Source organism: Hyla sarda, chromosome 2, assembly GCF_029499605.1.
Source record: "Hyla sarda isolate aHylSar1 chromosome 2, aHylSar1.hap1, whole genome shotgun sequence".
NCBI lineage: Eukaryota > Metazoa > Chordata > Amphibia > Anura > Hylidae > Hyla > Hyla sarda.
Window position 1 is genome coordinate 110,934,124 of NC_079190.1, and position 72,089 is coordinate 111,006,212.

The 72,089-nt window shown below is 43.0% G+C and overlaps 1 long non-coding RNA gene across 1 annotated transcript; it reads left to right on the plus strand.

The window, feature by feature from the left end:
- The first annotated feature begins 27,799 nt into the window (after positions 1 to 27,799).
- Positions 27,800 to 39,568, plus strand: LOC130357693 (uncharacterized). The gene is made up of 3 exons (XR_008889225.1): positions 27,800 to 28,258; positions 31,719 to 31,766; positions 39,438 to 39,568. It is a non-coding gene; the product is annotated as an uncharacterized LOC130357693 (long non-coding RNA).
- Positions 39,569 to 72,089: the final 32,521 nt, after the last annotated feature.

Consider the following 72,089-nt stretch of genomic DNA (forward strand, 5'->3'; position numbering starts at 1 on the left):
TCATTCAGGTAATATATGGTTTACTGATGCTGATGCTGGGCCTGGGAATTTCAAATTTTCTCATAGGTAGCACCCACTATCCAAAATGTTCTTCAAAAATATTTAAAATTGTTGTGTTTTTTCTTATGGATTGGGAAGCCCTGGTGTGTACTCATGCATCAGCCAACTCCAGGCTGTGTCATTCTGGCAAAATATATGGGTTACTGATGCCGCTGCTGGGCCTCGGTCTGGGAAATCTTCAGTTTAAATTTCTTAATTCATCTTTTAATCTTAGGGATTGTGAAGGCCTACTGCCTACTCATGCTGCTGGCAACTCCGGGCTGTGCCATTCATCCACTATATGGTCTCCTCATGCTGCCAACACCTCCACGCTGTGTCATTCAGCCACTATATGGTCTCCTCATGCTGCCAACATGTCCACACTGTGTCATTCAGCCACTATATGGTCTCCTCATGCTGCCAACACCTCCACGCTGTGCCATTCAGCCACTATATGGTCTCCTCATGCTGCCAACACCTCCACGCTGTGTCATTCAGCCACTATATGGTCTCCTCATGCTGCCAACACCTCCACGCTGTGTCATTCAGCCACTATATGGTCTCCTCATGCTGCCAACATGTACACACTGTGTCATTGAGCCACTATATGGTGTCCTCATGCTGCCAACACCTCCACGCTGTGTCATTCAGCCACTATATGGTCTCCTCATGCTGCCAACATGTCCACACTGTGTCATTCAGCCACTATATGGTGTCCTCATGCTGCCAACACCTCTACGCTTTGCCATTCAGCCACTATATGGTCTCCTCATGCTGCCAACACCTCCCTGCTTTGCCATTCAGCCACTATATGGTCTCCTCATATTGATACCACCTCTAGGCTCTGTCATTGTGCCACTCTGCAGCAGGTTTTCTAAAAGCGATGCTGGTAATCTGCATGTCATTCTGAATGACAGTATTATTTCACTCCAGGCTGTGCCTTTCAGGCAATATATGGTTTACTGATGCCGCTGTGGGGCCTGGGTCTGGGAATTTCAAATTTTCTCATAGGTAGCACCTGCTATCCAAAATCTTTTTCAAAAATTTCTAAAATTGTAGTGTTTTTGGGGGGGGGGGGGGGGGGATTGTGAAGCCCTGCTGTGTACTCGTGCATCAGCCAACTCCAGGCTGTGTCATTCAGGCAATATATGGTTTACTGATGCCGCTGTGGGGCCTGGGTCTGGGAATTTCACATTTTCTCAAAGGTAGCACCCGCTATTCAAAATCTTTTTCAAAAATTTCTAAAATTGTTGTGTTTTTGGGGGGGGATTGTGAAGCCCTGCTGTGTACTCGTGCATCAGCCAACTACAGGCTGTGTCATTCAGGTAATATAAATGTTTTATTCCATTTTAAAACACAACATAGTGTTCTATACCCCTATAGAGGCTGTATGTAGGCTAGAAATAGCCTTTTTTAATATAGATTCGCCACGAAAAAAATTCAGATCGAAAAAAACTTTTTGGGAAAATTTGGCAAATGAGCCGTATTGAATTTTTGAAAAGTTCGCTCATCTCTAATTTTAACAGAACCTTAAGCTACCATGTCTTCTTTTTAGTACGGGTGTCCTTAGAGGAGGCAGAGATGCTTTTGGGGCCCCTCACTCCCACCTTAGTATTTTCTGTTGTACTTTTCTGTTACATATGTTCTAAGCAATTCCAGTCCTGAGGGTTTCAAAACTAATTTGTGTGTCAATAGTGTCAAGTGGCAGAGACGTGTCTATGTGCTTATCTGCTAGGCTTTAAAGCGTACCTGTCAGATGCAACAACATTATTTTTTTTTATATATATCACTCAGTACCTAATCCTGACCATGTAAATCTATTTTTTATGTGTCTAGCACCTTTTATTTATTTTTTTTATTACATTTTAATTTAGCTCACTATTCTGAATTCCTCTCAAAGTGAGGGGGCATGGCCTCACAGTGCAGGTCTCTGCCCCCTCCCTACCCTCCCAGGTCTCTGCTCACATCTCCCCTAGCATTAGCAAAACTACAACTCCCAGCTTGTCCTCACTGACAGTAGCGGGACACAAGCTGACAGTGGGAGGATTTTTCCTCCAGCTGTGAGCCATGTGCTCACAGCTGTCAATCAAGGAAGTGTGTCTATGACAAAGGTGATGACTCATGGACACAATAGGACTAGTATGTGTCCAAGCAGGCAGGAGGGCAGTTGTTTCACTGGCTTTTTCAGTATGAAATACTGAAAATGTTCTAATGAAAGCAATTGCAAAACCTATGGGTTTTGTATGCTTTACAACATATCAATAGTTTTTGTATCTGACAGTGCCCATTTAACCTATGTGTGGTGTTGGGGTGTGAGGTGCAGGGTAGATGTTATAACCCAAGGGACAGATGTTATTAACTTCTTCTTGTTGTGAGGCTAGGGCGTGGTTTAGCCTTAACCACCCGAAGGTAATACCGCTGGTCCTGGGCTAGGCACGGGGGCAATGAAGAAACCAACGCCAAGTTACCGACAAATGGTAGCTTTACAGAGGGTAGACAGATGACACAGTCTATGCAGTACAGCCAATATCCCCAGGAGGTGAACATTGGGGGACCTAGCAGGCTTGCTGGGACTTGCAGTATATCCAATTGGTATAGGTCACAGCAAAAAGTATGCAGACTCCCAATTTCAAAAAAGGCTGTGGTCTTTATTTAGGTCATCAGCAGTGCAACGTTTCGGCTATAGTGTAGCCTTTGTCAAGCATACTTCTGCATACTTTTTGCTGTGACCTATACCAATTGGATGTTCTGTATCTGGACTGGTTATCCGGATGGTCACGGGCATAAGAGCAGGGACTAGTGCTGTCTTCCCCCTTGGACGTGGGACTTGCAGTAGATAGACAGACTTCGGTGCAGGCCACGATGACTAAACAGTAGACTTGACTTGACTGACTTGATGACTGACAAATAGATGACTTTGGCTTACTTGCAATTGACAGGTGGATGCAGACTTTAGACTTGAGGCCTCCAATGCTCCGAACACACACACTGAGACGACTGCACTGAACCTCAGGAACTAAGAGAGAGATTGCAGCCCATCCCCTGCTTTAATAGAGGGGCTGTGCAAGGAGTCCATAGGTCACTTGGGGGGGGGGTCATCTGGTCACTAGTGCCTCCTGGGTAACAGTCACATGGTATAACAATTAAAGAAACTGTACATTATTAGTATCACAACTTACATACACAGGGGATAATACATAAAGGGGAACCTGGGGACATGGAGAGACTCTGCCTGACAGGGCAGGAGAAGTAAGGGGAAACACCATCCCATACTGGGCAACCCCATATTTATATACGCATTATGTATATAGGCATTGCGTTATCACAGTGTAGGAAACCAGTGAAAACAATCCAGTAGGTTCTGGTGTGTGGCATTCTCTGTGACATGTGCACAGGTCAGTATGCAAATATAAAGAGGAGTTGAGCTTTCTTCATTACCTATGGTATGTGGTGGGATCCTGTGTTATCTGCCTTCAGTTTTATAGTAGAGTTTCTAGCTGTCATTGTTATCCTGCCTGTGTTGATCATGAGATGACGTCTGAGAAGTGACCTCTATAAAACTGGAGGGGTCTGTGGTGAACCAGGAGAGTTGTGGGGTCTGGGGTGTTTCGGTAATGTAAGTGCAGGGTCTGGTGGTATTAACCTTTAGATGTCATGACACCAGGGTGCGGTTTCTTTAGTGTTAATAGTCCTACCGCCAACCGTCCCAGAAACGGCAGGGAAAATAACGGAATGTCCACAGCAGACTTTATGAATAAACTGAAGAACTTTACTTGAAGATTTTATGCAACAGTCTCTTAAGAGGCAACCGGAATGCAAGTTCCTCACAGGTTTTGCTGGGACTTTGAAGCAATGAGCTTTGATGCAGGCCACTGTGCTACTAATTATAATATTCTAGCTGGTAGTAGTCACACAGGATTTGATAGATTGAGCTTGGTAAGTCACAGTTTAGTTGCTACTGGTTCTTTCAGGCTTTGGCCTGGATGAATTGAGATTTGTGCTGAGATATTTGTGCTTGCTTGATAGTCCAGCAGGAAGAGCAGGAACCAAAAGAGCGAATTTAGTGGCTACAGCCCTTTATATAATGAGGGGCTGGACTAAGCTCATTGGTCAGCAAACCTGTAAGTCCTGAACCAAGCAAACTCTGGGTACATCACATGACCCTGGAAGGTCCTTGAACAATAGTACAACCATAATTATAATCACATGACCTGCTAAGCATTCCTGTTATTGCCTTGCCGTGTATCTGATTCTTTGCTCTGTGACCCGACCTTGCTCCTCTGCCGTCTGCCTACTGACCTCCTGCTACGTCCGGACTACGCTACTTTGCCGCCTGCCTTGATCTTCTGCTATCCTGACTATGAGCTGCCTTATCCCTCCTGTGCCTTGCATTTCCTCAGCCGCCTGTGTGGTTGAGCCGTTCCAGGGGTAGCGACCTGGGTGCCGCTTGCCGCAGCAAGTCCATCCTGCTTTGCGGCGGGCTCTGGTGAAAACCAGCGGCACCTTAGACTCCGCTCCCTGATACGGTCTGAGTCATCTGCCACACAGGTCCAGCGGATCCACATCCACTGGAGTTCCTGTCTTCTGAAACGTGAGTGTTACAATTTATTATTTATTTTATTTTATTGATTTATATAGCGCCTACAGATTCCGCAGCGCTTACAATTATGGGGTACAAACAAAGACAAGTATCAGACATAAAATTACACAATAACTATTCAAACAAGAGGTGTGGGGATATATTGAGGATATGTTGAGGCCAATTAGAGAATGTTATAGGCCTGTCTGAAGAGATGTGTTTTTAGGCCACGTTTGTTGTTGTTGAGTCTGAGGGATTGAGGGATAGCATTCCAGAGAACCGATGCAGCACGAGTGAAGTCTTGGAGACGGGAGTGAGAAGTTCGGATTATAGAAGATGTTAGTGTGAGATCATAAGCAGATCGGAAAGAACGTGTAGGATGGTAGACAGAGATGAGAGAGGAGATGTAGGGAGGTGCAGCATTGTGGAGAGCTTTGTGTGTGAGACTTAGGATTTTGTACTGTATTCTGGACTGAATTGGTAACCAGTGTAGTGACTGGTACAGGGAGGAGGCGTCGGTGTAGCGGCTGGAGAGGAAGAGGAGTCTGGTTGCGGCATTAAGGATGGACTGGAGAGGAGAGAGTTTGGAGAAAGGAAGGCCTATTAGTAAAGAGTTACAGTAGTCAAGGCGGGAGTGAATCAAAGCAATAATGAGAGTTTTAGCAGTTTCAGTAGTGAGAAACGGGCGGATTCTTGAAATGTTTTTGAGATGCAGGTGACAAGAACGTGAAAGAGACTGAATATAGGGAGTGAAAGACAGATCAGAGTCAAGTATAACTCCAAGACAGCGAGCCTGCTGCCCGGGAGTTATGGTAGTACCACATACCGAGATGGAAATGTCAGGGTTAGGTACAGTATCAGTTGATGGAGAAAAGACAAGAAGAAAGATTTAGTTTCAGATATAAAGAGGACATGATCTCTGAGACAGCAGAGAGACAATCACTGGTATTCTGTAGGAGTGCAGGGGTGATGTTGGAGGAAGAGGTATAGAGTTGGGTGTCATCAGCATAGAGGTGGTACTGGAAACCAAATCTACTGATTGTTTTTCCAATGGGGGATGTGTAGAGTAAAAAGAGCAGAGGACCCAGGACCAATCCCTGGGGAACCCTGACAGCAAGGGGAAGAGGAGAAGAAGTAGAGCCAGAAAACGAGACGCTAAAGGAGCGGCCAGAGAGATAGGAGGAAAACCAGGCGAGAGCAGAGTCCTTGAGACCGATGGAGCAGAGACTACTGAGGAGGAGTTGGTGATCCACAGTGTCAAAAGCCGCAGACGGGTCCAAGAGAATCAGTAAAGAGAAATTGACATTTGATTTGGCCATCAGAAGATCGTTAGGGACTTTGGTTAGGGCCGTTTCTGTAGAGTGAAGGGAGCGGAAACCAGACTGTCAAGGGGTCAAGGAAAGTGTTCTCGGAGAGATAGCGGATAAGGCGGGAGTAGACCAAATGTTCCAGGAGTTTGGAGATAAAGGGGAGATTTGAGACGGGTCGATAGTTGGCTGCACAGGACGGTTCCAGAGATGGTTTTTTCAATAGTGGGGTTATGATAGAGCATTTGAAGGAGGAGGGAAAGACCCCAGAAGAGAGGGGGAGGTTAAAGATTTTAGTTTGGTGACAGCTGATAGCAGGAGAGAGAGACTGGATGATGTGTGATGGGGTCACTAGAGCAGGTAGTGGGGCGGGTGGAGGAGAGGAGCCTGGAAACCTCATCCTCCATTACCGGCTCAAAAACTGAGAGTGATGAAGAGGAGACGTGGCTGGGAATTGGATCAGAACTTTTAGGGGACTGGGAGAGGATTTCATCACGAATGTCATTGATTTTAGTTTTGAAGTACAATAAATTAGCAAAAAATTATTTTTAGTGAGTATTAAGTGCAGAATGATGTGTGTGTGTGTGGGGGGGGGGGGGAGGGGTGCTTTGTATACTTTAGCTCAAGGCCTCAATATAACAAAATGTGAATTTGGGTCTTTGCTGACCTCAGACACAGAGTTAAAATGGGCACTCTAAGATTCAAAAACTTTGACCTTTCTAATATACTTCATGAGAACATTTTATTTCCTTTTCCTAGAAATCATGGCTTATAAAATCATGGCTTTGTCCACGCTGAAGCACAGGCATGGACCAAATACAGTAAGTGAGGGTGGGCTAGCACAGAGGAGTCCTATCAGACAGGAGAGAACACAGAGGGGTACTATCAGACAGTAGAGAACACAGAGCAGTACTATCAGACTGGAGAGAGCACGGAGGAGTACTATCAGATGGGAGAGAGCACAGAGGAGTACTATCAGACAGGAGAGAGCACAAAGGAGTGCTATCAGACTGGAGAGAGCACAGAGGAGTGCTATCAGACAGGAGAAAGATCAGAGGAGTACTATCAGACAGGAGAGAGCACAGAGGAGTGCTATCAGACAGGAGAGAGCACAGAGGAGTACTATCAGACAGGAGAGAGCACAGATGTGTACTATCAGACAGGAGAGAGCACAGAGGAGTGCTATCAGACAGGAGAGAGCACAGACGAGTACTATCAGACAGGAGAGAGCACAGGGGAGTGCTATCAGACAGGAGTGAGCACAGAGGAGTACTATCAAACAGGAAAGAGCACATAGGAGTACTATCAGACAGGAGAGAGCACAGATGAGTACTATCAGACAGGAGAGAGCACAGAGGAGTGCTATCAGACAGAAGAGAGCACAGAGGAGTGTTATCAGACAGGAGAGAGCACAGAGGAGTGCTGTCAGACTGGAGAGAGCACAGAGGAGTGCTATCAGACAGGAGAGAGCACAGAGGAGTGATATCAGACAGGAGAGAGCACAGAGGAGTGCTATCAGACAGGAGAGAGCACAGGGGAGTGCTATCAGACAGGAGTGAGCACAGAGGAGTACTATCAAATAGGAAAGAGCACAGAGGAGTACTATCAGACAGGCGAGAGCACAGATGAGTACTATCAGACAGGAGAGAGCACAGAGGAGTACTATCAGACAGGAGAGAGCACAGAGGAGTGCTATCAGACAGGAGAGAGCACAGATGAGTGCTATCAGACAGGAGAGAGCACAGAGGAGTACTATCAGACAGGAGAGAGCACAGGGGAGTGCTATCAGACAGGAGTGAGCACAGAGGAGTACTATCAAATAGGAAAGAGCACAGAGGAGTAATATCAGACAGGAGAGAGCACAGATGAGTACTATCAGACAGGAGAGAGCACAGAATAGTGCTATCAGACAGGAGAGAGCACAGAGGAGTGCTATCAGACTGGAGAGAGCACAGAGGAGTGCTATCAGACAGGAGAGAGCACAGAGGAGTGCTATCAGACTGGAGAGAGCACAGAGGAGTGCTATCAGACAGGAGAGAGCACAGAGGAGTGCTATCAGACAGGAGAGAGCACAGAGGAGTGCTATCAGACTGGAGAGAGCACAGAGGAGTGCTATCAGACAGGAGAGAGCACAGAGGAGTGCTATCAGACTGGAGAGAGCACTGAGGAGTGCTATCAGACAGGAGAGTGCACAGAGAAGTACTATCAGACAGGGGAGAGCACGGAGGAGTACTATCATACAGGAGAGAGCACAGAGGAGGGCTATCAAATAGGAAAGAGCACAGAGGAGTACTATCAGACAGGCGAGAGCACAGATGAGTACTATCAGACAGGAGAGAGCACAGGGGAGTGCTATCAGACAGGAGAGAGCACAGAGGAGTGCTATCAGACTGGAGAGAGCACAGAGGAGTGCTATCAGACAGGAGAGAGCACAGAGGAGTACTATCAGACAGGAGAGAGCACGGAGGAGTACTATCAGACAGGAGAGAGCACAGAGGAGGGCTATCAGACAGGAGAGAGCACAGAGGAGTACTATCAGACAGGAGAGAGCACAGAGGAGTACCATCAGACAGGAGAGAGCACAGAGGAGTCCTATCAGACAGGAGAGCACAGAGGAGTACTATCAAACAGGAGAGAGCACAGAGGAGTGCTTTCCCACCCTCACTTACTGGACTTTGTCCATGCCTGTGCTTCAGCTTGGACAAAGCCATGATTTTATAAGCTATGAATTTTATAAAAAGGAAGTAAAATCTTAGAATAGTTAATGTTTTGCCAAGATATACAACATATAAAAAGTTTTTGTATCTGATAGTGCCCATTTAAGCATAATAAATAAATAAATGAAATTTAAAAAATACACATAAAATAAACATCCTTAAAGGGGTACTCCGGTGAAACCCTTTTTTCTTTTAAATCAACTGGTGGCAGAAAGTTAAACATATTTGTAAATTACTTCTATTAAAAAATCTTAATCCTTCCAGTACTTATGCTACAGAGGAAATTCCCTTCTTTTTGGAACACTGATGACATCACGAGCACAGTGCTCTCTGCTGACATCTCTGTCCATTTTAGCAACCATGCATAGCAGATGCATAGCAGATGCATAGCAGATGTATGCTAAGGGCAGCATGGTGGCTCAGTGGTTAGCACTACAGCCTTGCAGTGCTAGGGACTTGGGTTCAAATCCCACTAAGGACAACAATAAATAAAGCGTTATTATTATAATAACGTGAGCAGAGAGAACTGTGCTCTTGATGTCATCAGAGAGCATTCCAAGAAGAAAAGAATTTCCTCTGTAGTATTCAGCAGCTAATAAGTACAGGAAGGATTAAGATTTTTTAATAGAAGTTATTTACAAGTAATTAACTTTCTGCCACCAGTTGATTTAAAAGAAAAAAGGTTTTCACCGCAGTACCCCTTTAACAAAGACAGTCCCTTTACTATCCATTGCCCTAACACTGGCCCTGACCCATTTACCCTTAACACAGACATGTAAGTTATAAAAGTAGGTGCTGACAAACACTAATTTGAATAAAAAATTATAGGATAGCAGTATATGGTTGCTAGATAATTTAAAGAGAATTTGTCAGCTGCTAAAGCTGGAAACACTGCATAAAAGGAAACTGTGCCTTTCCTTGAACTGATGGTGGTTGCCATACTTATTATTTTATAAAATATTATTTTATTTTAGAGCTAAGTGTCAAGGAGGTTGAGCCAAGCTACATAGGTGGCACAGCTATTTTATCACCAACAAGAAACAAAAGGGGAGAGAGGGGCCTTACCAAGGCAGAAAAGCCACCACTGGTTTGCGAAACAAACATATACACCAACAAAAGAAAACCAGTAATAAAAAAATATATATATATATTTTATTTAACAAATATGCAAAATGACATACATTTAAAATAAAGGAATAATAAAATCAAGGCACCACAAGAACAACTGCGGAAAAGTGGAGAGGGTAGGACAGGCTGAAAAACATGGAGTCCAGGGAAAGTACACTTGTAAACAGAATTAAGACCAAGAACCTCAGGCACAAAACCACATTACACAGTAAGTCAATAAATATCAAGTATATAGAGGATAGATTACAAAAAGTATAAATACCATAATTGGCACAAAGGTACAAAAATAATGGACATCCTGCCATGCACTGCATACCTACCACCTCCAAGGTGGTAGGTAGGCAGTGCGTAGCAGGATGTCCATTATTTTTGTACCTTTGTGTCTTTGTGAGGGCGGCAACTATATAAGCCAACTTACGTGGAGCTTGTAGTCTGCCTCCCTCCTCCCATTGTATGTGTGTGCTTGTAGCCACACTGGAGGGTACCTGGGAGGAGGCTGTGAGTCGGCCTACTGCTGCTGTAATTGCCCACTGGCCCCTGGTTTTGCTTATCATGCACAGGTAGGTTAGTGTTAGGTCCCGTGCCACTTGAGAAACCTTGGCATTGGTGTGCGGGCTCAGGTATTTCCTTCATACAAGGATATACTGGCTAATGTCTCAATTTTAACATCAGTGTTGAGTGATAGCCAATGTCATTGTTTGCATCTACCACAGTAGTGCACCTAAATTCTTGTATTATTCAAATTGTTACACATACACACCATTTATCTGGTGTAGGATTCTATTGTGGCACTTGTAGTACCTCCATTGTATGCATTTTTATGCTGGGGATTGCCCCTAGCAACGGACCACAAGGGCAGGATCTGCTCCCTCAGTATAAATGCACAACTGCATTTGGGGTTGAGCACCTCCAGCCATTTGAGACCACATCTTTGTTGTTGTTTAACCCCTTAAGGACCCAGCCCAAATATACCTTAAGGACCCGGCCATTTTTTGAACATCTGACCACTGTCACTTCAAGCATTAGTAACTCTGGGATGCTTTCACCTTTCATTCTGATTCCGAGATTGTTTTTTCGTGACATATTCTACTTTATGTTAGTGGTAAAATTTTGTCGATTCTTGCATCATTTCTTCGTTAAAAATTCCAAAATTTGATGAAAAAATTGAATATTTAGCATTTTTTTTTAACTTTGAAGCTCTCTGCTTATAGGGAAAATGGATATTCCAAATAAATTATACATTGATTCACATATGCAATATGTCTACTTTATGTTTGCATCATAAAGTTGACATGTTTTTACTTTTGGAAGACATCAGACGGCTTCAAAGTTCAGCAGCAATTTTCCAATTTTTCACAAAATTTCAAAAATCGGAATTTTTCAGGGACCAGTTCAGTTTTGAAGTGGATTTGAAGGGCCTTCATATTAGAAATACCCCACAAATGACCCCATTATAAAAACTGTACCCCTCAAAGTATTCAAAATTACATTCAGTAAGTGTGTTAACCCTTTAGGTGTTTCACAGGAATAGCAGCAAAGTGAAGGAGAAAATTCAAAATCTTCATTTTTTACACTCACATGTTCTTGTAGACCCAGTTTTTGAATTTTTACAAGTGGTAATAGGAGAAAAAGCCCCCAAAATTTGTAACCCAATTTCTCTCGAGTAAGGAAATACCTCATATGTGTATGTCAAGTGTTCGGCGGGCGCAGTAGAGGGCACAGAAGGGAAGGAGCGACAATGGGATTTTGGAGAGTGAATTTTTCTGAAATGGTTTTTGGGGGGCATGTCACATTTAGAAAGCCCCTATGGTGCCAGAACAGCAGAAAACACCACATGGCATACCATATTGGAAACTACACCCCTCAAGGCATGTAACAAGGGGTCCAGTTAGCCTTAACACCCCACAGGTGTTTGACAACTTTTCGTTAACATCGGATGTGTAAATGGAAAAAAAAATTCACACTAAAGTGCAGTTTTTCCCCCAAATTTACCATTTTTACAAAGGGTAATGGGAGAAAATGCCCCCCCAAATTTGTAACCCCATCTCTTCTGAGTATGGAAATACCCCATGTTAGGACGTAAAATGCTTTGCGGGCGAACTACAATGCTCAGAAGAGGAGGAGTCACATTTGGCTTTTTGAAAGCAACTTTTGCTGAAATGTTTTTTTGGGGGCATGTCGCATTTAGGAAGCCCCTGTGGTGCCAGAACAGCAAAAAATACCCACATGGCATACTATTTTGGAAACTACACCCCTCAAGGAACGTAACAAGGGGTCCGCTGAGCCTTGACACCCCACAGGTGTTTGACGACTTTTCGTTAAAGTTGGATGTGTAAATAAAATTTTTTTTTTTTTTACTGAAATGCAGTTTTATAATAGGAGAGAATGACCCCCAAAATGTGTAACCCCATTTCTTCTGAGTATGGAAATACCCCATGTTAGGACGTAAAATGCTCTGCTGGCGAACTACAATGCTCAGAAGAGGAGGAGCGCCATTGAGCTTTTGGAAAGAGAATTAGTTTGGAATGGTAGTCAGGGGCCATGTGCGTTTACAAAGCCCCCCGTGGTGCCAGAACAGTGGACCCCCCACATAAGACCCCATTTTGGAAACTACACCCCTCACAGAATTTAATAAGGGGTGCAGTGAGTATTTACACCCCACAGATCTTTGGAACAGTGGGCTGTGCAAATGAAAAATAAAATTTTTCATTTTTACGGACCACTGTTAGAAAAATCTGTCAGACACCTATGGGCGTAAATTCTCAATGTACCCCTTGTTACATTACGTGAGGGGGTGTAGTTTCCAAAATGGGGTCACATGTGTTGGGGGTCCATTGTTCTGGCACTATGGGGGCTTTGTAAACACATGTGGCCTTCAATTCCGGACAAATTTTCTCTACAAAATCCCAATGGCGCTCCTTCTCTTCTGAGCATTGTAGTCCGCCCGCAGAGCACTTTAGATTCACATATGGGGTATGTTCTTACTCAGAAGAGATGGGGTTACAAATTTGGGGGGCTTTTTTCCTATTTTCCCTTGTGAAAATGAAAAATTTAGGGTAACACCAGCATTTTAGTGAAAAAATATAATTTTTTTCATTTTCCCATCCAACTTTAATGAAAATTCGTCAAACACCTATGGGGTGTTCAGGCTTACTATACCCCTTGTCACGTTCGGTAAGGGGTGTAGTTTCCAAAATGGGGTCACATGTGGGTATTTTTATTTTTTTTTGCGTTTGTCAGAACCGCTGTAAAATCAGCCACCCCTGTGCAAATCACCAATTTAGGCCTCAAATGTACATAGTGCGCTCTCACTCCTGAACCTTGTTGTGTGCCCGCAGAGCATTTTACGCCCACATCTGGGGTATTTCCGTACTCAGGAGAAATTGCGTTACAAATTTTGGGGGTCTTTTTTTCCTTTTACCGCTTGTGGAAATAAAAAGTATGGGGCAACACCAGCATGTTAGTGTAAAATTTTTTATTTTTTTACACTAACAGGCTGGTGTAGCCCCCAACTTTTCCTTTTCACAAGCGGTAAAACGAAAAAAAGACCCCCAAAATTTGTAGTGCAATTTCTCCCGAGTACGGCGATACCCCATATATGGCCCTAAACTGTTTCCTTGAAATACGACAGGGCTCCGAAGTGAGAGATGCGCATTTGAGGACCAAATTAGGGATTGCATAGGAGTGGTGATTCCCAAACAGGGTACCTCCAGTTGTTGCTAAACTCCCAGCATGCCTGGACAGTCAGTGGCTGTCCAGAAATGCTGGGAGTTGTTGTTTTGCAACAGCTGGAGGCTCCGTTTTGGAAACCCTGCCGTACAAGACGTTTTTAATTTTTTATTGGGGGGGGACAGTGTAAGGGAGTGTATATGTAGTGTTTTACCCTTTATTATGTGTTAGTGTAGTGTAGTGCTTTTAGGGTACATTCACACTGGCGGGTTATGGTGAATTTCCCGCTAGGAGTTTGCGCTGCTGCGAAAAATTTCCCGCAGCCCAAACTTGAAGCAGGAAATTTACTGTAAACCTGCCCGTGTGAATGTACCCTGTACGTTCACATGGAGGGGCAAACCTCCAGCTGTTTCAAAACTGCAACTCCCAGTATGTACTGACAGACCGTACATGCTGGGAGTTGTACTTTTGCAACAGCTGGAGGCACACTGGTTGGAAAACTTTCAGTTAGGTTCTGTTACCTAACTCAGTATTTTCCAACCAGTGTGCCTCCAGCTGTTGCAAAACTACAACTCCCAGCATGTACTAATCACCGAAGGGCATGCTGGGAGATGTAGTTATGCAACAGCTGGAGGAACCTAACTACAACTCCCGACATGCCAAGACAGCTGTTTGCTTTCTGGGCATGCTGGGTATTGCAGTTTTGCAACATCTGGAGAACTACAGTTTTTAGACCACTGCACAGTGATCTCCAAACTGTGGACCTCCAGATGTTGCAAAACTACAACTCCCAGCATGCCCAGACAACAAACAGCTATGTGGGCATGCTAGGAGTTGTAGTTTTGCAAGATCTGGAGGGATATAGTTTAGAGACCACTGTATAGTGGTCTCAAACTTCAGCCCTCCAGCTGTTGCAAAACTACAACTCCCAGCATGCACAAACAGCTGTCTGGGCATGCTGGGAGTTGTAGTTTTGCAACATCTGGAGGGCTACAGTTAGAGACCACAGTCTCAGACTGTAGCCCTCCAGATCTACTTACCGGCTTCCGTAGGATCCCGGGAGCCGTCCTCTTCAGACGCAGGTCACGCCGCCCGCCGATCAACATTGCCGCAGCCTCCGGACGGGTAAGTGGACGTCGGCGCCCGGTCCCCTTCGGTTCCCCGTTCTGCCCCGCCTATTGTGGGTGGGCAGGACGGGGAAAACGAAAGTTAACCCCCCCCCCCGCCCCCGGTCTGCTATTGGCCGTCGCCTCTGACGATCAATAGCAGACCAATAGCAGGGATAGGAGGGGTGGCAACCCTGCCACCTCATTCCTATGCCTACAGGGGGATCGTGGGTGACCCGTATGACCCGGAATCGGCACAAATCGCAAGTGTGAATTCACTTGCGATTTGCTCCGATCGCCGATGGGGGGAGGGTTGTGGTGGGGCGTTCTGATGACCCCCCTGGGCATTTGCGCGGGGTGCCTGCTGATTGATATCAGCAGTAACCCCGGCCCAGTCCCCGCTCGGCGGAGACCAAAATTCCCACGGGCGTATGGATACGCCCTGGGTCCTTAAGTACCAGGACGTCAAGGCGTATCCATACGCCCTAGGTCCTTAAGTGGTCAAACTTTATACTTAGAGGTGTGTAAACTCCATATGTAATGGGCCTTGAACATCTTCCAGGCAGCATTAAGGAGCACCTATGAGGCCGGCAACTATATCAGCCAACTTAGGTGGGGCTTGTAGTCTGCCTCCCTAGGTGGGGCTGTGAGTCGGCCTAATGCTGCCGTAATTGCCCACTGGCAAGGTTCAACTGCTTTATTAGCAGCAAATAGCAGTTTTTTCTACTGTTTCCAGCACACTTTGTGGAGTGTATTACATGTTTTTGCCATTTTTTAGCCAAAGCCAGAAGTGAATCCAGCAGACATGGGACATAGAAGTATTTTATTAATATTTCTCATTCCTTTTGAATCCATTCCTGGCTTTGGCAGCAAAAACGGCAAAAACTGCATTTTGCAAAAAATGCAGTGTGTGCCACCACCCTACTATATGGTTATACTGTATTTACCATAACACATTATATTTGATTTTCTATATTCTAGTCAGCAATAATTGGCATAGTGCTGCCAAGATATTTCTTTTGGTGGTCACAACAATCTGTTACAATCTGTCTAGTTATAGTTTTCCTTTTGTTTCCGGCACCAAACCTCTAATTAGATATGTCAAAAGCAGAGACTCTCTTTACAATTCCAATCCCTCTCAATATTTATACCGTTCTGCTCCTTCTAGTTACATATGCACAAACTAGTCAATTTGTCTTAGGCAAAGTGCAATGTCAATGCTGGTTAGAAACAGAAAGAATTACAGCCTCTGTGGGCGTTGAAATCCCAGGGGTGGTATTAGGAGCTGAAAATGGCAATCCATGTCCTATTTCTTATTACATTTCTGTGATATGGTGATATTTATTATATATTTATTAAGGAAATCCTAAGGTATAAGGCTGCTTCATTACTTTGAAATATTGGCTTAAGCGCTCTTGAACAATATCCCTAACGAATACAATGTGATGTGCTCCCATAAAACTCATTCAAGTGTGAACACACAACCCCCCCCCCCCCCCCCGCCCCCCCTACACACAATGTGTAGCCAAACACACACCAATCCCCAACCATTCCTTCACACACAGATGGAGCTTTATGTCTTTGGTCCCACATTCCCATTGCATGTGTAGAGACGAGTGGGAATTTATTTGGGTATCACAATATCTGCTAAAGATTTGTGTTTCTCTCTGATCCATGGAACGGATAGATCGGCATCTACTGCAGCTGTACAACAGGGACAGTCATATCCAAACCCAGGCTAGTGACCACCTGGCATTACGTTACAAGTGGCCAGTCAATCGAGGTTTTATATCCTTTGCTAAAATGCTCTAGGGAAGCCAGTATTCTAGTGTAATTGATCTGAAACTGGAAATGTCTCTTGTAGCGTGTCGATTGGAAGATCTGTTGCAGCTGATGTCTGAAAGAGTCTTAATACACAGAAAAATCACTTAAGGCCGGTTTCACAGGGGCATAATGATGCCGCATTTTTGCATCAATAATACCGCTGTTAGTTCTGGTCTGGTAAAGGGCTGGTGGCCCAAATTTAGGTCGTCAAACTCACGGGCATCTAAGGTGTTTATAGGCAAACAGCCTTGTGCATAAACACACACACACACATACACATATATATATATATATATATATATATATATATATATGTAGGGTATCATGTACTTACATCTAGTTTTATTATTGAATCTTGATCCTGTCTATGTTCTATAAGGGTTTGTAGCTTAGTAAAGGGCCCTGGCTGTTGAGGCATTGGTAAGAGGCATGAACAAGTGCAACCAATGAAACTGCCCCCCAATGAAATCATAGAGGAAGGGTTTACACAGCCACGCAGTCTGTTATTTATGCAGCCAACACCAAGAATGAATGCCGAATAATAGAAAGAGTATATGAGTACTATAGTGGTGGGGGAGTGCTCATCTGCCTCCTGACCCCAAGACATGGAATGGAGGGATACTACACCCTACAAATACATGTTGCAGACTTCCCCCTTGAGTTAAAATAGCAACTGCAGCTCAGTTCCTATTTACTTCAATGGGAGCTGAATAGCAGTAACCTGGTGTAAGCTATCTGCTTCCAGCTCAGTTTCTCTGTGTACAGTTAAGTCACGGCTCTGGCAAATAGCCAACTGACGAGGAACTGGGCATCAATACCCCACCAATCTAATATTGATGACCTATCCTAAGTATAGACTTTCAATAGCTTTTGACTAGAAACCCCCCTTAATCTGTGCTGGTTCCAGGCTAGCCTTAGGCCAGATCAGTTTCTAGCTGACAATATACAGCTCACAATTCACAGTTTGAAGCACACAGAACAGTTTAAAGGCCCAGATTTAATAAACTATGTAAGAGAAAAAATGTAGTGATTTTCCGACAACAACCAATCACAGTTCAGCAAATGAACTCTGGTAAAGTGAAACCTGAGCTGTGATTGGTGGTTGTGGGAAAATCACTCCATTTTGTGGTGGTGGGGTGTGTGGTGCAGGGCAGATGTTGTTACTCTTGGGATCACATGGTCACTGGTACACCCTGGGTAACAGTCACATGAGATATCACATAGTATAACTCTTAAAGCAACATTACATTTTGAAACACTTTACATGGTAAAACATATTTAATATGGGGAAACAAGTGCCTTGGGGACACTGAAGGAGGCTGTCTGACAGGACAGCAGGAGCACGGGGTAACACCTCCCGTACTGGGCGACCACAAACTCCCCCTCTTAATTAAAGTCGTCCTTGACGCCCAGTCCTGAAGGGTGGAGAACTGAAGTGGCCACTTATGCACAATTTCCTTCACAGGTCTGGATTACGAAACAAGATAAGGATCAGTCCATGTGGCTTGGTGAATGGGGGAGATTTATCAAAACCTGTCTAGAGGAAAAGTTGCTGAGTTGTCGATAACAACCAATCAGATCGATTCTTTCATTTTTGCAGAGGCCTTTTTAAAAATGAAAGAAGAAATCTGATTGGTTGCTATGGGCAACTCAGCAACTTTTCCTCTGGACAGGTTTTGATAAATCTCCCCCAATGTCCATACGTGCTCTTTAAACATATGGGGTTAATTTTGACTTTGTAACTGCTTTCTGAAGACACTCAAGACAACAATACATAGATTCACAGATTGGGCTGCCGGAGGCTATCTATCCAATGCTTTGGCTGCTGGGGCCCCTCTGTTCTCAACTCTTCTTCCCAGAACTCAATATACATTGTTACACTATACAACAGTGTTATCTTTACATTTTTCAATTCTGTCACTCTACGTGCATTATCTAGATATCAGGTGAACCCTCTGGCCAGTAGAGTACCCTCTACACGTGGACAGGAGAGAAAACATTAGACATATAACTGTATATATTTAGAATTTGTGGACTGGGACGACAAATAATGTTAAAGTCCTATGTTAACTATTTGCATATGTGTGGGCTACTTTTACCATATGTGGACGTACTATGTGTGGTACATAATTTTACATTATGAGTTAATCTTTGTACCTGGCGGGAATTTGTTATTGCGGTGAGGTAGTGGCTACGCTTCTCCTGACTGGGTCAGGATACCTCCCATATAGATCGCCATGAATAAACAACACTATACCCTTAGACATCCCTGTACAAACATATTATACACATTATATTACAGCACACCATAACCATTATAGTACACCAATATAAGAATTTACTTGTGCAAAAGTAATGAGCAAAAATATATTACTCTAACAGTATATACATACTTTCATTGTACCGCTCCACTGTCCGAGTACATTTTAGAGTTCTTAGTAAAGAATCACGGCTAGAAGCCGGGCACGTACACTTACGCAATTGGTTACAAAAATACTTCTTGACAAGTTCATCAGGCAATTTTCTTAAATATTGCATAACTTCTGACTCCTGGGTGTGAATTTCGGCTCAGGACCCCCAAGGTCCCTTGGTGAGGGGACAGCCTCACCGGTGACCATGCACAAGAAGATGCCAGCGTTCCCTCCACCGGGGTTGGTGGCCAGTCTCCATCGTCCTTGGGCAGCGGGACGTGGTAGCAGGCCTCTTCGGCCCCAATGGAGATGCGCTGTAGATGATCTACCAGTTCCTGAAACATTTGTGCCACGGCCACGGCAACTTTCCGGGCCTCCGGCACTATCTTGGGTCTCTCCGAGGATAGACAATTGGTAAACTCTATACAGTTCAGCCAGGGCCCAAGGAGGTGACCAGTGACGCAGAGACCTTTAGGGCTTGCAGATCACGCTGACTTGACAGATGACAGGGACTGACTTGACATGACTCATAAAGCTGTGACTTTAGCTTACTTGAATTGATGGTGGCTGTAGGACTGGACTGGACTGGACCTCAACTTGGCAGAAGAGCAGAGTGCAAAGAGAGAGAAGTTAGCTACAACCAGGGCTTATATGGGGGAGAGTAGCAGGGAGCCCATAGGTCACTCTTGGGATCACCTGGTCACTGGTACCTCTTAGATAACAATCACATGACATATGACATGGTATAACTCTTAAAGGAACATTACATTTTATAACACTTTACATGGTAAAACATATTTACAATAGGGAAACAAGTGCTTGGGGCCTTGGGGACACTGAAGGAGGCTGCCTGACAGGACAGCAGGAGCAGGGGGTAACACCTCCCATACTGGGCCACCACAATTTTTTCTCTCACACAGTTTGATAAATCTGGGCCAAATTTGTGGTACCTACCTCACATGTGCTCAATGGTCTCAGCACACTCAATGCTTCTAGAGAGGGGGGCCCTTTCTGTATGAGCCTCTCTCTGGGCTCCAGGAAATAGGCTTTTCACATGGATCTTTCAATAGACTGCCCAGCTTCAGAACCCGGATTGGTTCAAGTATCTGCTGAGGTGATGTATCTCCCTTTCAGACAAGTCCCCTCATGCTTCTCCCAGTCTCCAGCAATCTCCTTTGGCATTCTTTCAAAAGTCCCTGTGACGTGCAGCTCCCTGCGGCCACTAATGCTTACAGGTTACTTGTACTACTCCTGCTTCCACTACTGCTGCCACTACAATAGCCCTGCTATGGTGCCAAAAAGGAATTCCTTACCATCACCCTGTGTCTAATAAGGAGCAGTGTTTTAATGCTATGATGTACCCTAAGTTCCCAGGGCAACTTATCTCTTATCCCCAGATAGTACACTAGGTGTAAATTACTAATGGAAGCAGTATTGCAAGGGGCAGCAGCACTACCAAGCCTTTGGGCCTACAGTCCTTATGGGGCACACAATAAAAGAGATCCCATAAAGCTAAAACTTAAAGAATATTTAACACAACATGATAAAAAACACTAATTGGGTTAAAGTGGCAAGGAAATCTCCCCCCAGCGTTACAACTGACATCACAACATAAGTAAGCCAAGTGCTCCTGCCCCCCCCCCCCCCCCCTCAGTTTCATTGCTTTTCCAGAGGTTCTGCATATTTCTAGGCAGATGACACTTTATGGAGGTCTGTTAATAAAAATCACTTTGACACAGTTCTTTAGAGGTACTCTTCTTATTCAGGACTGTGTACTTTACACCTCAATATTTCCAGACCAGCTTTAGGTCAGATCATCTCTAAATTCACAGATTACAATAGCTTTTGCAAGAATACTGCTTATTGCAGAGTTTAACAGTCCATTACAGTCAAAACAGCTTGTGGTTCCTACTCCACTAATGGAGGTATTGCCCAGTGGTCTTAGCACACTCAGTGATTCCAGGGAAGCTATCTATTATTCTCTCTCCTGGCTCTGGGAATTAGACCTAGGTCACTACAGATTGTAGTGTCATGTCCCGATACAGAACGTGGTTCTGTACAGTCCTAAAGTCCCCTCAGGTAGAGTCCCTCAAGTCCACAGGGCTCTCCTGCAGGGTTTCCTTAGGTCATTATTATGGTATTCCATTGCATATTAATTATGTATATTTATTATAAGTATTGTACAGTGAATATAAGCTATGTACAAAGGTTGTTAGGATATTTACCCTGTATAGGACCTTCTTAGTGTCATGTGATATGTCATGTGCTATGGGATCACATGAGATACCCAGAGTTCCTGAGGCATGGGTAACCACAGGCAACCAGCTACCAATGAGCTTTAGTCCAGCCCCCTGATATATAAGGGGCTGTAGTCTCCACTCTCTCGCTATTACTTCCTGGACCTTAAAGCAAGCGCAAGTCCTGTACAAGTCAAGTCCAGTACAGATAGGCCAAAGCCTACAAACCTGCAGCCCCATCAAACCTGTAAGTCTTCTATGTCTACAAGTCAAGTCTCTACTGTCCCTACCAAAGTCATAACAGTAGTACAGTGGCCTGCATCATCATTATTATCACTACAAGTCCAAGCAAGCCTGAGAGTTTCCCTGTGTCCCGGTCACCTCTGTGGAAGCTGGCTATCCGTAAGGACTGTTATAGTGCCTTCTTCAGTAAAGTCCAAGTTGCATCAAAACCTGCTTTGGACTCTCATTTACTATATATGCCGTTTTGGGTTGGTTGTTGGCGGTGCCCTACACCAAACAAAAACATCCTTGCACACCGCTACACCCGTGGTCCCGCCATACACCGGTGGCTCACCACATATTTTGGCTTCCACGAACAGTATACAGGTGTGTGCCTTAACTACTCAACCACCAGGCCACCCGCAACAAGATACGGGTATATACCATTGCCTCAAAAGCCACTAGTCCTCTTCCAATTCAGAAATGTGCTTAGAGAATTGTCCGGCATTGTCACAAACTGTGACCGAAGTTGCGCCCAAAAGTGTACGGGACATTTTCTGTGAAATTGTGCTTTGCCAGGGCACTGAAACAAGTAAGGGGGAGGTGAAAAATACTGTATTGCTGCCATGTGTAAAATTCGGGCCGAAGCCATGATACGTGCTCCATTACAAATTGTACCTGCAAGGGTTAAGGAGGAACCCGAGAAGTACACGAAAATGTCTGGTCAGCGTCCCGCCCCTGGGCATTGACATCATGTAGTTTTCCCCATGCCGAAGTGGAACTGTTTGTATTTACCTGTTGTTGCCGGGGGACAGGAAGTCAGTGCTGCACCAATGACGTCCTTCCATCCGTCCGCCATTTTGTCGAAGCCTCTTATAAAAGAGACCAGGTGGCCAGCGCTCTTCAGTACGGAGATGGCAGAGAGGAGTACAGACATGGCGGAGCACACCGGAGCACATGGAGAGAGCACCAAGATGGCACCAGCGGAGCTGTAAGTCGCCGTGGCCGCAGCGCAACTATTTCAACACCTGGCTGACCGTTTGCAGTGGTTCTCCCTTGGGGCCGAGGAGGCATGCGACCTAACCCCGCTTCCAGAAGACGACAAATGGCCAGCCACCCCGGAAGGGGAATCATCCAAGTCAGGAGAAGCATCGCCGGTGAGGCTGTCCCCTCACCATAGGACCTGGGGATCCTGGGCAGAGATTGCTACCGAGGAGTCAGAAGTAAGTACCCCGGCTGAGGCCGCATTTTCTACGCCTTCATCCACTTCAGCCCAGAGAGAGGGACCCAGGCGCCAAAAGCTGCTGAAGCTACTGCATGCCTGCAGTCACCTCCTCTACCCAGATGGTTGTTCGACGATGAGCCTGCATTAATACAGTACATAAATACAGTACAGGGAGCACGTTCTTCCCCTGCCAGGGAAGCCTCATCCTCATGGTTCCTACAGCTCAGGTTGAAAGAGCCCGCAGAAAAGCCAAAGTTGCTGCCATAGTAGAGGAGCTGAAAGCACAGAAAATAAAAGGGTGCCCATCTAAAGTTTTGTGTACAACGACTGTACCTATTAAGGGTATATCACTAACTGTTCTGTACACAAGTACATTCTTATTGTTACAGGTTACTACATCAAAGTAACTTTTAAGAAGAGTACCTGACAGACTTTCGTCAAGCCAGTTTTTCCTTCAAAGTTTTTGTAAGCCTTGTGCCCGGCTACGGCCGTGATTCTAACCTGAGACTCCAAAATGTATTGGGACTACTGAGCCATACGTGAACTTTAATGTATATATGGTAAAAGCAATATATTTTGTGCACCATTTTGCACTCCAGGATATCAGCTGGATCTAATATGACCATATTAGTTATTGGGTTAGCTGTACTTAACCCTTATGTCTATAGGTAATATAAGTTATGCCTAATACATTTTAATAAAGTGTAACTGGTTTACTGTACAAGTGTACAGAGTTGTATAAAGGTGTTTTAGTGATACCACATAGCTATGGTTCCAGCTCCACTGGGAGAGACGAGAAAACCACCTTCACACAGCCAGATATTAGACTGACCTAAATAGTGTACATTTTTAAGTTCAGTACACATAAGACTCAATCACAAAAGTTATGTACATCAGTCATAAACTTCAGTCAAATATACATTAGGGACTGTAGCATTCTTATAGCAGACTACACCACTGTTAGCCACTAAAATTTCATATAACTAATGTTATTTCTTCTTGTCTTTGCATGCCCAGGGTACTTTACAGGCCAGAAGGTATTCCTGTAGCTAACCAAATGCACGTACAAAAGTAAGGTAACAAAATGTCAAATGTTATCTAGAGTAAAGTGTTCTAGGGGTAAGTGTGCAAAGCCGATAGACCCTAGTAGCCAAGGCATTGGGCAGAAATCCTCCGGCAACCCAATCCGCAATCAGTGTCTAACAGCAAAAAAATAAATAAAAGTAAACAGTGGTATAATGTCAAAGTGTATGTATAAGCATTGCTGTCACCATGCATACAACGTCTAATAATCTAATAGTCAGTCAAATGTCAGTCGTAGTCAAATATATCAAAGTACTAATCAAATGTCGCAGCACTCAGCACTCAGCACGCAGCACAAGTGTGATGTCATAGTCATGATAAAATGTTCTAGTCAGTCAGAAATGTATAGTCAGCTATGTCTGTTATATGCATGGTCACTAGTTGTGCATAATCCATAGTCATACCTACTAAAAAAGTTACGTCACAAGTATAAGTCATGTCATTATAGTCATGGGTATATTCATAAAATAAGGAATCCTTATCTCAAGCGAGTCCTAGAGTTATTATGTTCATCAGATTTGCAGAGCATGTATGGACATTATGTACAGAGACTCTCATCACCAGTTCATCGGTTTTCATATTCGTTTCATCAGCCTTGAATTGGATGTTGTATGTTATGCTTCAGGACTGCATACGGCCCAGTGGCCATTTCGCTCCTCTTCCTAAGGGGACAGACATCGAGGGTGACTTATATTAAGTAAAGGGTTTTTTCGTGTCCTGGTACAGAACATGGTTCTGTAAAGTCCTAAAGTCCCCTCAGGTAGAATCCCTCAAGTCCACAGGGCTCTCCTGCAGGGTCCCCCTAGGTCATTATTATGGTATCCCATTGCATATTGATTATGTACATTTATTATAAGTATTGTACAGTGAATATAAGCTGTGTACAAAGGCTGTTAGGATATTTACCCTGTATAGGACCTTCCTAGGGTCATGTGATATGTCATGTAAGATGTGATCACAAGATACCCAGAGTTCCTGAGGCATGGGTAACCACAGGCAACCAGTTACCAATGGGCTTTAGTCCAGTCCCCTGATATATAAAGGGCTGTAGTCTCCACTCTCTCGCTCTTACTTCCTGGACCTTAAAGCAAGCACAAGTCCTGTACAAGTCAAGTCCAGCACAGATAGGCCAAAGCCTACAAACCTGCAGCCACATCTAATCTGTAAGTCTTCAATGTCTACAAGTCAAGTCTCTACTGTCCCTACCAAAGTCATAACAGTAGCAGAGTGGCCTGCATCATCATTATTATCACTACAAGTCCAAGCAAGCCTGAGAGGTCCAGGTCACCTCTGTGGAAGTTCGCTATCTGTAAAGACTGTTATACTGCCTTCTTCATTAAAGTCCAAGTTGCATCAAAACCTGCTTTGGACTCTCATTTACTATATATGCCGTTTTGGGTTGGTTGTCGGCGGTGCCCTACACCAAACAACCACATCCTGGCGTCACAAGCACTAGAGGTTAACAACATCTTGCCCCAGGGGTTAACCACTCACACCCGTGGTCATACACCCCATACACGCCGTACACCACAGTAGCACCTGCTAAGGTGATGTAGAGATTTTGGAGCTTCTGTCTTTTTTCTAGATTAGTATCTGCAGGCCACTCATAGTCATAGCCACCAGGTATTTCCTTTGTCCAGATTGGGGCAGATCTCTCACCAATCTCACTGATACACTCCTCTCTGCTGTCACCAATGCTAGGTACTTTTAATAAAGCAGCCACTGCCACTGTTTAATCTGGCTCCAAAATAAGCCAATAAAGGCCTTCCTTGCCCCGCCCTGTGGGGGAACAACTTTACAGCATCAGGATATTTGATATATAGACAGGGCTCCTAGGGCAACCATGTCCCATCCAAGGAAGATACACTAATAAACTTGGTCAATGGGAGGAGCTCCCATCACCACAGAAGCACTGTTAGCAGCACTACCAAGCCATTGCAAACAAAAAAACATGCTGTATAAATTACTAGTCAGACCACATAAGGGATATTGTTTCCAATTTTGGGTACCAATATATAAGAAGGACATGGCTGAACTGGAGCGGGTGCAGAAGAGGGGACCAATGTATTTAATGGGTGGATTACATACCAAGACAGGGTAGTAAGGTTGGGGTCATTTAGTTTGAAGAAAAGATGTTTGGGGCAATTTCATCAAAATGTACAAATATATGAATGGGAGTACAGAGATCTTTCTAGTTATCTTTTTATACCTAGGTCGGTAACCATGACAAGGGGCATCCTCTACGTCTAGAGGAAAGAAGGTTTCTCCATCATTACAGACGGCGATTCTTTACTGTAAGAGTAATGAGACTCTGCCCCATGATGTTGTGATGTCTGACTCAATAAACAAGTTCAAGGGGCCCTAGATCTTTTTCTGGAAAAAGTTAATATAACAAGTTATGGATTCTAGATGTATGTGGATATAAAGTTGTCTACAACAAAAAGGGAACATTTATGAAGCTGAGACTGGTAAAAAAAAAAAATAATAATTAAAATAATTTTTATGCAAAGCTCCAGCTATGTGTATAAATGATGCGCCTTTTGGGAACTGTGCAACTCGCCAGGTGGGAAGAGCATGCTGCGGAAGAGGTGGGGTTTAACTATAAATGGATTCCCTTATATAGGTAACAAAATCCCACGCTAAATCCAGAACAAAAATACACAAGAAAAAAGCGTTTGCAGGATTACCAAAAATGTAAAATTAAACTACATTTATTAATGAGGAATAAAATCACTTAAAATACATATAAGAAAAAGGGGAGGGGGTTCCTGATAACCAGGATTGAAGAGAATAACCAGTATGACACTGGAACAAAAGGTAAGGGCTCACAAGATATCCAAATAGTGTTAGCTTCTAAAGTGACAGTAACATATAGCATGATGACAACAACACATTATTATACAATACAAATACCAAGTGGCTGGAGAGGTAGTAAATCGTGGGCCCTCACTGCCGGACGTTTCACCAGGGGAATGGCTTCTTCCGCGGCATGATGCATCCCCCTGGCGAAACGTCAAGCAGTGAGGGCCCAAGCTGGCATTGCACCCAATGCTATAAACGAACGTCGGGTGCAGCAGGGAGATCAGACATCTTATGCCCTATCCTTTGGACCCATCTAGGGGCAGAGTACCCCTTTAACCTTTAAATGTTTTTCCACATCAGCCAGTCATACCTTGTGTTATGTTAAAGTTAATTTTGTTGGACGTAATTTTTCCTTTACTTCATATCCTACAATTTTTTACATTACTGAAAATTAAAAATAACTTTATTTTTCATGTGAATAACAGTTCATTCAGGGGAAAATGGGCTGCCATACGGCTAGGTTTCCACACAGGTTTTTATCTGGCATTCTTTGGAAAACTGCCACTGCAGTTTTTGAGCCAAAGCTAGAAGTATATTCAAAAGGAATGGGAAATGTAAAAGAAAGACCTATACTTCTCCTTCCTACTAGATCCACTTCTGACATTTGCTCAAAAACTGCAATGGCAGTTATCCAAAAAATGCCAGAAAAAAACCTGTGTGGAAACCTAGCCTAAATATGTACATATGGCAGAACACACCAGAAACTGTAAAAATGAGCCATACGTCCTCCGTATGCAGCACGCTGTACTGTCATGGACAGAGAATGTCAGACAAGGAAGGTTTTTGCTCTATCCCTTCTTGGCTCTTAGTGGTTCAGTGTGTACTGGCTGTCACAGAGGTTTCCCTGAGACATAACCAAGAAGCTGAATAGAATTTCTAATAATTTTTCTAAGTCGGTCGAGTCAGTAGAAGATGAGGAATTGATTTTATTTGTGCAGCCAGTTTAACCCATCGCTTTCCACTTCTCACTTTGTCTGTGGTTGTTGTTTATGCAGCAGAAGACCAAAAAACTAGACGGAGATTGAGGGATAAATAGTGCATAATGCATGTAATAGGGCAAGCAATGTGCTGAGACAGGTGCTGTGTGTATTCCCTGTTAGTGAGAAGTGATACTAGGTGGAAGACTGTGCCAGAAAATCCCCATGTGTCTGAGAGCAGTGTGTGGTGCTAAGGAAGGGAGGAGGGCAGGAATGGGTTTGGTTAGACTAGGGGAATAATTCCGTGAAGGACATTACATCCCAAGCAAGCTCTTCCCCCCACCTTTCTATGAATGCTGCGTATCTCTTCAGACATTGTATCAGGCCCGGCGTATAGAGCGGCGCAGTAAAGATGAGTTATGCGCTTGTGACAGGCTGCGAGATCTGATGATGGAAATGTTAATGGCCGCTCGCTGCCTTGCTTTATGGCCGCTGTAATACAGACTTCAATCATAAAAAGCATCGCCCTACATTTTAATGGCCCTCATCATCCTCTCTCCTCTGCCTATATCCCACAGATAAATCACGCCCAGCACTGCAAATGAATAGCCCGTCTTTGGATGCCACTCTCCAGCTTCTGATTGGCTTTAGTCGGCTACGACATGGCTTGGGGGAGACGGATCATAGTATTTCTGGTTTTGGTTCATTCTCACCATGTCTTTGGACTTTGTGGTTCTGAATTTTATAGGTATTTTTGTTAGTCTTTTTTGTGTATTTGAGAAGAAACATGAGACATGAGAATGTCTTTTCTCACAGGTTCTGATAAGGAATGGATGTGTCAAAGGTTATGTAATCTTACAGACGCCTATAGGAAGGAATAACATACGGAAGAAATTAATCCAATTGTGTCTGTTGATGATATCATTCCCTGGGTATGTATTCATCATACTTCTTCAAGAAGAGCTGCCAGAAATCTTCTGCAAGATGGGTTTATCCTTCTATACAGACTTTAAAGGTCATATATCCAGTACTCAAGTGTATAAGGTGGGGTTGGATGTTAAAATCAATTAAATAGCAAAGCTGCTATATTCGACTATTGTTATGGCTATGTGATGTCCCAGTACAGGACATGGTCCTGCATTGCAGTTAGGCCTTGTCAGGTTGAGTCCCTTGGTGACCTGGGGGCTCCCCTGCAGGGTCTCCCCTTCTGTTTCTATAATGTTATTAGTCCTACCTTATGTGTAATCAGTGTCCTAATGTATAGATAGTCTAAAGCAGTGTTTTCCAACCCAGTCCTCAAGGCACACCAACATTCCGGGTTTTTTCAGTTACTCCATTGGAATAGAACAGGGAAAAATTTAAATCCTGGACTGTTGGTGCGCCTTGAGGACTGGGTTGGGAAACACTGGTCTAAAGGACCAGCGAGTTTTCTTAAGGACCTGTGAAATGTCACATGTTAGGTTATATTGTCACATTATGTTACCCAGAGAGCACCAGCTTAACCTATGACCCGTAGCTTGACCAATGGGCTTTGGCCCAGCCCCCCACTATATAAAGGGGCGGCCATTACAATTCACTCTCTTCCTTTACTGAGAACCAGCCAGCACAGATGTCTCAGTGCTAGTGATCAGCTACCTGGAAGGCCACAAAGCTACAGTCCTTCCAGTAAGTCAAACGTTTATGTGTACTGTCACTACAAGTAGTCAAGTCCTGCACATAGTCAAGCCTCAAGATAATCGTCTCAAGTTTGTTACAAGTATAATTGGTCCCAGCAAGCTGCGAGGTCTTCTGAGTTCCTGGCCACCTCTCTGGGAATCTGGCCTAGCTGTGAAGATAATACCGTCTGTCTTAAACTCAGTAAAGCCTCCGTTAAACCATAACTGGTTGTGGACTCTCCTTTCCTTAACTAGCCATTGGAATTGCCGAGATACCGTTAGTGTGGTTCTGGTACCAAAAACCACTCTGGAGTGATGAACACGAGGGGTTAATAACATCTTACCCCCGGGGTTAATACCATCTGACCTCATCTCCTACACCGCTACACCCGTGGTCCCGCCATGCACCGGTGGTCCACCACAGCTGCTGTAAATGTCAGGAAAGTTCTGATCCTACACAAACAGGACCAGTTCACCTGAGGCTTTATTATAAGGCCTGAAGTGCACTGACTGACGGTAGGCTGCCTAAAACAAGACCTTACAAACCTTTTTTTTTATTTTTTAACCAATATTTTAAATACCCCAGATAAAACTATTTCTCAGAGTGTAGACTCCCAAACAGCAGCTGTACATGTCCCTAAACATTCCCACGAGCCTTTAAATGTGTATTCAGAAAATGATCTGCGTTTAAATTAAGTTTTTATGCTAAGCATATTTGTAAGAATTTTTTGTGATGTTTTTTCTAATTTTCTCTTTTAACCATATTATAACATTTTTATCTATATTATCAAGATAATCTTGTTATTAAGCGGATCACTTCCCAGCAGGATCCTCCTTATCGTCACAGACAGAAGTACAGTGAAAGGTGGTGACATCAATTTATATATAACACAGAATCTACCCCAATTCAGAAAGCATATCTCTAAATGTTGTTACAAACAGCTTTGGCAAGATTGCTGCACCCATAATAATGGATTAAAAAATGAAATAAATAAAAAATGACAATTAATAAATAAAAACAAATTGGAAAAAAGAACATGTTTAAGTATCTGGTACACAGAGTCCCTCTGTGACTGCCGGCAGTGCATTCGCAGCCTCAAATATGCTGCGGATGTGCTATGTGTGACCCGACCCTTAGAGAAACTCCATCTATTTGCTGCTAGGTATCAGCACCACTATTACAGACCTGGCTGGTTAGAGCCAGATACGAAAACATGTACATTTTTATAATCTGTTTCAGTTATGTTTGTATAGTTTTTTTTATTAGTAATAATAATAATCATTTTATTTATATAGAACCAGTAGATTCCACAGCACTTTACAATTTTGGGGTACAAATTATTTATTTAACATACATTATTATGGGGTAACCATATTGCATGGGCTACTTTTTACAGCAACTTTTTCAAGACTTATTCAATTCGCTCGGACATTCTGAATATCAGCTTCTGGGCCAAATTCCTGACTGATCCCAAGTCAAATTCCTGACTCATCACTGCTTGGAGTTTATTACAATTTCTGTGTTTTTGTTTGTCTCCCTGCTTTTTGTGGACTGACCACAGTTTCTCAATGGGATTGAGATCTAGGGAGTTTTCTGGCCATGGAACAAAAATGTCAATGTTTTTATCACTGAGCCACTTTGTTATCACTATAGCCTTGTGACATGCTCCATCATGCTGTAAAAAAACATTGTTCATAACTAAATTTCTCCTGGATCATTGGGAGAAGTTTTCCTTGTAGGAAATTGTCATGTATCAAAAGAGGCATGGACTCGAGGGACAGGGACATAATACTACCCCTTTATAAAGCATTGGTACGGCCTCACCTGGAAAGTTCAGTTTTGGGCACCAGTTCATAAAAGGGACGTTCTGGAGCTGGAAAGAGACACGCAACTAAACTAATATGGGGCATGGAACATCTTAGCCATGAGGAAAGATTAGAAGAATGACATTTCTAAATGGCCCATACTAAAAATATGGGGAAAACTGTTCTGTTCCAGGTTAAACCCCATCGAAGAACAAGGGGGCACTCCCTCCATCTGGAGAAAAAAACGTTTAGTCTCAAGAGGCGACACGCCTTCTTTACCATAAGAACTGTGAATTTATGGAACAGTCTACCTCAGAAACTGATCACAGCAAGAACAGTTGAAAGCTTTAGAACAGGGAGAGATACATTCCTAGAACAAAATAACATTAATGCTTACGCAGAAATATCGAATCACATCCCTTCCCCTTCATCCCACCATACCCCTTCCCTTCAAATCCTTGGTTGAACTTGATGGATATATGTCTTTTTTCAACCGTACTATGTAATATTGGTGTATAGACGCCATTCTTTATTCATGGCAGTGTTATTAGGCAAAACTGTTAGTGAGCCCTCTCCCTTGGATGAAAAACAATCCCACACATGAGTGGACTTAGGATGGTTTACTGTTGGCATGACACAGGACTCATAGTAGCACTTACCTTTTTCTCTATATGGGCAATCATTCTTTTTGATGTCCTAAACAGTATGAAGGGGGTTCATCAGAGAAAATAACTTTGCAGTCCAATCCCTGTACTTTGTGCAGAATATCAAGCACTCCTTCGGATATGGGATGAGTTTTTTTTCATGATACTTGTCCTTTAACTGTGTGTGTGTGTGTGTTCTAATGGCTTCTCGCTCTGGTAAACCCCCGTGTGGGCGCAAACATCATTACAACAACGGTCAGAATATGCTGCTTTCTTTCTTTTCACAGGTGACGTCAAGGGGAATATGTGGGAGCTGGGAACAAGAACCAAGGGAGGTGAGTATGGTGAATTTTTTTAATTAACATATTTAAGGGGATAAACTATCAGCAGAGGGGCTACCTACAGGGAGGTTACTTGCAGGGTGGAAATTACCAACTGGAGAGGGGCTACCTGCAGAGGAGAAACTACCTACAGGGGGGATACCAGCAGGGTAACATTTGGATGTGGACAAGGGTCAGCATGGTCATGTTGTCCATACTGACAGTGACCAACTCTGTAGTATATTGAAATAGGTTTTAAATAAAGCATACTTTAATACTATGCTGTATAAGGATAACATTTTTTTTTTTTAACAACAGAGTTAAGAATTGCAAATACTTACCATATGAGAATATCCAGGAGCACAACTTAGCAGTACAAATAAATCAACACGTCTAAGAGACAGCCTAAATGATGTTGTACATTGTAGAGACCTATCATAACTAAGTAGGACAAGCCAACGATAGATTTACTTCTATTTCCTTTTACATGTCCTGTTCTTCATCATTATGTGACTGTAAATAAAAGATCATTTATCATTTAGCTTTGTGTCTTTCAAAAGAATTAGAGCATTATTGAACTAAATGCTCAAAGAAAGCCAAAACTTATTACAATGGGTGAAAAATAGCAGCTTGCATGATGTGAAAATGCTTATCAAAGCTAAATATATAAATAAACATGCTGCAGAAGCATATGGCATTATTTAGCTTTCTGCTCCAGCTCTGAAACCACCTAAAATCCATTTGTTTTGGGGTTCTTGTACTTTCTGATTGAGCAGTTGTCCACTACTATAATACCCAGAATGCATTGCTTGCCCTCAACTCTTCGTCACAGCCCTCTCACTCTGCCTACTCCTCTCCCACAGCAATCCTGCCAGTTCCCCAACCAGAACTTTTGCAGAATCTTATCTCATTTCACAGAAGACTTTTGCACAATCAGTGAAATTGCAGCACCTGCTGTATTCTCTGCATATCTGCTCCTCTGCATGTAGCATTGCTCAACATAAGGCATCATGCTGTAAACACAACTTATTGTCTTTAAATGTCCCAAAAATATATATGTATATGACAAGGAGTGATGTAGGCTGTAGGGGCAGGTCAGGTAGAGGCATCCCTCAGGGGACAGGGATTGAGCTCAGAGACAAGATCCAAGTCTTGTAACATAGCAGATATTGATGCATTATAATTGTAGAAAGGAAGTAGTTGGAAAGCTGGAGACAACACTATACTGACAATGCAAGGACTACACAACTTCCTTGACATGCTGAAGCCAGTTTATTAGTAAGCTGTATACTATATTTTGGGGTGACAGTCTTATTTAAATACAAACTTCCAGAATTGACTAGAATACACCTTTTATTCTTCTTGTGTCAGCCAGTATCACTTCTGATGACCCCTATCTCTTGCGTGTTAAGCCAGTAATAACAGCTATGGAAATATTTTTGATGCAGTCACCTAGGCTTCATAGAAATACATAGTCAATGTTCTCCTATTAAATTATACACTAATTTCAAGGTATTGACTAATCGGCACAAGTGTGAAATAAAATAAAACCATGCTAAAAAAAAAAAGTGACAACAAACCTATAGGGGTAAATTCAACAAAATTTGTGCGGAGGAAAAGTTGCCCAGTTGCCCATAGCAACCAATCAGATGGCTTTTGAAAAGGCCTCTGAAAAATAAAAGAAGCAATCTGAATGGTTGCTATAGGCAACTGGTTAGCTTTTCCTCTACACAGGTCTTGATAAATATCCCCCATTGTGTATCATTTACAGTCAACTGTTGGTAAATCACACATAGACCTGATTGTCATGTTGCAGTATTACCAGAATAAGGCCGGGTTCATAAAGTTGAAAATATGTGGAATGTCCGACCTGAAAACACAGTCGGACATTTCACAAATTTGAATGACCCGGCAGGCGCTAGGCCTGCTTAGAAATGTGCTGTCTCATAAACAAGTCTATTCTTTCTGCGGATGCCGGAATCGGGATTTCCACAGCAGAAACATCTGCCACAGAAATTCTGCTGTGTGCATAATGCAGTGCAATGGGCTGCAGCGGAATGTCCGTATGGAATATTCTGGCGGAATTCTGCACAGACGTTCCGCCATGTGAACATTGTGCATCCATTAGCCACCATACAGTGGGGCAGAAAAATATTTAGTCAGCCACCAATTGTGCAAGTTTTCCCACTTAAAAAGATGAGAGAGGCCTGTAATTTTCATCATAGGTATACCTCAACTATGCAAGACATAATGAGAAAAAAAATCCATAAAATCACATTGTCTGATTTTTAAAGAATTTCTTTGCAAATTATGGTGGAAAATAAGTATTTGGTCAATAACAAAAGTTAATCTCAATAACAGAGGTCAAATGTTTTCTGTAAGTTTTCACAAGGTTTTCACACACTGTTGCTGGTATTTTGGCCCATTGCTCCATGCAGATCTCCTCTAGAGCAGTGATGTTTTGGGCAACACAGACTTTAAACAAAAGGTTTTCTATGGGGTTGAGATCTGGAGACTGGCTAGGCCACTCCAGGACCTTGAAATGCTTCTTACAAAGTCACTCCTTCGTTGCCTGGGTGGTGTGTTTGGGCTGATTGTCATGCTGAAAAACCCAGCCACGTTTCATCTTCAATGCCCTTGCTGATGGAAGGAGGTTTTCAGTCAAAATCTCCCGATACATGGCCCCATTGATTCTTTCCTTTACACGGATCAGTCGTTCTGGTTCCTTAGCAGAAAAACTGCCCCAAAGCATGATGTTTCCACCCCCATGCTTCACAGTAGGTATTGTGTTCTTTGGATGCAACTCAGCATTCTTTCTCCTCCAAACACGACGAGTTGAGTTTTTACCAAAAAGTTCTACTTTGGTTTCATCTGACCATATGACATTCTCCCAATACTCTTCTGGATCATCCAAATGCTCTCTAACAAACTTCAGAAGGGCTCGGACATGTACTGGCTTAAGCATGGGGACACGTCTGGCACTGCGTGATTAGAGTACCTGGTGGTATAGTGTGTTACTGATGGTAGCATTGGTTCCTTTAGTCCCAGCTCTCTGCAAGTCATTCACTATGGTCCTCCTATGTGGTTTTAGGATTTTTGCTCACCGTTCTTGTGATCATTTTGACACTAAGGGGTGAGATCTTGCGTGGAGCCCCAGATCGAGGGAGATTATCAGTGGTCTTGTATGACTTCCATTTTCCAATAATTGCTCCCACAGATGATTTCTTCACACCAAGCTGCTTGCCTATTGTAGATCCTGGTACAGGTCTACAAGTTTGTTTCTGGTGTCCTTCGGCAGCTCTTTGGTCTTGGCCATAGTGGAGTTTGAAGTATGACTGTTTGAGGTTGTGGACTGGTGTCTTTTATACTGATAACAATTTCAAACAGGTGCCATTAATACAGGTGACGAGTGGAGGACAGAGGAGACTCTTAAAGAAGAAGTTACAGGTTTGTGAGATCCCAAAATTTGATGAAAAAAATGAAAATTTTGCATTTTTCTAACTTTGAAGCTCTCTGCTTGTAAGGAAAATGGATATTCAAAATATATTTTTTTTGGGTTCACATATACAATATGTCTACTTTATGTTTGCATCATAAAATTTATGAGTTTTTACTTTTGGAAGACACCAGAGGGCTTCAAAGTTCAGTAGCAATTTTGAAATTTTTCACAAAATTTTCAAACTCACTATTTTTCAGGGACCAGTTCAGTTTTGAAGTGGATTTGAAGGGTCTTCATATTAGAAATACCCCATAAAAGACCCCATTTTAAAAACTACACCCCCTAAAGTATTCAAAAAAACATTCAGTAAGTGTATTAACCCTTTAGGTGTTTCACAGGAATAGCAGCAAAGTGAAGGAGAAAATTCAAAATCTTCATTTTTTACACTCGCATGTTCTTGTAGACCCAATTTTTGAATTTTTGCAAGGGGTAAAAAGGAGAAAATTTTTACTTGTATTTGAAACCCAATTTCTCTCGAGTAAGCACATACCTCATATGTCTATGTTAATTGTTCGGCGGGCGCAGTAGAGGGCTCAGAAGGGAAGGATCGACAAATGGTTTTTGGGGGGCATGCCGCATTTAGGAAGCCCCTACGGTGCCAGGACAGCAAAAAAAAACACATGGCATACCATTTTGGAAACTAGACCCCTCAGGGAACGTAACAAGTGAACCTTAATACCCTACAGGTGATTCACGACTTTTGCATATGTAAAAAAAAATATATATTTTTTTTACCTAAAATGCTTGGTTTCCCAAAAATTTTACATTTTTTAAAAGGGTAATAGCAGAAAATACCCCCCAAAATTTGAATCCCAATTTCTCCCGATACAGAAAACACCTCGCATGGGGGTGAAAAGTGCTCTGCTGGTGCACTACAGGTCTCAGAAGAGAAGGAGTCACATTTGGCTTTTTGAAAGCAAATTTTGCTCTGGGGGCATGCCGCATTTAGGAAGCCCCTATGGTGCCAGAACAGCAAAAAAAAACACATGGCATACCATTTTGGAAACCAGACCCCTCGGGGAACGTAACAAGGGGTAACGTGAACCTTAATGCCCTACAGGTGTTCCACGACTTTTGCATATGTAAAAAAAAAGATTTTTTTTTTAACCTAAAATGCTTGTTTTCCCAAAATGTTTACATTTTTAAAAAGGGTAATAGCGGAAAATACCCCCCAAAATTTGAAGCCCAATTTCTCCCGATTCAGAAAACACCCCATATGGGGGTGAAAAATGCTCTGCTGGCGCACTACAGGTCTCAGAAGAGAAGGAGTAACATTTGGCTTTTTGAAAGCAAATTTTGCTCTGGGGGCATGCCGCATTTAGGAAGCCCCTATGGTGCCAGAACAGCAAAAAAAAACACATGGCATACCATTTTGGAAACTAGACCCCTCGGGGAACGTAACAAGGGGTAATTTGAACCTTAATACCCTACAGGTGTTTCACGACTTTTGCATATGTAAAAAAATATATATTTTTTTTACCTAAAATGCTTGTTTTCCCAAAAATTTTACATTTTTTAAAAGGGTAATAGCAGAAAATACCCCCCAAAATTTGAAGCCCAATTTCTCCCGAGTACGGCGATACCCCATATGTGGCCCTAAACTGTTGCCTTGAAATACGACAGGGCTCCAAAGTGAGAGCGCCATGCGCATTTGAGGCCTAAATTAGGGATTGCATAGGGGTGGACATAGGGGTATTCTACGCCAGTGATTCCCAAACAGGGTGCCTCCAGCTGTTGTAAAACTCCCAGCATGCCTGGACAGTCAACGGCTATCTGGCAATACTGGGAGTAGTTGTTTTGCAACAGCTGGAGGCTCCGTTTTGGAAACAGTGGCGTACCAGACGTTTTTCATTTTTATTGGGGAGGGGGGTTGTATAGGGGTATGTGTATATGTAGTGTTTTTTTACTTTTTATTTTATTTTGTGTTAGTGTAGTGTAGTGTTTTTCGGGTACAGTCACACGGGCGGGGGTTCACAGTAGTTTCTCGCTGGCAAATTGAGCTGCAGCAGAAAGTTTGCGGCAGCTCAAATTTGCAGCCAGATACTTACTGTAATCCTCCGCCCATGTGAGTGTACCCTGTACGTTCACATTGGGGGGGGGGGGGGGGAATCCAGCTGCTGCAAAACTACAACTCCCAGCATGTACGGTCTATCAGTGCATGCTGGGAGTTGTAGTTTTGCAACCGCTGGAGGCTCCATTTTGGAAACAGTGGCGTACCAGGCGTTTTTCATTTTTATTGGGGAGGGGAGGGGGGCTGTGTAGGGGTATGTGTATATGTAGTGTTTTTTACTTTTTATTTTATTTTTTGTTAGTGTAGTGTAGTGTTTTTAGGGTACAGTCACACGGGCGGGGGTTCACAGTAGTTTCTCGCTGGCAGTTTGAGCTGCGGCAGGAATTTTGCCGCACCTCAAACTTGTAGCCGGATACTTACTGTAATCCTCCGCCCATGTGAGTGTACCCTGTACATTCACATTGGGGGGGGGGGGGGGAGCATCCAGCTGTTGCAAAACTACAACTCCCAGCATGTACGGTCTATCAGTGCATGCTGGGAGTTGTAGTTTTGCAACAGCTGGAGGCACACTGGTTGTGAAACACCGAGTTTGGTAACAAACTCAGTGTTTTGCAACCAGTGTGCCTTCAGCTGTTGCAAAAGCTACAACCCCCAGCATGTACGGACAGTGGAAGGGCATGCTGGGTGTTGTAGTTATGCAACAGCTGGAGGCATACTACATTGGCAGGGGATGCTGGGGATTGTAGTTATGCAACAGCTGGAGACACACTGGTTTGCTACTTAACTCAGTGTGCCTTCAGCTGTTGCAAAACTACAACTCTCAGCAGTCACCGACAGCCAACGGGCATGCTGGGAGTTGTAGTTATGCAACCACCAGATGCACCACTACAACTCCCAGCATGCACTTTAGCTGATTGTGCAAGCTGGGAGTTGTAGTTACACAACAGCTGAAGGTACACTTTTCCATAGAAAGAATGTGCCTCCAGCTGTTGCAAAACTACAAGTCCCAGCATGCCCATAAGGGCATGCTGGGAGTTGTGGTGGTCTGCCTCCTGCTGTTGCATAACTACAGCTCCCAGCATGCCCTTTTTGCATGCTGGGAGCTGTTGCTAAGCAACGGCAGGAGGCTGTCACTCACCTCCAACGATCCAGCAGCACAGGTCAGTCCCTCGTCGTCTCCGCCGCTGCTCCTGGGGCCCCGATCCCAACATTAACGCCGGGGATCGGGTTCCCCAGCACCTGGGGTGCACGTCCCGCACCCGCTCACGTCCTCCGGAAGAGGGGCGGAGCGGGTTGCGGGAGTGACACCCGCAGCAGGCGCCCTGATTGGTCGGCCGGTAATCCGGCCGACGAATCAGGGCGATCGTGAGGTGGCACCAGTGCCACCTCACCCCTGCTGGCTCTGGCCGTTCGGGGCCGTCTCTGACGGCCCCGATCAGCCAATAATTCCGGGTCACCGGGTCACTGGAGACCCGATTGACCTGGAATCCGCCGCAGATCGCTGGACTGAATTGTCCAGCGATCTGCAGCCATCGCCGACATGGGGGGTCATAATGACCCCCCTGGGCGATATGCCCCGATGCCTGCTGAACGATTTCAGCAGGCATCGGGGACCGGCTCCGCTCCAGATGGTTGCGGGGGGCCGGTAAAACACATGACGTTTTCATACGTCATGTGTCCTTAAGGACTCGGAAATGGAGACGTATGAGAACGTCATGTGTCCTTAAGGGGTTAAATGACTTAGACATCATCTGCTCGTACTACTATTTTATGTACTGTTTTGAAGCTGCAACTACTTCTGAAATGCACCATTGAATCTACACTAAATTAGAAAATCTTTATAGCCTAACTCATAAAACACTTCTTGCGCTAATGCATTAATTCTGGTCCTATACTGTTGTGTAAGAGCTGAGTTTATAAACTAAGCAAAACTATGGGGGATATTTATCATTGTTTGCTTTGGTAAGCGAGTTCTGTAGGCATTTTTCTTTTTGCTTTGGGTTTTCTTATGTGTGACATATTTATCATACTATCACAGGGGGTTGATAAATTTGGCTCACATAAGCAAACACCAATGAAATCCCTTTGGAATACCATTTTCTTAGCACAAATAAGCAAAAAATGTATGTGTATTTATTACATTTTTTTACCACTTTTTTTTTTCTTTTCATTTTAGTTCCGTCTATCCTGTGGGCTACTTCAGATTTGATGGACTACGATGACCAGCGTATTTATTTTTGCTTAATATTAACAGCATTTTGTAACGAGGGCTTGTGGGGGAGTATTTTTTGGAATAAAAGTTTAAAAAATGTGTTGTTTTTTTAAATTTACTTGAGAAGCTTAGTAATGGAAGCCGTCTTAGCCGGGGCTTAGCGTTAGCCCCCAAAACAGCTAGCCCAACCCTCGATTATTACCTCGGTATCCACCAACGCAGGGGTGTCGGGAAGAGCTGGTACCAACAGGCCCGGAGCGTCAAAAATGACGCTCCTGGGCCTAGGCGATTTTAAGCCCACCCTGGTAACATTAGGCTGTTGCTGTTTTGTTGGTATCTGGCTGAGAATAAAAATACAGGGAACCCTATGGTTTTTTCTTTTATTATTTATGAAAAAAATGCATAGGGTTCCCCATATTTTCATTCTCAGCCAAATACCAACCAAGCAGCAACAGCCTCCAATAGACTTGCATTGAGAGGGCATGGCTGTGACATCACAAGCGGAGCGTGACCATGATGTCACAAGCCTCCATCCTGCATTCCCAGTCATCCGGCACTAAGTGAAGTTCACTCTATTCACCGGATGTCTGGGGTGTCGCAGCCAAGATCGCGGGGGTCCCAAGTGGCCAGACCCCCGCAATCAGACATCTTATCCCCTATCCTTTGGATTACATGTTTAACATTGCCTACTGTTTAAAGTCAGGTCAGATAAGTAAGCTTTAAAGGGGTACTAACAACTGACAACTTATCCCTTATCTAAAGGATAGGGGATAAGTTGCCTGATCGTGCGGGGTCCCGCCGCTGGGAACCCCCGCGATCTCGCACGCAGCACCCCGCTTTCATCGGGCCCCGGAGCGAACATCCGCTCCGGGTCTGATGATGGGGCTGGTGATCGTGACGTCACAGATCCGCCCCCGTGATATCACGCTCCGCCCCCTCAATGCAAGTCTATGGCAGGGGCGAGACAGCTGTCACGATACTCCGGCCCCGCGATATTCGCTCCGGGGCCTGATGAGAGCGGGGTGCTGCGTGCGAGATTGCGGGGGTCCCCAACGGCGGGACCCCGCGCTATCAGGCAACTTATCCCCTACCCTTTAGATAGGGGATAAGTTGTCAGCACGGTAGTACCCCTTTAAGTCATTAAACAACGGCAGCTGACAGCTGTGTTTTTATGTTGGGATCGCATATGCAAGTGTGATCCCAGATACATGATCGAGCTGGTAGAAAACAGCTTGAACATTAGAGGGACCAGGAACTAAAAATGGATGGTTCCTGACCTGTGATAACAAATCAGAGAAATCCCTGCATTTTTGTTTTTGAAAGTTGGTTACAAAAAAAGAAAAACTTAAAATCCTAAACACTAAGCATATACATGATAAAGTATGTGCAGCAGTGCTCTTCAATCTATGGCCCTCAAATGTTGCAAAACATAGTTACATAGTTAGTATGGTTGAAAAAAGACATCAAATTCAAACAGGGAATTGAAGGGAAGGGTGTAAGGGGATAAGGGGAAGGGATGTAGTTTTATAATTCTGCATAAGCATTGATGTTATTTTGTTACAGGAATGTATCTAACCCTGTTTTAAAGCTATTAATTGTTCCTGCTGTGACCAGTTCCTGAGGTAGACTGTTCCATAAATTCACCGTTCTTATGGTAAAGAAGGCGTGTCGCCCCTTTAGACTAAACCTTTTCTTCTCCAGACAGAGGGAGTGCCCCCTCGTCCTTTGGGGGGGTTTAACCTGGAACAGTTTTTCTCCATATTTTTTGTATGGGCCATTTATATACTTATATACGTTTATCATATCCCCCCTTAAACGTCTCTTCTCAAGACTAAACAATTGTAACTCCTTTAATCGCTCCTCGTAGCTAAAATGTTCCATGCCCCATATTAGTTTAGTCGCACGTCTCTGCACCCTTTCCAGCTCCGCAGTGTCACTTTTATGGACAGGTGCCCAAAACTGAACAGCATATTCCAGGTGAGGCCGTACCAATGCTTTATAAAGGGGGAGTATTATGTCCCTGTCCCTTGAGTCCATGCCTCTTTTGATACATGACAATATCCTGCCGGCTTTGGAAGCAGCAGCCTGACATTGCATGCTATTCTGTAGTCTGTGATCTACAAGTACACCCAGATCCTTCTCTACCAGTGACTCTGCCAGTTTAATGCCCCCTAAGACATACAACGCATGCAGGTTATTAGTACCCAGATGCATAACTTTACATTTATCCACATTGAACCTCATTTGCCAAGTGGATGCCCAGACACTTAGTCTATCCAAGTCATCTTGTAACCTGTACACCTCCTCTATAGACTGTACCGTGCTACAAAGCTTGGTGTCATCTGCAAAGATAGAAACAGAGCTGTTAATGCCATCCACTATATCATTGATAAATAAATTAAACAACAGCGGGCCCAGTACTGAACCTTGGGGTACACCACTAATAACCGGGAACCAATCAGAGTACGAATCATTGACCACCACTCTCTGGGTACGATCCATGAGCCAGTGTTCAATCCAGTTACAAACTAAAATTTCCAAACCCAAAGACCTTAACTTACCTGTCAGACGTCTATGAGGGACAGTATCAAATGCTTTAGCAAAATCCAGAAACACTATATCCACAGCCATTCCTCTGTCAAGGCTTCTACTCACCTCTTCATAAAAGCAAATTAGATTGGTTTGACAACTTCTATCCTTAGTAAACCCATGCTGGCTATCACTTATAATACAATTATCCCCTATGTATTCCTGTATGTAATCCCTTATAAGTCCTTCAAACAATTTACCCACAATGCACGTTAAACTTACCGGTCTATAGTTTCCTGGGAAAGACCTAGAGCCCTTCTTGAAGATTGGTACCACATTCGCCTTGCGCCAGTCCCTTGGCACAATACCAGACACCAGAGAATCTCTAAATATCATGAACAGGGGTACAGATATTACTGAACTTACCTCTCTAAGAACTCTTGGGTGTAGTCCATCTGGCCCTGGAGATTTGCTTACATTTATATCACTTAACTTACCTTGTACCATCTCTACATTAAGCCAGTTCAGTACATTACATGATGTGTTACCAGCACTGGCCTGGCCAATGTCAGCTCCTTTTTCCATAGTGTATACAGAACTAAAGAACCCATTCAGTAGCTCCGCCTTCTCTTGATCGCCCGTGACAACCTCCCCATTATCATTATTAAGGGGTCCTACATGCTCTGTCCTTGGTTTTTTTGCATTTATATATCTAAAAAAATATTTAGGATTAGTTTCGCTTTCTTTGGCCATCTGTCTCTCGTTTTGAATTTTTGCTGTTTTTATTACATTTTTACAGATTTTATTAAGCTCTTTGTACTGTTTAAATGTTATCGCTGACCCATCAGATTTGTATTTTTTGAAGGCTATTTTTTTGTTGTTTATTGCTCTTTTAACATCATTTGTCAGCCATGTAGGATTTAGTTTTAATCGTTTATATTTGTTCCCCTTTGGTATATATTTAGCTGTATAGTTATTTAGAGTTGATTTAAAGATATCCCATTTACCTTCTGTATCAGTATTTGAGAACACCTCCCCCCAGTCTATGTCCTGTAGTGCAGCCCTGAGCCCAGGGAAGTTTGCCTTTTTAAAGTTATATGTTTTTTCCTTTCCCGCCTGTCTTTGTTTTCTACATTTTAAGTCAAAAGTAACTATATTGTGGTCGCTATTACCAAGGTTTTCCCGCACAGTTACATTACCAACCAGCTCTGCGTTGTTGGAAATGATCAGATCCAACAAGGCATCACTTCTTGTTGGGTCCTCCACAAACTGGCCCATAAAATTATCCTGCAATAAATTTAGGAATTGACGCCCCTTTGTAGTTTTAGCCAACCCCGGACCCCAATCTATATCTGGATAGTTAAAATCTCCCATTATTACCACTGTACCTGCCCGGGCGGCCCTCTCTATTTGTTTATGAAGCCGAACTTCTATCTCTTCAGTGATATTAGGGGGTCTGTAGATTACCCCAAATATAATTTTTTCAGTATTTCCCTCCTTTTGTAATTCTACCCACAGTGATTCCACATCCTCAGAATCATCACACACTATGGCATCGTTCACACTGACTTTCATACCACTTCTTACATGCAGACAGACTCCACCACCTTTTCTTTTCATTCTATCTTTGCGAAACAATGTAAACCCCTGCAGATTAACAGCCCAGTCATGCGAGGAGTCCAGCCATGTCTCAGTGACCCCAACTATATCAATATGTTCCTCCAGTATCAAGGCCTCAAGCTCCCCCATTTTATTTGCTAGGCTACTGGCATTTGTGAACATACACTTTACATTTCCATCCTTTATGTTATTGGGGTTAATGGGATTCAAGGGTGTAAGTTTTATTTTCCTATGAAGCCTATTCCTATTAACTATTCTAACCCCTCCCTCTGCTCCACCCCCAGGTACATTTATAATTCCCACCTCTCTATCTACACTATCTTACCCCTCTTTGCTGTAGGTTCCCTCCCCCCAAGTCCCTAGTTTAAACACTCCTCCACCCTTCTAGCCATCTTCTCCCCATCTTATAGATAAACAAATATACATGCCAAGGTGTATATCAGTATGGTACTGTATTGGAGGTATATGGGAACGGTGGATGCATCGGAGGGTGTATGTGACAATGGATGCATCAGAAGGTGGATGCATCAGGAGTAAATAGGAATGATATGCAAGGGTAGTTGGAAATTAAGTTGAATTAATGATGAATTAAAAGATGAATTAAAATTAGATGGTCCGGGAAGTGCGTGGATGGGTAAGTTAGAGATTGCATTCAATCATTTCATTAAGACCCCCAGGTGAGATGGTACGGAGGGTATGAATCCAAAAATTCTCACATCTTCTGAGAGTATTGTATCTCTGGTTGACATCCTTGTTGATATGTTCTATAGGGGTAGCCCGAATGTTGCGGAAATCCCCCTGGTGATGCTCAATGAGATGACGCAAAACACTGTGTAGTAGGAAATCACGTGTAGTATTACTACAGTGCTTATTTAGGCATTCCCTAAAACCCCGTATGGTCCTATCCACATATTGCCGCTTACAGGAACACTGCAGAAGGTAAATAATTACCAACAATAAATATAGGAAAACAGTCCTACTAGGCTGGAGATGAAGGTAAAAATATAAGAATGTAAAAGAGAATAGGAGGAATAAAAGAGAGTAAGAATGAAGTAAAGAGATAGTGTCCAATGATAAAATAATATTTAATAGGTACATGCACAGTCTTCAGCAGGGCCCTTGCCTCAGACTGTCAATAAATAAAAATGCTATAAAATAAGCTAAAAGATTAATGCAAAAATATTTATACAGTATTTCTCATCTAAGAATGTTCATGCAATACTAGGTGCTACCACTTGGGACAGGTCAGGGAAAATAGGACATTCGGCAATTTAGGCAATTAAAGTGCTGCAGGTGCTGGAGTTAGTATAGTCTTTCCACAATTAAAAGTCACTTGATATGGTCATTGTTTTATCTGCAAAGACAGCTATGTGTCTGGATTGTAATAATATCAGTTGAAAGTATTTGGTGGCAGAATTTTTGCAGAGCTGGAGGCCCCCTTTTTTAAGCCCACTTTACCCTGTCGGCACAGGGCTAGTTGTAAGCGGTCTCAAAGCTGGGGGTTTACTGTTGTATAATCAGATGCTCTATTTAATAGCCTCACTACCACCGATGGCGTGGGGACCAATGTGCGGGGTTCTGAGCGCAATGATGTTAGACACAATAACACAGAGAGTTCACAATTTGTAATCCTTCGGAACCTAGCTAGTGCCCGGCGGCGCGGGGACAAGTGCGTGGGGTTCCGAATAAGCTGTGATGTGGCACTATGGGCCTCTTACCGGCTTCTTCGCTGTAGCTAGCCAGCGGAGCGGGGGATGGTTCCTGATGAATTTTGGAATCTGTGCAGAAGATTCCTAGGTTCAAAGTCCTCCTTTGTGTCCACAAGTAGGGGTGAGGGTAAGAGTGTTCTCGGGCTAGACGCGTTTCAGGGAGCCTTGTCCCCTTTTTCAATAGCAGTGAAAACTGAATGTCTAAGACATTCAGTTCTCACTGCTATTGAAAAAGGGGACAAGGCTCCCTGAAACGCGTCCCTTAATCTGTGCACAGAGAGAGAGACAGGTGCCGAACAGGAGATCGCTGGGGGTCCCAGTGGTCAGATCCCTGCTATCAGACACCTGTGGATAGGGGATAAGATGTTCTGCAATGGAGTACCCCTTTAATGCTTTCAAACTAAAATACCCTTTTAGTTCATTTCTATGTATGCACTAGTCTAATACATTAGTTTACATTCACCATTACTCATATATTTCACACCTTATAAATAAGATTTTTATTGAGTATACAACAATCACAGCAATACTGTACAAAATTAGCATATTCATTAGCCATTTGTATAGTTAGTTTGGAGCATTAAGCATCTCGCATATGAGTATTTAAAACATATGAACATTTGTATCCAGTAAGTACATTTTTTCTGGCTTAATCTAGGCACTATCTTTTAATGTGATCATGTCCAGTTCCCATAAAATGATTCTCTATGTCAGAGCGCAGTCATTTCAGTTCAGCCATTTTGATTAATCACATTGAATAATTGCTGTAGTAATATTTATATTCTCGGCCTAATCTGTATTGTTATAAACCTGGATGGATGGAGCAGCTGGTAAGATGAGCTCAGGAATGTTGTTACTCTTCGGCCCTTAATGAAAGCATGGGAACATTATTTTTATGTCTTCCTTGAGAATACTTTACAAAAGATGAACTTCGCACCATCACAAGAAGGCTTTTATTTACTGGATAATTTAGGGCACTGATTTCTTCAGTAGTCAGCATGTCCTAAGCCGGAGATACCGATTTTGCATGAGATGTGCTAAAAAATTGTTTAATATAATATGTAACTGTAATTTGGTATATTTTTATTCTGTCCTGTTGTAATCGCCATCTGGATCTAACTAGGTCCAAAATATTTGCTGGTTAATGTTTTAAATAGGCACTGTCAGATGTAAAAAATAAAACGTTGATATGTTGTAAAGCATGTAAAACCAATAGGTTTTGCAATTGCTTTCATTAAAAAAATGTCAGTATTTCACACTGTAAAAGCCAGTCAAACAACTGCAATAACTCAAAGTAAATAAAGTCAATTATAGATCATAGACACATAAGATTACATGTACATGATCAGGATGAGATACTGAGCAACATATCGTTTTTATTTTTTTATTTTTTTGGGGTGATCTGACAGGTATGCTTTAAGTAGTTGTCCAGTGTTGTTATTTTTATTTTTTTAAAGTTACCAGGCTGGGATAAAAAAAAAAAAAAAAAAAGCTGTACTCACCTGCCAGATTCCCCAATCCACTGTAATGTCTGTATTCTGTGTTTTTCTGTTTTGGTGTGTATTGATGTGATTTTTTATTTTGCCTTTCTTTGCAGGATATATGTGACCCTGAGTGGATGCTTGCTCTCTAGGTATATCTCAATATATAGCCTCTAAAATGGACATGTAACTGCTATTGCCATTTTATATTCTTTACTTGATGTATGTTGTATGTGGACTATTGAGATCAGTATTTAGTTTGCTCTATGGTCCCTAATCATACCCATAATTTAGGTACTCCCCTGAGGACAACGCCCCTACTGCGATAGAAACTCGTTGGGAGCACAAGTTATATATTTTTGTATAGGGGTACTGGTGGGGTGCATTAGGACCAACATTGCACTCCGGGCTACCCAGTATTGTTATTAGCATTTTAGCAGATATCTTTTGGACGTTATAGTTATATCTCCTAGCACTTTGGAATCACATTGTTAATCCGAGTTTTAGAGAGGATTATTAAAAGTTAGATTCTAAAGCACTTTCTACACACTGGTGCTTTTCATGTCTGACAAGTTTTTGCACGTTTTGTTCTTTGGTCAGGATAGTGTTAATATTTGCAGCCTATAGGCTTCTGGGTGGGTTATTTAGAACCCAGCTTTACTGGTATTCCTGGATGATAATTGCACTATGTTTCATCTAGCACTTTAGTCTGCATGTGCACATGTATCCTGAGTTCAGCCATGGCTTCTTATCCTTTGTCCATGTATCTAGATTTTAGCCTTGTTATGTTTGTACTTTGCTCAAGGTTTTAGTGTTATGCTTTGTATATATTTAGTGTATCTTGGTTAGACCCTGTTATCAGTCCTGTATAGTTCTTGTTCTCAGTTCACTGTTTATTATTTAGCATTCCTGCTGTGTTTTAGATTCTTAGTCATGTTAGTTGGTTATTGTGTTAAGCCCTCATGTTCTTGACATGTCCCCGACCTTGTACAGTTCATTTATTATTATGACTTTAATGTCCTAGCACATTAGCGTAGTGTATGGGCCAGCTCCAATTTGTGATTCACGGCTAGGGTGGCTCTGCAAGTAGGTAGGGAAAGCGGCATTAGGGAAAGTAATGGCACATGTCTCCCCTGCCCTTCGTGACATTATCATGACATTCACTGATCTTTTCTTCCTGGTCTCAACACAAGAAAGTGCCTGATCATCCTGTTAGCACTTCACGGTCTCTGTTTTGACTCAAGGAAATGCCAATAGGGCTGATTGGACACTTTCTTGTGTCACGATCAGGACCAGGAAATGGTAAGAAGTGGAAACCAGGCACCACGAGAATGGCAATAGTGAGAGATCAAGCAGGTTAGTATAGTTCAATTATCTTTCTATATTTCATTCTCAGCCTGGCCGCTTTTGTAAAAATGCCAGACAACCCATTTTATAGCTTAATAATTCCCATAGCTCTGTTTTGTTCTGGTCCAGCACTCCAATCCCCAGTATAAACATTTAGGCTCTGTTTACAAGCGTGTCATTCATGAAACCAACAACCATCATATGACAAATATGAAATCCAGTGGTGCTCAATGGACCCTTTATTACTTAAAATAGGGTGTGTTGGATTCGGCAGTGGTGTCTGTCATTTAGAAGCAAGAAAAATAGTGCTGGCTTCGTGATGAAGACTCAGAATGGAACATCCAACACAGTCTAACCAATAAAATTCTGGCTGCCACTAGAGGGAATTTAGAAGTGTAAAGCTGTTTTCCAAAAACATACCTTTCATTACAAAAAAAGTTACAGCCTGCATGTTTGGTTACATTAACTCTTCAGAGTGACGACAAGGCGATTTTAGTGCTCATTCTGCAAAAGTTGAGTCATTGAGAGTCCTCCCTTCCCATGATGCACTGTTTGCCAGTAGTACACAGTTACCTCCTCAATTAGGCTGGGTTCACATCACGTTTTCAGCTATACGGGACCGCATATAGCTGGAGGGAGCTATAACCGGGCGCTTCCGTGTCCCTGCCATATGCCACCCGTATGTAATTCATTTCAATGAGCTGACCGGAATGAAATGCTGACTTGGTCATTTGCTTTTGCCCCGTATGCGATTTTCCACCGGACCTATAACCGTGGTCCACCACGGTTTTAAATCCGGTGGGAAAATTGCATACGGGGCAAAAATGAGCCGACCGGAGTCAGCGTTTCACTCCGGTCGGCTCATGGTTTTAGCTCCCCCCAACTGTATGCGGGCCCATATGGCTGAAAACGTGATGTGAACCCAGCCTTACTTGTCTGGCCTATCAAAGGACAGCACTAACTCCTCTCTGTTATGCCATGAAATAATACCGTCTGGAACATTGCTAGGGGTTGATTTACAGCACACTGCTATAGGTGACATGTGGAGGGAGAAAAGAGTTACTCATGCATTGGCTTTACAAGATATTATATAAGTAGAAAGAAAAGAAGCAGCAGCTGCACAGTAGAAAAAAGAAGTTACACTAAGCAAACTATAATGATAATGATGATGCCGATGATGACGACGCACTAAAGGGAGGGCAAGATTACATTCAGGAGGCCGTACTGTATACATACAGTAGAAGTAACACAAAGGACAGCTTCCCAGAACTTTAAGTGTGGTCTATGGATGTTCAGCGTGGACATGGATAGTTCAAATCCTATTGAGTAGGCAGACAGGTTCACAGATTGCAGGTAATACAATTTAGGTTATCTGCCTCTCTCCTGCACATAGCACTAGCTCAGCCCCACCCCAATTTGTGTTTTCTGTCTTGGTCTTTCTGCTGCTAGAGATGGAATTCCCCTATCAAGAGGCAGTGAACAGGAGTATGTACGAAAGTGAGAGTTATCTTTCATAAATAAAGTGACTTACCAATATGTTAGGAATTGTACAGGCTGTCATTTGGGGAGAAGTTTTTTAAAAAGAAAGTGACCATTTAAGGGGACAGGACAGGTCCAATCTCCTACTAGCTCAAACAGTATTTATCAGGGAAGTGTTCCCCTGACTCTCACAGACTGCTTTATATTTCCATGTACATAGCCTTTCACTTACTGCTGGTAGGGGAAGGAGGAAGCAGAAAAAGGTGAGGGGAGCCCTTCTCTTATGATACAGGTGTCTCATAATTATAGTTGCGCTGTATACTTTGGCACTGTTATCCAAAGAGAACACTATTTCTATTCTTCTCATCCCGTTCCCTAATTCACATCTGTCAGTTGTAAATGATAACAGAACATCTAAACATTTTGACACTTTACAAAGGAGATATAAAGTTCTTTAAATAGGCGGTGATGGGTCTGACTACATATATGTGATTCTCAAGTACATGCATGAGTAAGCTTGACAGGATACACATCTTACCTGATGAGAGCTGTGGATTTTATTTTCTGATATATTTGCTTATAGTCTGGTATAACTAATCGATTCACTTTATCCACACCATTGCCCTCAGATGAGGAGTCCTTGTGAGGGACTTGTATAAGTACTGTATTCATCACGACTCATAATCATGTTTCAAGTCCCAGACATGAAGAGGTATGCCGTACATGGAGCCATGAAAGAAAAAAAGCTGCTGTCTATTACATTACTAAGATTAGAATCCTATTACATTTTAGTTTGCTGTATGGAATGGAACAATCACTCAGTCCTCCTTTTTTCTTCTTGTCTACTTCACCAACGTGATCCTTAAGTCATTTTCTCACAGCCACAATTATACCGAAAGCTGGGATGTATTAATAAAGTAGACGGCCCTGAGTTACGGTGAGCTGTGGTAGTTAATTATGGTTCAGTGACTTACACTTCCCTGGCGCTGTACACCGTAAGTCAGCCACTTTATTTTTTATTTCACCACAAATAAAATTATGGACTTTTTCCTCATGGAAAAGAAATGGAGGATGGTTTAGGGTTGTGTGCAATCTACAAGTCAAAGGCAATGGTCTGGAACAGATCTGTTGCAGACGACGTTTGTGTGTTTCTGATATATTGTGAATTAGGGGATGGAATTATTTCATGGATTTCATATCAGGAATAAGGTTCCTTTTTCCATAAATGTATTACTCAATATTGTCTTCATCTAATCACAAACAATAAAATAATTATGATTAGTTTTTTTGTTTTAATAATAAAATACCAATGTGAGGAAGAGGCCTGCTATACCATATATATTCTCCTTCCATGGAGGAAATAGCTCGGCCTCATTCCAATATGTAGGACTTTTTTATGTATTTACAATGTATGGGCTCATACATATTATTTTCATCAGTAGTTATAGACAAAACCAAGGTACCTTTTCTGTCTTTTGGATCCACACCTGGTTTATGCCAAAAATTCTAACCAAATTTCTGCACATGAACCTAACAAACAGTCTAAGGCTTCTTTCACACTATAAAGTTCTTCCGTTTTAAAGAGCCATTATAATGTCCCGTTATGAAAACCCTTAAAAACGGCCGTAACAAAATCACATACAAAATCCCAAAATGCCATAAAGTCTATGGGATTTTTACATTATCCGTTTTAACCCCTCATAGCCCATTATTAATAACGGACATTATTTTGTGATGGGAGAAAAATAGTTCAAGTACCGTTTTTTTCTCCCGTCACAAGTAACGTCTGTTATTAATGATTGGCTATGAGCGGTTAAAACGGATAATGTAAAAATCCCATAGACTATAATGGGATTTTGTAGTGGCCATTTTTGAGGGTTTTCAGAACATCATAACGGCTCTTCAAAATGGAAGAACTTTACAGTGTGAAAGCAGCCTAAAGAGCACAGTTGTCATTCTCTTCTGCAAGGTATTAAAAGGTTAAAGGGATATTCCTTTTTTTTTTTTATTTGACTATGCTACAGGGGCTGTAAAGTTAGAGTATAGTGTCTGTACCTGTGTTTGATGGTCTCAAAGTTCTTCTGTGATCTTTGCTCCAATGTTTATTTTTAACAGCATAAAAGGTGACTGTCCTTTCAGGTTTTCCAAGCAGTGTGGCCCAAAACATTACATTACATCACTAGTTAGGTGTTCAAAGGGAGCCTATCCTTGCTTCAATTGGTGGAGCAACAGCTTTGAGATAATTCTGCAGGGAACTGTAGTTTTGCAACAGCTGGAGGCAACCTGGTTAGAAAACACTGGTCTTGTTTGGAGCGCAGCCTGGAAGGCAGCTCAGGTTTGCTTCAATGGGTGGCGTGGCTGATGTGTGGGAGGGAGAAAAGTGACCTCACTCTTACAAACAAGGAATCCTGGGACTTATAGTTGGAGTAAAGGAATAGGAAATGGCCATTTCACACAAAAAAAGGCGTTATAGTGGACTCACAACATAGCCATTTAGCTCCAAGACAAGCACAGATCCTTTCTAAGCATGTCCATTACTGTCTGGCAGGTAAGTACTTAAATCACCTTATGGTGGATAACCCCTTTAAGCTATCAAGCTTGGGCCCTCCTGTTCCAGGAGGGTTTTGGGTGGCAGAAATCAGCATCTGCAGTTAGGCTCCATTTTATTCCTTTTTTACAGCTCCTTCTTAGAATATTCTACAAGATCTATCAATTTAAGCATAACTTCAGTGGAAATTAAAAGCTAAGCTCTTAGCTTCTCACGTGTAGTACTCCTGTGAAGCCATTCCTTTCAAATCTGTTTCCTAATTCTCTAAAAGGGATTTGTTATTGTCTGAGATATTACAGATACACTGAAGATGCAGCCCAGTCATGGTCCCTGTCTCTAGAAGTCTGCTTGTTCCCATTACAATTGCCATCTACCTTCCCCCATCATCCCTCTCACACTACAGAGATAGAGAGATACTGTCTGTCTGAATCAATGTAAATGCTGCTGTGATCACAGGACCAATTAAGAAAATTCACTCTAAATTCACTCAGCTTTTTTTTCTTTTAGGAAAGATATATATAACTTAGCTATATCTTTGTCTTTTTTTGCAAGGAGGAAGTGAAGAATTACAGTACTTTAAGACTCTACCTATACTCACTGGACACTATATTAGGTACAACTGTTCATTTGCTTGTTAACACAAATAGCTAAATAACATGACAGTAGGCTACAATATACCCATCTTATGATGGCTACTTCCAGCAGAATAATGCATCATGGGGTGGATGCATGGGGGGGTACCCCTCTGCCCCCAAGCGTCCACCCCAAAATGTGTATGTGAGTATGTAAAATAAAGAGAAGAAGTTTATGAAGAAATGGTAAGGGACAGCTGTCTATAATCTTTTTGATTTTTTTTTTCAAATCTGTCAAAAGGAGACGACTAGTCAATGCATGATCATTTGCTTATTCGTTACTGATCACTGGCATTATTACACAGGGCGATTTCAGCCTGTTTAGCCAATAATTAACAGGTGTATTAGGGCCTTTACAATAGAAGGTTACATCACAACCTCTTTACTTCTTATCTGGATAACCAATATTGCAATTACAAGTGCTGAGAAGGTCCCAAAAAGTTCTACCTGTTGTATAAGAGACCTTCTTTCTATGATAAGCGAGCTTGCTTTAGGTCCCTCTCACATGAATACATTGTAGGAGAAATAATTCACCTTTTAGGGTACGTTCACACCTTTTAGGGTACGTTCACACCTACATCTGTTGCATATTTTGCAGAGCTGATTTTGCTACCCATTAACTTCAATGCAGAAAATATGCAGCAAAAATATGCAGCAGATCCTGTACATGTGAACGTACCCTTAGAAAGAAAAAATGCAATACAAAAGCAACAGGTGCCGAATGAATTAGATGATAAATGATGTGCTATCTGTGTTCACAGAGGGAAGGCTTGTGGATCCATGGTGCAGCAAATGGACCTGAGCCAAATACTTCAGAAGAAAGGCACAGGAAAGATCCCATGGTCATTACTTGCCCTATAACTGTTGTCTGAAATATTCAGCACTATATTAACAATACTAGAGTTCAATAATTTCCCTTTCAGAGCAGGATTCCTGTATTAAAATGTAAGTATTACAATTTAAAGGCTTAGTGGGCCTTGCAGCATTGATGGAAATATTGCTTTGTACAACATAACAAAAGAGATTATAGCGTCAAACATTTCAGGTTCTCTCCAAGGAATAAGAATATTCACTTATGCATTTGAGTGTATGGTACAAAATGCCTTTTACTTTGTTTTAAGTTTATTAATCTGCTAAAGGAAAAGTAGCTGGAAAATTGTAATAATAATTGTAACAATAATAAACTTATTCCACTTCTCTCTTCAAATTTTTTTTTTATCAGTGCCCATGATCAATTATTTCATGTGTGCTGCTACTGTTTTATATCAATAATGTTTCTGAACTTATTGTCAGATGGTGAACTATTCAAAACACTCGGCCTGACATCACAGCCTTTAAAATGTCACTTAAATGGGCACTGTCATTAAAATAATTTTTTTTGCGTTTGATACAGCAGGTAAAATAAATAAGGTTTTAAATTTTCTCCCTGTAAATTTTTTTTGTCACTTTCATGGCCTTATAAATCTGGCCACTAGGGGGTCTCCCTTCTGGTCCAGACAGCATTACGTCTGCCCAAAAGTACAGACTTTGGTCTCCTGCTGGACTGGCAGGAAACCAACCTCAGGAAGTGCCGTGGGGCCATAGGCAAGGAATAGCACTCGCTTTCCTCCTCCTCTGTTTCATCTCTGTTTCATACACAGGCGAGTGCTATTCACTGCCTATGACAAGAAAGCACTTTCTGAATTTGGTCTCCTGCCAGTCCAGCAGGATACCAAAGTCTGTGCTTTTGAGCAGATGGAACGCAGTCTGGACCAGAAGGGAAAGCCCTAATGGGCAGACTTATAAGGCCATGAAAGTGACATAAAAAGACATTTTTTGACAGGGAGAAAATTACAAATCTTATTTATTTTACCTGCTGTATCACAAGCAAAAAAATTATTTTAATGACAGTGCCCATTTAAGGAAAGTTAAAACGAATCCCAATAAACATGATAACCTGACTAGGGCTGAGAAAAAGGTGAAGGACCTTTAACAGATTACTAAAATCACCATACGTCCGGGGCTATCGTGATACAAGATTCACAATATCAAGATAATGCAAAGTATCTCAGACAACTTGTGGATGAGACAACTCAAAAAAAGTTATGGATCCTACTATACAATTCAGCAACTAATTAAAACTACTTTCTTACTTATAGCACTAGAAAAAGGAATATTAAATGAGGGGGAACAGAAGTTCATAATAAACAAGGATGTGGTGTGCCAGTACCAGAATGTGTCCTGTCAAGTAAACATTGCTTCAGGTGCCTGACCTAGGCCTTGTTGCTCAAGTGTTTCTGTAATATTCATTCTAATATGTGTTCTGTTATTCTGTATTGTATATCACTGTGCCTTTAAGGATTGTCCTGGATATCTGTAAGGAGGTATGATGCAGAGTACCCTGATTGCTCAATGGGAACCCCCAAATTGCCCTGTATATAGTGTAGGGGGAGGAGCTATTCAGTTCTTAGTTTCATTTTCTGCTGTGTGCAGAGCTCCATGTAAGCTGCAGTGTGGAAAGGAGTCAGAAGAATTGTGAGGTGATTCCAAGGTGATCCTAAAGAAAATCTCATATCAAATCAACTGGCCATTCTGCGATGATGAGTTCAAACCCTGGCGGTGTCAGTAAATTGGACCTTAGCAGAACCCTAGTCAGCATGGGATATCTCCAAGTCTCAAGTCTGTCATATCTAATAGCAAGTCAATTAAAGTGAGTGAAAAGCGCCATAAGTCCCAGCAATGCCACAGTGCTCCAATGGGTTACCCTGCATCCCTTCTACTCCACTCTGTACTGCGAGTATTGTACCATCTGCTCCTGCCTTGGTAAAGAAAGACAGTTATCCATAAAATGGCATCAGTGTGTTTATTGCCCCGCGCCTATCCCAGGAGAAGCTGTCTCCACCTTTGTAGGTTAACAATGCCCTGGAATTACAATTTGACAAATATATCTTGCATTCTCGTGTCACCACAATGAGAATAGGCTACCAGTGTTGTATTACCTTGTGTAAATTCACAAAGATACCAGTATACCACCTGGCCACCTGTTTAAGACATTGTTTAAGCATCTTTCCAAACCTTTCTCATTATATAGACCAATTCTTGCAACCACTAGTCCAGAAAACTATGCATTATTTAAAAGACGCCACCCAAATTATAAGCATTTTGGAAAAATTCAATTGTGGAACTAATCATATCATGGCTACTATGGACATGAGTTCATTATATACAACATGAACAAGGTATAAAGGCTGTAAAAAGATTTTTAAACAGGGATTTAAACAGGGCCAGAAAGGACAAAGGGCAGGAAGACTTTTATTGATATCAATGCATTTTATTTTAACACAATTAAAATGTTATTTTGAGGGACATTTTTACCTACAACACACTGGTACCATGATGGGCACCAGATTCGCTAATTTATGTCATCATGGAAGTAAGACACCATTTCCCTTGTTCTAAGCGTGAGTCAGGTGCTGTGGTACCAGTACACTGATGATATCATTTTTATTTGGGATAGGACACAGGAGGATCTACAAAATACTTTAACCAACCGTAATGATTTGAATCTATTGTTCACCCAATGCATCAGCAAAGAGAGAATTGAGGTCTTCGATTTTAGAGTGCAGGACAAACATCTTAGACTCCACATTTTATCTGTGTCCTCTCCATCTTCATGCAATCTCCCCATCTACAGGCCCCTAAACTATAGTAAGGCCCCTTTAGTGTCCCGCACAGTAAAAGTGGGTAGGTGAGTAGGTCCCCCATTAAGTAAGTATATCCCCCACAGTAGGCAGGTAGTTTCCCTATTAGGATGGTTGTTAGGCAGCTAGCTAGGTAAGTAGCACAGTAAGTAGGTAGGTTGGCCAGGTAGATAGGTAGGTAGCCAGGTAGATAGAAAGGTAGGTAGCTAGCTAGCTAGCTGGGTTGGTTGTTTGTTAATAAGGTAGGTAACCAGTATGTAGATAGATAGCTAGGTAAGTAGATAACCAGGTAGGTAAGAAGCTAGGTAGCCAGGTAAGAAGGTAGCTAGTTAGGTAGGTTGCCAGCTAGCTAGGTAGGTATCCAGGTTGTTAGCCTAGTAGGTAGGTAGGTAGCCAGGTCTATGGGTAGGTATGTAGGTAGCTAGCCTGGTAGGTTATACACTAGCTAGGGAGGTAGCCAGGTAGGTAGGTAGGAAGCCAGCCAGGTATAAAAAAAACTTCTCACCTTTTGTCCTATGCAGCAATATCCACAACAGTTGCCGCCCCCTGTTAAGGTGCCGCCTGGGTCTAAGGGACCCACAGGGAATGTTGGTAGGGTAGTACAGAAACAGTTAACCATTGCACAACCTGATACCTCATTGTCTGCACATGTGAAGCAGCAGGACATCAATACAGTGAGGTCAATCAAATCCTGTTCTACAGGACACAATCTACAGGCGCATTACGATCAATGCATACATCCACATAGATATCAGTACATCTGTTAAACTGGTGATCTCCATAGTTTGTAGGTGAATTATTAATGGCATATGAACACAACTTTATGGCGTGAGGATCTACATGTGAGAGTACAGTGTGCTTTACATCAAACATTCTTGGTTCACAGCTGGTTCCTTAAATGGTATCTTGAGAAATTGTGAATGGGAGCTATCCATTATGAAACAATGCACGGTCTCCATAACAGAGCACATTGGAAACAAATCCATTTCATCCCAACATATACACCAATATAAACATGTGTCCATTGTAAATAGGAAAAGATGTACTTCCAACTGTCTGCTTCATTTCAACCTAAACCAGAGATTCTAAGGGTCATTTTAAAAGAGGAGTATAGAAATTCTTAGGATAAGAGCAAAAATATTTTCATGAACTAAATCTACTTGTTCTCTCTACAGAAAATGACATTGCATTTTATTTGTAACCATTTATTATTACATCCACCTTTATGGGGACTCTTAGGACCTCCTGACATGTCTGTGTAGCAACTTTGTATGGAATTCTAGCAGTACAGTTCATGTAGTACAGGTAGAGTGAACTACAATAAAAGGTACAGGTAGAGTATAATAGAATATAAGATACTGGTAGAGAGCATGGGCAGATAGCCACATAGTACTGGTAGAGTGCAGCATTTCATGTAGAACAGATATATAGTGGTACAGTATATGTAGTACAAGTACAATGCAGTACAGTAAAGAGCAATCAGTACAGGTACATTGACAAATGTAGTACAATAGAGGTAGAATGCAGCACATTACATGTAGTGAGGTAGAATAGAGCAACTTACATGTAGTAGAGGTAGATACCACCACTATACATGTATCACAGGTAGATCAGCACAGTACATGTAGCACAGATGGCAGTATACTACATGTAGTAAAGGTTTTAGAGCTGCACAGTATATTTAGCCCACATTGTCATTTCTTCCAGATTGTCTGTGAGGAAAATAGGGGTGCAAATAAGCCCATGGCTAGATATGGCTAGTTATCAGAATTGCAAGCATACCTTTTTTTTTTTTAAATCCCCATAGTCCTTTTGCCATCTGCCCCTAGGGTAACAACATCTGCCTTGCACCACACTCCCCGCCACCACACAAATAAAGCTCAAAAGTCCAGGGGACGTTCTCCAGAATGGCATGAGCTCAGGTAAGTCTAGCCATGTTCTCTTTATCTAGTGTGTTTCAGCCAAATGGGGTAGGTGTATAAAAGTGGGCGGTAATAAAAAAGACATTGGCAAGACTTACCTGGGCTCTTGCCATTTGGGAAAATGCCCCCCTGGGCTTTTGAGCTTTATTTGCATAATAACAAAAAGGCTTATATTTTGCCACTGGAAAAGTAATCCTGAAGACTAGCCCTATCTAGCCATGTACTTATTATTTACATCCATGTTTTCCTGCTGACAGATCAAATTGAAGGTGGGTCTTATCTGGATCTGTATTTGTTTAGTAGGTCATGTTTGAGGTCTGCATTCAATTTGGGATATGATAAAGGGAATCATATATACCTACTTGGTTTTTAACCCCTTAAGGACCAATACAATTATGACTGTACGCCCCTTAAAGATCAAGCCTGTTTTTTCAAATCGGGGATGTCTTACTTTATTAGAGAATAACTATGGTAATGTTTGCCAATCACGATAATTCTGACATTGTTTAATTGTCACAAGTTGTACTTTATAAACTAAGCCGATATAATTAGTATTTTTATTTATTTTTAATAATATTTTATTACGTAGTCAAACGGTTAGGACAGGCACTTAATATAGGTGGAATTTTAGAAGAAGAGTGGAAACTGGTGTTAAAGAATATCAGAAGAACAACGATCAGTGCAAATAATAGGGTGTCTTTTTTGATGTTAGCAGTACTCACCGCAATTTTTGTATAAAATTAATGTTTTTTTTGTGCTGGTGATGTAAGCATTAATGGATTTTGTATGTATTAAATAAATAAAAATTAAAAAAAATATATATATATATATTTTATTGGATTTTCATAATTATAGCAATAACATGACATGCTGAGTTGGGACATTCCCCCAACTTAACAGTATCAAAATAAACAGAAAAATGGGACAGAAACATCAAGACGATCAGTTTGCTTAAGGTTGCAATTGAAAATCAACAATGCGATGGGAACAGTAAATATAGCAGTACATCTTTGTCCCACAAGTAACCTCACCAACAACCCCCACCCCGTACCCTTATTCAGCTCAAGCCAGTGTAAAACACAATAAGCAATCCGACACCTTCCTGACACAGGCATGCAAAATCAAAGAAATAAGCAAAGAATTTGCCCTCAGTCTCCCCCAAAGAGCTAGGATAGCTGAGATACCCTTTCCAATGATCCCGCCAACCTCATTCTAAGATACCAAGATGTGTCTTTAAAAGATGCCATTACCTGCCCAATTTCCGCGTCATAAAGAAATGAAACCATGAATGTTCTCCACTTCTTAAAAAGGATTTGGCTGACTTTTCTTTAGTACGCCCAAGTTCTAACTGGTCAAGAAAAAAATAATGTTTAAGTTGCAAAAGCACCTCCTGAGACATAGGCATAGAGGGTTGCAGCCAATGAGCCAAAAGGCACCTCTTTGCTACTAAGATAAAAGCATGCACTAAAAGCCTGACCTCAACCGACTATGGGGCTATATGCAGAATTATAAGGAAAGGGTCTAAGGGCAGTCTAATCCTCAGTTTTATATGCAACAGATCAAAAAGATCCTTCCAAAATACTTAGGAGAGAGAGCATAAGAGAAACCCATGTAACAGGTCAGTACCTCATTCTCCACAGTAAGGGCAATTCTCTATTCTATCCGGGTTCTTAGGGGTCCTAGGTGAAGTAAAGTCATATTCCGTGTGGTGCATAATTTTAAATTGCGTCTCTCTCCAAACTTCATTTACCACTGCCTTCCTCACTTTTGCCCACCCATCCAATATAGGTAGAGCTAAATAATCCCTTCCCAGTATCTAAATAGGGAACCAGCCACCTACCCGCTACCCTTTCTGGTAACGTGACATTAACGGATTATACTGTAAAAAGTGACCCTCCCCCAAGCCATACTTGTCACATATCTTGTTTAAAGTAAACTAACATAGTGCAGATGGGTGAAGAAGGTGCCCAATTCTCCTAATCCTGACTGGACTCCTGGTAGGACCATAGAGGCATATCCCTACTGAGAGTAAATGGCAATTGCATTGCAGCCCGATATGTTTTCCAAGAAGCCACTGTGTCCCTTATCAAGAAACTATTGCATATATGGCGCAGAATTGCACCATACTTGGTGTGTAACAGGCTAGCTAGAGACCATGGGTTGACCATCCCAGTTTCTAAAAACCCAGTTGGAGTAATCATTAGAGCCCCGCAACCAATCTATACTATGCCTGTAAAGGCATCCCAGGTTGTAATGCCTAATGTCGGGGAATCCTATCCCTCCTTTCTCCTTGGGCAACATTAATTTCCTCAACGCTATACGGGGTCGTCTATCCGCCCAGATAAACTTTGTGAATGCTGTAGTGGATGAGGCAATATCCCTGCATTTGAGCAAGACTGGAATTGTTAGCATGGGATATAGTTATTTAGAAGAGCTCATCATTTTGAGCAGATGGCACCATGCTAGAAAGGGTAAAGGAAGAGTTTTCCATCTCGTTAGTTCTGCTATTATTTTAAGTAATAAGGGCAGGTAATTGAGGGAGTATAGAGAGGACGGCACATACCCCAACCAGATTCCCAAATATTTCCATGATGTTCTAGAAAGTTGTAAGGGTACAGGAAGGATATCAGGGGTAAGGGCCCCCGCGGGAGGGGAGAGGTACAAAAGAACGCTCATAGTGATGTTAACCTTAAATCCAGACTCCAACCCAAAATCCACTAGATAGGAAAAAACCTTTTCTAGATCCCTCCTTGGGTTAGCTAAAAAAAAATGTAAGAGATCGTCTGCAAAAATAACGTGTTGAACAGAGGTAGAAAATTATTTAGAGTTTACACTATCCATAATCCTTATCTCAGGTACGTCAAGTCTTATGTACATTTTGTGGACGACATTTTGTTGGTTTGGTCTGGTTCCCAAGGACAATTTGATGATTTTGTCCAATACCTTAATGCCGTTATTACATTATCATTGTAATATGTCGTTCACTCAACAATTTGGAGGAGACGTATTTGAGTTTCTGGATGTCAAGCTTAAGATAACAGACTGTACACTTGTCAGTAAAGGATGTCGTAAAACAGTTGCCAAAAATATCTTATTACATTTTGGGAGTTCCCACCCTTTTAAAGTTTAAAAAGGTATACCTTACGGACAGTTCGTCCGACTCAAACGTAACAATAGCGCAACAGATACATATCATGAACAGGCCGACGATTTAGAGTCTAGACTTAAAGAAAGAAGCTACCCGGAGTCTCTAATAAAGTCAGGAAGGCAGAGAGCAGACTCTATGGAAAGGTCGTCATTGTTCACACATAATGACAGTAACAGGTCTAAGGATGAAAATAATAGAAGGTTTGGGTTCACTTTTAATAACTCCCCAGTTAATAACATAATCGAACAATCAATTAGACATAACTGGTATGTTTTAGAAGCAGATGATGATGTTAGAAAAATAGCCGAAAGAAAACCCCTGATAGCCTACCGTAAAAACCGAACTATAGGTGACGCTTTAAAAAGTAGCACTAATAAATTTGCTGATGAAAAGAAGGATACCTGGATGAGTGGGTTGATCACAGAGGTTAACCACCCATGCAGGAATTGCAATTTTTGCAAGTATAACTTAGGCGCAAAATACCTGAGAATGGGAGCTATAATGCACAGAGTACGGGACTTCATCACATGCAAAACTAAGAATGTAGTTTATGTCATTTATTACCCTTGCAGGTTTTTCTATATAAGAAAGACTATTAGACAGTTATGCGCTCGGATCAGAGAACACTTCTACTCCTTTCGTTCCGGCAAAGGTGCCCCATGTCTTATTGCACATGTCAAGGAATTCCATTCTGGTAACCCCAATGTGCTGCGCTTTGCCGGAATTGAAAGGGTAGAAGCCATACCAGGAATACTAGCCGATAAGTATTTACTACAGAGAGAAACACAGGGGATACTAAAAATGCAGGCTACAGGTGTACTTGGTCTTAATGACAGAGTAGACCTGTCAGTATGTTTTTAATGATTGTATATGACCTACCTGGTTCCTCCCACAGGGTACGTTTTAATCACATGGTGTCCCTTGTATGTAAGGTGATTGGTGGAGCTATTTGAACACACCTGTATTTTTACCCCTGTGAAAACCTGGGATGTTAAGGCCAGACGAAGTACGTAACCCGTGCGAAACAGCGGCTGCTGTTGCCTTCCGCATACCCGCCCACTTGTGTCCCTCCCCGATGTTCGTGTTTATGTGAGAATTTTTTGCAATGAAAAAGATTGAGAAGAAGCGGTGAATTGCCGACTACTTTTTGTTCTCTGTATCTTGCTATTCCTCACTGTGCTTAGTCAGAGCACCTCCGCAACTCAAATTGCAACAACCACCCGTATATCTGCACGCAGAGATCCCCACTCACAGATTTTAGCAGTGCCGGTCCTAACATTTCTTTTAACTGTATTTGAACCGAGGTAGAACACACCGAAATGCCCTCGATATCGGGCGCCAAAGATAGCAAGCGCGACAGGGGTTCAATAGCTAAGTTGAACAACATCGGTGATAAAGGACACCCCTGCCTTGTCCCCTTTTGCAGAAAAAACGAAAATTAAAAAAAATTCGGGGTGTGAATTGTTGGCTACCAGGGAAGCGTATATCATAGGAAAGGAACAATGAAACCCTATCTTCTGCAAGACCCGCCACACCCACCACCAGCTCACATTATCAAATGCTTTTTTGGCATCTATTGAAAGGATGGCCAGAGATTCGTGTTGGCGGGGCCACAGATGGATGTCATCCAGAACCGTTATAACCTTTCTAATGTTCACCACTGCCGACCTCCCCTGGGCAAACCCCACCTGCGACTGGGATATTAGTTGGGGTAAAACCGTCGCTAATCTATTAGCCAGGATCTTAGAAACCATTTTTAAGTCTACGTTAATAAGGGAGATAGGCCTATATACATCAGGGGATAAGGGATCTTTCCCCGGCTTTGGTAAAACCTTTATGTAAGCAGTGTTCATAATCGGGGTTATGACGCATCTGACATGAAAGCATTACAGAGAGAAAGTAAGTTGGGCGTAATATCAGGGAGCAATATCTTGAAAAAGTCCCCTGAAAACGCATCTTAGTGCTCTTCAAATCCTTCACAACCCCCTTTATCTCCTCTTCAGTTATCGGGGCATTGAGCTGCATCCGATCATCATCATCCAGGCTTGGGAACGGCGACTACAGCCAATCCCTTTCCGGACCGACAGAGGAAGCAGCGGTGGAGAAAAGGTCACCATAAAAAATCTTTGAGAAGGTTGTTTATTATTTTAGGGTCCCTATGCAAGGTCCCTGCTCTATCGTGGAGTACCGGGATATGATAAGGAGGGTTTCTACCTTTAGCAAATCTCTCCAGCAGGTGACCAGATTTGTTCCCAAACCTATACATGGAGGCTTCAAAATCAGAGCAATTTATATTTTCCCTCCTTTCAAACCAAGCCTCATAGGCGGACTTGGCCAAAGACCAAGCCCACCTATATGTTGCCAAGCGCGTGACAGTGAAATCCGTACATGCCTTTCTCAACGAGGCCCCTAAACGAGTAAGTTGGTCAGCAATTTTCTTCTTTAGAGAGCTTGTGTACGCTATAATCCGGCCTCTCAGGACCGCTTTGGCCGTATTCCAATATAATTGGGGGGAAGAAGTATGCTCCCTGTTATTCCCAGCAAATTCCATCCACTAACCTTTAAACAAAGCTGGAACTGTTCATCTCTGGCCAGGCCTGCCGGGAATCTCCACAATATGTCAGTCCCCATCGGAATGTGATCGTACAGATGGAGCACCAGCGGAGATACAAAACATAAATCAATTCTAGACCAGGAGTCCTGCGCGTGCGAGTAATGACTATATTCACTGGAATCTGGATGGAAAAACTCTCCAACAGTCTTCCAGGTGAGACTGTGCTGCCCATGGAGCCAGCAAGGTATCACCATGTCTAATGGGAAGATCACCCCGCCTGTTACTTTTCCTATCCTCCAATGGGTGCATGACCATGTTGAAATCCCCCGCAACTATCCTATGTCCCCAGGGCTAGTCACCACCCTTCGTTCCAGGTCACCCAAAAAGAATCCCCCTCCCGAGTTAGGACCATAGACATTAAAAAGATGAAAATCCTCAGAAGCTGTCTGTACCCTTAAACTGCAGATTCATCCCTCTCCATCAGTTCAGATACATCACATGTGAGGGTATTATGAAATAATATCAACAACCCCGCCTAATCATTGACTGCTGGGGACCCCTCCACCCTTCCCACCCACCACTTCCGCATGTGAGGGAAGCCTTCCTCCTCCAGGTGAGTTTCCTGCAGTAGAGCTGTAACCAGAGATAACTTTTGTTGGTGGTGTAATACCAACCCTCTCTTTTGAGGAGACCGTAGGCCCTTCACAATCCATGTGACAATCTGCATAGTGGAGAAACAAGAATAAGATCAGGTGTCAGAAAAGTGCAGATATACGAGCAAGAAAAAAAAAACCAGTTATACTAAAAACAGAACTTCTCCTAACACCGCTCCCGCCCCCCACCCCTCTCGCAGAAAAAAAGGAGCCAAAAAAAAAAACATACTAAAATTGGGCTCATCCTTCACTACACCCCTCCACGCCATGGCCTGGTAACCCTAGAGACATTTTATATTCCATGCTGAGAGCACAGAAACTAAAATCACACTTCAAATATCACAAGTACTTGAACACAGCCCCACCCTTCTAAAAAGGAAGGAAACTAGACTTCAGAACAGACCAGGTGTGCCAGCTCTCCTTCCGACCATCCAGGAGTCCCTCCCTAGCCAAAGAAATCCAAGAAGAGCCCTAAGAAACTGGAAGAAAAAACTACCATTATAGCTCCCTCAATAGGTAATGCGGGTCTCCCCCATTCAAACGATCACCTCCCCCGCCCAGAGCCCCCTCTCCCACTAGTAGAGTAAATGGGGGACAAAAGAACCAAGTAATAGGTTCTGGAATATACAAGTCCACAAAGGACAAAAAATACCCATGATATATGCCAAAAGGTAAGAAGTACAATAAGTAGAAAAAATATCTATTATTTATTTTTTGTTTACATTTTTTCCCCTTTTCCTTCCCTCCCCTCCAGAAGGTTAATAAGCACACATAGTCTATAAAATAGAACAAACCTCCATCAATTGTTCCAGAATCCTCAGGTATCACCGGGATCAGGAAAGCACCAAGTCTTCTCCAAACGACAGTCCTGAGAGTAGAACAGGGAAGCAGGGGGCAATCTGGAACCGCGTCATCCACCAAAGATAGTCTAGCTGTTATGCAGAGTTAGCAGCAGATCTTTCAGGGCATGTCGTCTACCTGAGCAACGTCCCGCGAAGTGGAGCCTTCAAATTGCCACCGCTGAGGCCTAGAAGACAATGAGCACAACTCCCTATTGGACCGGCCAGAAAAGGGTACTTGAGAAGGGGAGCATTCTGACAGCCTTGCAGGTGAAGAAGGAGGAAGATCCGGACAGTGGGGTGAAGAAAGACCAAAACGCAACCCTTCTGACGCCTTCCTGGCGTGCAGTAAGTAGCGGTAGATCCATCAGGGAAGAATACCCGGAGCACTGCTGCACATAGGAGGAAACATCTTTCGGCGTCGTTTCACAAAATATCAGCAAACAGGCATGAGCATATTGGAGCTCTCTCGCAGAGAACGGAAGACTCTCAATATGGCCACCTTGTCCGTAAAGTCCAAATATTTCACAATGACCTGCCTCGGTCTGGATCGCTGTTGTAATTCAGGAGGTACTCCTCGATTCGGGTCAGGACATAGATCAGGGCAGAGACGATGAGCTTGTTCCCCCTTGCAGGAGTGGGAGAGGCCCAACAGACGAGGCAGGGTGGATTCACAGAACTTGTGCAGGTCCCTAGCCAGAATACATTCCAGGAGTCTGACCACTCTGAGACTATTTTTTAGGTCCTCCACCTTATCCCATAATTTCCGGCACTCCCATTTCAATGCCTGGACTCTTGTGCCCGCTTCATCATCATGCGCCTCTCTAGCTTCTACAGGGCTCTCCACCGCCATCAGGTGCACGTCATGTTGATCAGAGGTGTGCTGCAAGGCCTTCAGGGATGCCTGTACCGCGGTTGTTTGGATCTCTTGTATCTTTGGCGCAATGTTCCTCCCTACTGCCACCACTAAACGATCATAATCCAGTGTGGAATTTTCGAGATCTGGGCTGCCGCCATCACCCTCCGGAGGTAAGCTGGCCGGGGAAGAAGCACAGCTGGGGGCCGGGGAATCTGCCATGTTGATTCTGTTGCTGCCCATCACTGGAGACTGGCCATCGTCTTTCTGAGGATGTTTTTTCCGACCCATCCGGAGCAAGTAACGTTTCATACACTCCTCCAAAACAGCTGCTAAAAGCGGAGAGCTCCGTAAAGCAGAAATGTGGATAAATAGGGTCAGAAATAGTAGGCAGGAGCGGAGCTGTGGTTTACTGCGTCCTCACTGCATGTGCTGGAACAGGAAGTTGTAGGCTTTTTTTTTACAATGCAAAAAAAATCATGACATTTTCAACCAAAAAAAAACATGATTTTTTTGCCATTTTAACAATAATAGGTTGCATATATTTATACTTACTGAGCAAATAGTGTATGAAACTTTCAGATGTCTACTATATCTACTTTATTTTAACAGAATTGTTATTTTTTTTATTAACATTTTAAATTAATTAGAAGCCTAACAATTTTAATTTGGGAAATTTAAAAAAGTACATCTATTTTTGATGCGCTATGCAAGGCTTGCAGAAACATAGAGGTGGTAGAACATAAGACCCCCCCCCCCCCCTAAATGACCCTGTTTTAAAAACTAGACCCCTTAAGGTATTCACTAGGGGGTACAGTGAGTGTTTTAACAGGAATTATTACAACAATTATAAATTGGAAATTAGCTTTTTTTCACAAATGCTTTGTTTGTGGGACATATTTTTTGTACATCGCTTCTGATATTGAAAGAAATGCACCCTAGAATTTATTGAGCTGCTTGTCCCATGTTTGGAAATACCCCCGCTTAGGTGATATTTAGTTCCTTGGCCGTGTGGTAGGACCCAGAAGGAGAGGAGCGCCATTTGGCTTTCAGGGCATCATTTTAGGCCGAAAGGATTATAGGCCGCGCTTCATGTCTGAAAAGGGTTTTAGCTGCCAGAACCATACAGAAACCCAACAATTGATCCTATTTTGAAAACGACACCCCATAAAGTATTTGTCTAGACCAAAGGTGAGTACTTTGAGTCCTTTTTGTGTGGCTGTAATGGTTACTAAGTCAGTGTAAAAAAATGAAATTTGCCTTTTTTTCACAAATGCATCATTTGTGGAACATATTTTTTTGTACATCTGTACATTTTTTGTATGTCTGAAAAGGAGGAAATACACCCCATATTTTATTACGCTGTTTGTCCCGTGTTCGGCAATACCACCACTTAGGCCATATTTGGTTTCTTTGCTACATGGTGGGACCAAGAATGAAAGGAACCCCATTTGGATTTCAAGACATCATTATAAAAATTATAGGTCCCACTCCATGCCTGCAAAGGATTGAAGCTGGTAGATGCATACAGCACCCACACAAGTGACCCCTTTTTAAAAACTACACCCCTAAAATATTCACTTGGATTAGTAGTGCATTCTTTGAGGCCGTTTTGTGTTGATGGTATTAGCATAAGTCAGTGTAAAATATTTGAAATCACTTTTTTTTTTACATATGCAACATTTGTGGGATACATGTTTTAAAAATAGCTTCTGAAATTAATAAAAAGGGAAACCAAATTTTATTACGTTGCTTGTCCCATGTTAGGCAGCACCCCCGCTTTGGCCATATTTGGTTTCATGGCCACATGGTGGGACCCAAAAGTAAAGGAGCGCCATTTGGCTTTCAGGATATCATAAGCCACACTTTATCTTGAAAAGCATTCTAGTTGACAGAACAATACTACACCCCCAGAAGTGAGCCCATTTTTTAAACTACACACCCTAAAGTAATCATCTAGGGGAGTAGTTTAGTACACACCGACTGTGTGCTGCAGCACTGTTGTGTTTTGCTTCTGTTGTGCAAAAATGCCTTTTGTAAGCATGCTATAGCGCATTTTTCTGCCCTCATAAGATCATACCACATACCTACATCTAAGTAGTGTACTACTTTGTACCTGTTAATCTGTCAAGGGCCTAGATACTGTGAAAGGCTAGGCAAATGTAATCACCGGCTGGTGTTTTACTCCACTACTTCTTTAAGTGTACTGTAGCACATTTTTTTCTGCCCTCATAAGTGCATACCACATACCTACATCAAAGTAGTGTACTATTTTGTACCTGTTAATCTTTAAAGGGCCTAGATACTGTGAAAGGCCAGGAAAAAGTAATCACCAGCTGGTGTTTTACTCCACTACTTCTTTAAGCCTTCTGTAGTGCATTTTCTGCCCTCATAAGTGCATACCACATACCTACATCTAAATAGTGTACTAGTTTGTATCTGTTAATCTGTCAAGGGCCTAGATACTGTGAAAGGCCAGGCAAAAGTACTCACTAGCTGGTGTTGTACTCAAATACTTTTTTAAGCATACTGTAGCGCATTTTTCTGCCCTCATAAGTGCATACCACATACCTACATCTAAGTAGTGTACTATTTTGTACCTGTTAATCTGTCAAGGGCCTAGATACTGTGAAAGGACAGCCAAAAGTACATAACTGCTGCTGTTCTAGACAAATACTGTTTTAAGCGTAGTGAAGCGTATTGTACTCCCCTCATATACACACTAAGTATGTCAGGCAGAGAAGTGCCAGGATTTGCACTGAGGAGTGGCTGAGGCCTAAATTTATCAGGCGCAGGAAGAGGTCGCAACAGTCTAGGGGCGAATGGCAGCAGGAGTCGCAGCGAGAGGCCTGATCTCCCAGTATCAGCTAGCGGTTGTGTCTTGACCAGCAACCCATCTGCTGTCATCAATTGGTTAACACGGTCATCCACTTCCTCACAAGTGACATCTGACACTCCCAGTCAAAAGTCGGTGGGTTCCTCAGACACAACTCTCAGTTGGCATGGCCCTGGAGCAGTCCCTGTCCTCCCATTGCATCTGTCCTATGCTGTTCCCTCCCCTAAAGAAGTATCTTATGCTGTGGGTTCAGCTCCACTATTCAGTGAGGACGTTCTAATAGAGGACAGTCAGCAGCTACTGCCCAGCCAAGAAGTGGAGGAGACATCCGCCACTTACTCCGCTAGGCGGGCAAGTAGTGATGAGGAGAGTGACGTGAGAGGTGGTGTTGCCAGCGTTCAGGGTCCTGAACACTGTTGAGGAACCTGAGGAGGACATCAGTGACGTGCAGACACTTGTTGATGATGATGAAGCCGATCGCAATTGGGAGCCGGGTGCAGAAGGAGCTGCATCATCATCAGGAGAAGAGAGTTGCAGGTTGCCCATGAGGCAGCAGCTGAGCCAGCAAGGTGGTAGCATGGTTGGCAGTCAGCATGGTGGCAGGAGTGGAAAGTCTGCAGCCAAATGTGCCCGAGGGAGACCACCTGCTCTGCGGCAGCCTACCTTCTTGGGAGTTAGTGGAACAGGGGTTCCTAGAGACGGTGGCAGTAGCAGTTTATTAGTGCAGACTGTTGGTGGGAAAATCAGCTACTCGGCGGTGTGGCAGTTCTTCATCAAGCATCCAGAGGAGGTTAACATAGCCACATGCAAGATGTTCCAGGGTCCCAATGTTGGCACCATGGCCCTGCATCAACATATGCTGCACCACCATAAAGCGACCTGGGAGAACCGTGGCTCCGATGTAGTGGTCCAGCCTGCTGCATCACCCAGTGGCACGCCGCTCCCTCTTTCAGCCAGCCAAGGCTCCACCACCTCAGCCGAAGGGAGCTGTGTGTCATACCCTGCTTCTGTCACTCCAGATCCTCCTGCTCCTAACACTTATAGTCAGTCATTCCACCAGCAATTCATCGGCAAAGCCATGTCCAAAAGACAACAGTATGCGACCACTCATCCAACGGCGAAGAAGCTAAATGTGCTCCTGTCCAAGTTACTGGTGCTGAAGTCCCTCCCTTTTCAAGTGGTGGACTCTGCACCTTTCAGAGAACTGATGGCTTGTGCCGAGCCGAGGTGGAGAGGGCCAAGCCGTCATTTCTTTGCGAAGAAGGCAGTACCAGCCCTGCACAATTTTGTGGAAGAGAAGGTGGGCCAGTCCTTTAGCCTGTCAGTGTGTACCAAAGAGCATGACAGCACTGACGTCTGGAGCTGTAACTATGGTCAGGAACAATACATGTCCTTTACGGCCCACTGGGTGAATGTGGTTCCTGCACAGTCACAACATCAACTTGGACAGGTCACGCCACTTCCTCCTCAATGCTCTCAGGCTGTTGGTCCTGCAACAGTGTGCGACTCCGCCTCCTCATCCTCCACCTTGTCCTCTGCCTCCACTGCACAGACAAATTTCAGTGCCCCTCCAGCATACCATGTGTGCAGGGCACGGTGGTGTCATGCTGTTCTTCACATGGTTTGCCTTGGCGAAAGGAGTCACACAGGGGAAAAACTGCTAAATGTCATTCATAAAGAAATCTAAGCATGGCTTACTCCACGAAAACTGGAAATGGGAACCATGGTGACTGACAATGGCAAGAACATCTTGTCTGCGCTGCGACAAGGAAGGCTGAGCCATGCGCCCTGCATGGCACATGTGTTCAATCTGGTTTTCAAGTGGTTCCTGAAGTGTTCCCCCCATTTGCAAGACATCCTAATAATGGGAAGGACACTTTACATGCACTTCAGCCACTAGTACACCGCAAAGCACGTGCTCCTTGAGCTCCAGTGTGAGAACGGTATCCCCCAACATAGTCTGATTTGCAACACTGCCACACGTTGGAATTCCACCCTTCATATTTTGGACCGACTATACAAACAGAGAAAAGCTATCACAGATTCCTTGATGATCCAAGCAGATAGGGGGACTCCCCTGTGTAATTTCAATGTCAACCATTGGCAGCTCATACATGACACCTGCAGTTTGCTCAGGCCCTTTGAGGAAGCTACATTATCAGTCAGTCACCCTGATTATGGGATGAACAACATCATTCCACTGCTTCATTTCCTACAACACGTGTTGGAAATGATGGCTGGTCAGGGCAATGGAGACGTGGCGCCTACATCTCAAGGCCACATGAGCCCTGTGGGGGCTGAACTGGAGGAAGAGAAGGAGGGGGAGGGGCACAGTGGAGCACAGTTTACGCTTCACGAGATGGGCGGTTTTTCTAGTCATCTGACAGGAGAGGAGGAGCAGGAAGAGCAGGAGCAGCCAGAGGAGCTAGAGGGTTATGAGGAAGGCGAGACAGAGGACCCAGACACACTGTGGCAGTATGCAGTGGAGATGGAGGCAGGGAGTCCCTCCGAGTCACTTGCACAAATGGCACGATGCATGCTCACTTGTTTGCGTAGTGACCGCTGAATTCGGCTGAATGTCACCATTCGGCAGCGGGATGACTTCTGGGTCTCCACCTTATTGGACCCTCTCTACCGCCACAAAATGGGGGCTTTTTTTACACCCACTGAGAGGGAGGACAAACTTACCTACTATAGAGACATCCTACGCAGTCAGTTCCTCTCGCAGGTCTGACTCGGGGGTGCCCTCTGCACTCACCTTCCACTGCCATAGCTGTGGGGAG